The sequence below is a fragment of the Tenebrio molitor genome, chromosome 3 (assembly GCF_963966145.1).
Source record: "Tenebrio molitor chromosome 3, icTenMoli1.1, whole genome shotgun sequence".
NCBI lineage: Eukaryota > Metazoa > Arthropoda > Insecta > Coleoptera > Tenebrionidae > Tenebrio > Tenebrio molitor.
Window position 1 is genome coordinate 28,584,792 of NC_091048.1, and position 64,194 is coordinate 28,648,985.

At 37.5% G+C, this 64,194-nt stretch overlaps 1 protein-coding gene across 1 annotated transcript; it reads right to left on the minus strand.

The window, feature by feature from the left end:
• Positions 1-4,670: 4,670 nt before the first annotated feature.
• Positions 4,671-41,215, minus strand: LOC138126863 (homeobox protein Hox-B4a-like). The gene is made up of 2 exons (XM_069042663.1): positions 40,454-41,215; positions 4,671-5,273 (listed from the first exon to the last, which is right to left on the minus strand). The coding sequence occupies exons 1-2, from the start codon at positions 41,058-41,060 to the stop codon at positions 4,891-4,893; spliced, it is 990 nt and encodes a 329-aa protein (XP_068898764.1). The 5' UTR covers positions 41,061-41,215; the 3' UTR covers positions 4,671-4,890.
• Positions 41,216-64,194: the final 22,979 nt, after the last annotated feature.

Sequence of the window (64,194 nt, forward strand, 5' to 3'; positions counted from 1 at the left end):
CTTCTCTTCCTCAACTTTGTGAAATACACAAATTTTCTGTCTTTGAAACTTTTCTGCAAAAAGCACAGCTCATCTACATCGTTTTTGAAATTGATAAAAAAATACATCTAAGTAGTCGAAACTTGTCATATCTTCAATTTTGGGAAAGAAATTGGATTTCCTTTCTTTGTAACTTTTCTGGACAACCCTGGGCTAGTGTATTTCTTAAAATTGACAGGAGGTACATCTAGGTACGAAACATTTTTAAATGGTACAAGAGATCTTTTATTTATCTGTTTCTTCAGTTTTGGGAAAGATATTTTCTTTATTTGTAACTTTTCTACACCGGGCGTACATTTTTTGTTTTTAATGTAAGGAAGGTAAATCTAGTTACTCCAAATTTTTAAATGGTACAAAAGAAATAATTTCTTCAAATTTGAGAAAGGAATTGATTCTCTTTCTTTCTGGAAAAAGCACAACAGATTTTCATCTTTTTAAAATTGACGGGAGGTAAATCTAGGCAGTACAAATTTTAAATGGTACAAAAACTCTTCATTTCTTCATTTATGGGACAGAAATTGATCTTCTTTCTTTGTACAGTAGATGTTGATTTCTTCAACTATGAAGTTTTTTTGGCCAAAGCCTAGCTGGTGTACTTCTTTTATTACCAGAAAATAGTAAAAATTTTTAAAAGGTACAAAGATTTTAATTTCTTCAACTTTGTATCTGTTCTTTGGTGAGCCGGTTCGCAGCACAGCGTGCTGCCTACGCGTCCGCTCCCGCCCCATCCTCCCCCAGGCGGCCTCTCCACCTGATTACTCGGAAGAATCGGCCATAAAGCGCAATTTTGCAGCAGCGTCGTTCATTTTAATTTACGACGCAATAAAGCGACTCCACTTATCTCCGAAAAAGCGAATATTCGTCCGAATCGGGAGACGCAAGCAACAAAGTCACCGAAAGGAACGGTCCCGAAACGGCACTCTGAGGTCGCGATTCGGTCGTCGACGTCCGCGAGATGGCGGCCGCATCGCCACGGCGGCCATTCAAAGCGCGCCGTAAATTACCTAGCAGTGTTTTGTCACGGGAACAATTGGTCTCACACCTAGCACTCTTTGATGTTGCCGACACATAAATCTAGCCACTTGCCTAATGAAAGGCCGTGACGTCACTCGGGGCTATGCCTCGGCCGCCCGCGATCTCTGCGCGGTAAGTGATCGTTGATTTATCGATTTGGCGAATGATCGGCGGCGGTTTCCCAAACGAAACGGGTCGGGGTGGCGGCTCGCCGTCCCCGGACACATTTTCATAAATTACGATTAGCTCCCGCTTTTTAATTAAATTTATTAAAAAAGGAGCCGAGTTAAGTGGAAATTTATGTCTGCTCTACCGGTTACGTGCGGATATATTTTAAAATTTAAGTACGTTCCACGATACCGACAAAAACATAACTAGTTTTGTTTTTCATTAAAATGCTAATTTATCTCGCGCATAATTAGTGTTAACGAGTGTATCTGATTTTTTTCACATAGCTTCCATCAAATCCACTTTATTGTGTCTCTAAACTCCTTCTCATTAGACTCCGGTCGTCTCGTTTCTCTCCGGATTATTTATTATTATCGTCAAATTATTTTTTTTACATTTTTAAATCTCGTTGGCGGTGTCACCGTGCCCGTCTTAAACGACGGGTTAAGGGTGGTCTCACCTTTGGCGGTGTCTTATATCGCAATTAGAGATGGGAGCCTGTCATTAGTCCAGATAACGACATAACTAGACAAATGGGCACGAGTTGATCGTTTCAAATTATACCCTCGAGCCGCTCTCTAATTTCGAACGCCGCCAACACCTACTGATGCGATTTTGGGACCGCGAAAGGGCCCCGACCCCAGGCACGACTGTCACAATACGGGGACGGCCCCGGCGCAGAATTTCTGATCGGTATTTGCGTAGGGGGCGGCGAGCCGACTCCGAAATGGTATACACAGTGACACGGACGACACACCAAAAAAGTACATTTTTAAAAAATAAAATTATTTCCTCTACTTTTGTCAAATGAGAAATCGATTTGTCTTACGAGTAGGTATCTTATAGACCAAGATTATTTTTAAAATGTCTTTCATTTATAAAGTTTTATAAAAAATTTACGACACTAATTTGCCAAGTTTTTGGAATATTTTGGCTTATTTCCATAATTTATGGATCACTAATAACAACTCGAAAATTTTATAAAAAATAGAAAAATATAGTGATAATTTAACAATAATTATTTACATGACGATTGAGAAAAATGCATAATTTTTTACCGCGGAAAGAAATTTTTCACCCAGGGAAGAAAATGACACTTTACTAAACAAGTGCATCTACACTAATTTTTTCTATTACGAGTACATAGCTATTTTTTATTTCCCAGAAAAAACATTCTCAGAATTAGAGCATCGTAGTAAACACTCTTGCCGTTACGTCTTATTTTTAATTCTCGTTAATTGAGATTTTTACGAATTTTTGAAAAATTTATTTCGACAGCGATTCTGAAGAAAACATTCCAAAAGTACCTATTTCCGAAGACATTAAAGCAGTATGATTGGATTTATTACCAAAAAAATTTGGAACTGTGAAAGAAATGCCCAAAAATTTTACGAGAGTGTCATTTTGACTCATTCTCAAGCAAATCAGAAACGTTTATAATCAAAATCCTGGATAGAGTTGGCGAAGAAAAATATCTGGAATCAGTTTTAATAATGTGATGGAATTAAAATCGATAAATAAATCGTGATTTTTTTGATAAATTATTCAGAATATTATTTTTTGACAAATTTCCAAAAATTAATGATGAGAAAATATAAATCGATTTAAAAAAAAAATATTTCCCTTGCCATTCAACGTGGAAACGCTGCAAGCATTCGGGGCACTTTTCCATATTATCGGAAATTTTTGTACATATTATAAAACAAAAATGTTATGTAATTATTTCCTAAAAGAAATTAACTTATTGCTAATTTTCTAATAGATTCTATAAATACACAGTGAATGTTTTTTCGAAATTAAAAATTCTAAAAAAAATGTATTTGCCAGTAGCTATACTGTGTATCGGTATTCATTTAAAAATATTCTCAAAGTAGGCGTTGAAGTGTCGATTGTGAACGCACCACTCATTCATCCGCAAAATAAAAACACAAACAACGCAAAAAGTAAGGTTAGATTTAAACAGTTGATCCGTAATCTGATATCCGTGGTGCGTTCACAATCGACTCTTCAGCGCCAACTTTGAGAAACACCGATATACAGGCTTATGATAAAGAAACGCACAAAATTCATAAAAGGCACAGTATTAATTTTTGAAAAAAGTTCAAAAACACGTCAAACAGTTTTTTAAATTCTGCGTCTTTTAACGTATATAGAAACAAAATTGGGGCAAATTTATCAAAGTTATGACGTCATTAATATTTTTCCAAATGGGAAGCTACGATTCCGATTAGATTATTTGACAGAGCTTATTTTTCTGGATTATAAAAATCTAGTTTTAGTAGGGATTACATAAAAAAATAATCAAATTAATAAATAATAAAAAAACGAAATAAACTTGATTTTAATAATAACTAATAAATAAATTAAACAATACTTTAAAGCAAGAATTTACTCTAAAAACTGTTTGACGTGTTTTTGCATTTTTTTTTCAAAAATTAATACTACGTTTTCTGAATTTTGTGCGTTACTTTATCATAACCCTGTATATAATACTGAATGTATGTATACCGTGTGTCCAAAAAGTCTGGAAACACCCCCAATAAAATAGAAACGAATGATTTTCGAGAAAAATGCAAAAACAGGTGAACTAGCGTTTTCAAAAAGCTTTTTGTTGATGGTATCCGTTTGCTGTTTTTGATGACCTTGAAAGAGTTATGATGTCATCAGAGGTTTTTAATAGATATTTTAATTGTCTACCCGACGGACAAAAAAAAATTCAATTTACATAAGAAATTTCCTGAAAAAACCTAATTTTTTTAATAATACATATAATAATTTTTTCAAGGTCATCGAAAAGACCGAACTGACACTATCAGCAGAAAGCTTTTTTAAAACACCAATTGACCTGTCTAGATTCTTTCAAAAATTATGCGTTTGGGTGTTTCCAGACTTTTTGGACACACTGTATATTTTTTTACGTTTACCTCTAAATTTTAACCAAAACCTTGCATCGAAGAAATTGTTTACTTATTTTTCTACAAAATTCGAACAACATTTTACATCGTCCAGATTTTATTATCAAGAATCTGCATCATTCAAGCTAAATACTGCACGCTCCCACACTACACCAATTTTTCTTTCAGTCCCAATCACCCATTTTCTTTACTTACTTGCTCTCCCTCCACATTCCATTTCGAAATATTTTTTTAAATATTTTACTCCATCGCGGCGGACCACCTGCAGGTCCGGATTAAACGGATTAAATAACGGATTAAAATATTTCAACAATTGCTTTAATTACTCTATTGCTGATCTGGCACGTGATAGTGCCTCGTTAGCAATTATTATTAGCATTCGGAGTGGCCGGAAACGAACCTCTCTTTTGACAGGATCGTACTCTGCGATTTTTTGCGCCTCGCGTTTCAAATTACTTCGTATTGCCATGATCGCAATGACAACCGGAAACGACAGCTGACACCGTGTATATGCGTGGTTATAAAAAATTCGTACACGTTTCGAGTAATTTTATTTTCATCCACATCGACGCTAGGACAGTTTTAAGTACTAAAGCTCTATATAATACACATTTTAGGTATATTAAAATATTGCAAATACCCGTCGAAAAGACGAAACAATAAATTATCTAATTACATGTTACCAGGATATCTTACAACTTTTACAAACACAATCAGACTATTTACATTATGTACAGTAGTGGGACCACTTCCGTTACTTGTCCGTCGTGACGACCAGGTTCTTCGGACAGTCGTCGTCGGTGATGATGGCCTTCTTCTTGAGTATCCCCAAGTCCTGGACGTTCTCGAGGAAGCTCTTGTGCGCGGTGAGGAGCTTGGCGCTCTCGACGTCCTTCTTGAGCTCCTCCATGTCGCGCTTGAGCTTGGCCCTCCGGTTCTGGAACCAGGTGATGACTTGGGCGTTGGTCAGGCCCAGCGAGGAGGCGATCTCGTCGCGGTCCGCCGGACTGAGGTACTTCTGGTAGAGGAACCTCTTCTCCAGCTCGAAGATCTGGTGGTTGGTGAAGGCCGTCCGCGACTTTCGCTTCTTCTTGGGCTGCTGGCGCGAGTTGAACAGGTTGAGGTGGTTCTGGCCGTCTGCGGGAGAAAGACGGATTAGTTCGTGTGCGGGCAACGATTTTGAAAGGCTCTTTGCTCGCCGTAATAATGCAAATGAATAAAGACAAGTGGTCCGAGCCGGAGCGTTATTATTATTAATGATATCGCCAAATCATTCTGTTTGGCCGACCGGGGCCTAGCTGGTAGTAACTGGCAGGTGTGACTAACACGGGGCCTTTGAGGGCCGAGCCGACACCGGACCATCCGCCTCTTCCTCTTCCACCGAAGCTACCCAACTTCCAAGACTCGCTTGGCCGGCTGGAGGTTCGCCTCGGTTTCACCTACAGCAGTGTGACTATGACTTAATGTTTTAAACTGTAATCTTGTAGTTAATATTGAATTTTTTGGGAATTCTTCGGATGGTTCCGAACCGTACGGCCGTTTGTCTAAATGGTGCTGATGCCCCTGACGTTTTTACACCTCTAATTATGTCGATCGGAGATGGATTCACACGGACCGACGGGTTCAAGGATTTTTCCCGGTATTGTGGACCGATCACGAACACCTCTTTCAGCTTACTTCATTTTTTTTCTATTACATTACATTCCAACGCCTGCTAACGAGATGACGGTAATCTGATACCAAATAAAGCACCGTTCACGCGGACTCACGCAAACGTATTCGTTACGTTTTTGTGCGATTTTTAAAACACTCCGATACCCTCAACAAAGAAGTCTTGGATTTTCTCATGGGCTATGAGTCATATCTCGGCGAATATCGGTCTCAAGATCTGTCACTGGTTTGTCGCTCCGCCTTCGCGCCAACATTTCCAAGGTCACAGCCCATGAGAGACTCCAACACCTTTTGTTTTGGACCAGAAAAAAAAAGTAGATCTTACACTTGATTTACTCAGATTTACGCCTGTCGTATTAGAGAATGTTTGAAAAGAAAAATCTAAATACGATTTTATTTCTTTCAGTATTTATGATTCATCTATATTCAACGAGGATTAAAATTAAGGATTCTGAATTTATCACCTTGTTTTACATCTCACAACTCTCACTTAACGCAACGATGACCAATCAAAGCGACTCTGAAAGATTAAATTGATTCCTACAAGACTCTGGAACTGATTACAGAAAAACATGTTTCTCTTCATAATTATGCCAGTTTTGAATTAATCCATATTTTATTTTATTCAAGAGGATTTTGTTTCGACTGGTATTAAAGCTAGTTTTAGAGTCATGCGTAACGTAACAAACAGTGTTTTAGTTCCACGCGTAACGTAACCGAGTACTGTGGCCAAGCGCCTAGCGCGCCACTTTACATTCGCGAGGTCCCGGGTTCTAACCCTGACCAGGTGTGGGTTTTTTTCAAAAGTTTCCCCACACCATCACATCGTGGTGTCTCATATCACAGATAAGGCGAATGCTGGGTCAGTACTACCAACCTCTTAGTACCTACTACCACCTTCCATCCTCACCGTACCCTTCCCGAAATTAGAAGATTATTGATAACATGATAACGTTATCCGTGGTGCCCCCCGACCTCCCCGTGTCGCTAATCGGATGGTACTGGCAATAAAAGAGGGCGCGGCAGCCGGTTAAAACACTTTTCGTGTTTAGAAAGGAGGCAATAAAGTGATGTTTGTCCATTGTAAAAACAACGAATCCAATAAAAGCACCATCGCCACGTGTGAACGTACTCGTGTCTAAATTCTGCAATAGCGCTTTCTACGGTTCTTGGGCGCTTCCTCCACCACCTGAGTAAAACGTGTCCTAATCGAATCGTCGTCGAGCGCACTTTACTCCGAAGCTCCGGAAATAAATTCCCCACGTTTCTGAAAACGGCCTCGTAAATGTTCCCATAATAAAACAGTTCGAGTGTGAAAGTGGATTTTTGTTGTGTTCGCCCCAAACAAAATGGACTCGGACTACAAAAGCCCAGGACACATCAACGGCAATTGCTGATTTAGATGTACGGCCGGCGAATTCCCGGAAAGTAATGGACAGATAAATTTGAGCCGGGTTATGCCGGATTTTATCGTGTCGATTTTCGGGAAGAGCACAAAGTGCAACCGACTTATTCAATTTGGAATTTTATCAATCGCCGAAATTTGCAGAATGGCAGTAATTAACGAGGCTCATGCTTGAGTAGGTCGCGCAAATCAATTTCTATGGGTTGAGATGGTTTCGGGAAGCAGCGGTACCCTGAGAAGCTGCCGACACGATGTAAAGCGGCGTTCACTGCTGACGCACGCATATGTAAGAAAGCGAAATTGTTGCGTTGCGCTCTGATTCACCACTCGTAAAGCGAAACACACAAAATAAAGTATTTTGTCATTGTTATAAAAGAGTAATTGTGATTTTTGGTGTGGATTTCTTCAGGCGGCACTTGCAAAAAGTGAACCCTTCTTACGTGTGCGCTATGATATAAATTAGAGTGGACGAAAGTGATTTGGTAATCTAATCGCTGGACTAAATTCGTGTTTCTGGTTAAAATTGTGTTTTTTTTCGTTACATATTTGTAAGACTGGTGTTGAAACGGATTTGTTTAACCGGGAATGACCTCAACTATATTATTTGTAAATGTGAAATAACAAAAATGTCTTTTCTACCACTTCGATTGGAAGTAGACATTTCATTATTGTTTTTCTCTCTCTGGGGACTAAAAGTGGTGGAAGTAAAAACGTCAGGTTGACATTTACGAAATTATAACAATCTGAGTGGAATACTTAGTAGATTATATCATTAATAGTAGAAGGTCTTCTTGTGCTTCGCCCAGTTGCGCCTCAACTGCGTCTCGGTCACAGTTTTTTTTTTTTTTTTGCAAAATGAGTCGTATGGGGAGTCGTGACGTGTTGTTGAAATCGAAAATAAAAACTACATAAAATTGTATCGTATCCAGGAGCAAAACGTTCTCGTTTTGAAGATGATTTCTTAACGATCATTCGGCAGAAGTGCGTTTAAAGCTTGTTCCTTTGACGGAGAGCATCGTCGGTGCATCCACAAGCGAACCGTCAAGTCTAAGATTAAATTTAATAGACTGGGAAGCGGTGAAACGATGTTATTTTTAACGAGCTCTGTCGCTTTGATTTAATGTATTAAATCGGAGTTAACAGTTGACAGAAGTATTTAAAATAACATACATTTCTGCTTCTCGTCTTGATACTTTTATTGCTCCGTTTTCTGACAGGTTTGTTGCTCTAATATTATCGACGAAAAAATCCCAGTCAAAAGGACCCGACGCGCAATTACGCATATTAAAATCCATAAATCATAAGGCCCGGCTTAACAAACGAAAACATAATAATCACAGGACTTTATTACTAATAAAAGTCCCCAATAAAGAACCGCGTCTAACATTATCCAGTACATTAGCACTAGTTTATTGGATAAATTCCTGACGTCCACCCCTCCTCGCCGACACCATTAATACGTATTAAGCTAACGTATTGTCACCCCTAAGTACGACAGCGACCCACACGGACTCACCCCGTCATCCCTTGCAATTTTTTATTCGCGATTGTATCTCTCTTGACCTACCTCTTCGCGAGGCCAAAAAAATTCGTACGGACGTGCCAATTACGCCATTAAAATCGTACTGAATTGATTTGGAAATCATCGTTCTAGCCTGAAGGGCAAATTTCATGCTTATTAAACTAAAGCGCGTCTAAATTGGTTGTTACAAGAAGATGCGGATTCGTGGCCTCTCTATTAATAATAATAGGCAGCGCAAGGATGTCGACGATGAATTCTTCAAATACGGTACCAGGAGACAATTTAATTAAGAAAATTTATGAAGACGGGCGAAAGTTTTCGCTCTTGATTTATTATCGGTGCTCTTGGTCAATAAGTAATTTGATAGTACCATTGATGAACGATCTTTTCTTTTAGTACCGTTTCGAAGAAATCATCTTCGATTTGATTCTTTTAAATCGCCTTGGTTTTCTCCACGTGGTACTAATTTGGCACTTCAAAGACACAATGATCTATTCGAGTAATAATTCAAGAGAGCGCTGACAGAGCGGGAAAGTAATTGTAGTAACAGTACTGGATGTTATTTTGATTATAAATTTCCTGAATTCAGTACCAGGGACTAATTAAGAAGTTTAGGAAGAATTTATGGGGCTGGATTGAATTGTTTTGTACACGATTTTGTCACTTTTCTAATTTATGAGTCGAAAAATTTGCTGAGGCAACAAAATAAAATGACCGTTTGACGAAATAATTAAAGAAACGGTTCGAAAATATTTTGGTGAGTCAGAAATGAGCGATGGAAAATGGCTGGAATAACTGGACGAAATAACGGGCGTTCAAATGAAATTCTGGGCTGGGGAGGCGTCAATTGTTTTGCTTTTTTAAAGTGTAAATTGACAGTTGTGTTGACAGATAACCTAAAATTTATACCTAAACGAAAAATCTTCCTGTTTTTTTCTTTCTTTGCAATGTCTTACGTTAAAAATAGAATAACTAACGATTCCTATTCTCGAACCAAAGAGCACCCTTTGCTAAAAACAAACGGGGTCAATCATGTCCCGATTAAACATAAACCAATGTCATTCATGTCAGACGGCGGGAAATTCAAAAAATTTTCTACGCCTCCTCAGCCTAGCTTTTCATGTGAACATATGAGTTTTTGGAAATGAGTGAAAGAGTGAGAGTTTTTTTATTTGTTCCAAACATTCGGAGAGAATTGAAAGTTTTTGGTGAATCAATACGCTCAGTTTTTTGATTTACGAGTGACCAATGACAACCAGAAAATTCGATTAAAAATAGAAAAACAAAGTGATAATTTAACGAAGCAATTAATGAAGCTTTCAAAATAATTTTTGTGTGTTCCGTTAAATTTTTAATTGGCCGCGTCGTAAATTATTCGTGTGAATGGTGAAAAATTTGTTTGGAATGTTTGTAGAAAAGGACAAGAGTGATTTGAAGAAGAAATTAAAACGAATCAATTAGAAGAATAACTGTTTCATAATCGTGATTCAAAGCAGATTTTTCACGAAAATGTCAAAGAAACGTCAACGAGGTGCTGTTGTTAACCTAGAAAACAACAAATCTTCAATAAATGCCAATCTGACGTTTTCGCTTCCTGGAAATTCTTGAAAAATGAAGATCTTAACTGTCATTTATTCGTTATGAATTCAGAATTTTTAAAATCTTTTTTGATTTCCTCTGCGCTGCTTTTCCAATACCTTCATTTCCTTTGATTTTTCCCCAACTCACTCTCTGTTTCTCCCCCCACCCTCACCGCCCTTTTCTTACCCACAATTAAAATAGTTGCATTACTCGCTTGTCTGAATTGTTTGTCCAGTCCGGTGGCAATTCGGCTCTCCGAGCCTAGACAAAGAGGCCACGAGAGGGCGTTGGAGCGCTAACGCTAACAATAACTCTGCGGGGTTGACAGTGTCGTAATAAATACGGTCGCACCCGCTCGGCTATTTTCCACCCGATTTACTTCTGATGAGAAAATGAGCATTCCGCCCAGCCACGGGTGCGAGAAAACTCACTGACGTCATAAATCGTGGGGGCGCGGGGACACGGCATTAAGTTGCGCTCCAAAGACAAAACACGCCGAGAGGGGCGTCATCCCTTATTCATTAAGGGGATCCCGTTTTATGCCGATGCACTCGAGTCGGGGGGGCGGGAGCAGAGCACTCGACGTGATTTTCGCCGCGGGGGTGGCGATGCCGCCGCCGTTCGTGCCTGATTAATTGACGAGAATTTTTACACATATTTCTATTATGTAAATGGGAGTTTAATTGACAACGTCGCGGTAAGTTTCGTAAATGTACGCTCACCTAAGTGAAATAAATGAGCTGGCGTACAACGCAAATATATACACGGTGGCTGCGCGAAATAAAAATTTCCAAAATGATTCTAAAAATGTTTTCGACTCTTAAATTAATTGTACTGTGATTGTCCAGTAGGGAGTCAAAAATATTTGGAGTTCTTAGAGAGTAAAACTAAAAATGTCTGGTTGACATTTCTCAAAAATTTGTCAAAAAATGACATTTCATTTATAATATCTACATATAAAATTTATCAAAAAAATGTGTTCTTTAAAAATTCGTAAAAAAGAGACACTACCAGTAAGATTAAAATAAACTATTGATAAACGCAAATTGGCAATGGCAAATGTGCTTACCCTGATGCTCTAATTTTGAGACAAATTACACAAATAACAATGTTAAATCTTGTTTTGAGATTATCAAATTTAAATTAAGTGTTACAGAAATAGTGTCATTGCCTTGTATTTGGTCAGATTATTTAAATCTCTTTTATTCTTCACACTTTATATTGGATCTCTTGGAACTCTATCAACAACTACCATTTAAATGATTATTAAATTTACATCAACAATAGATTAAAAACAATCCTTAATTGTGCTACCGCCAACTAATTGCCTGATTTGCAAATTATAACATAATTGAACTGATTAGTCACGACCTAGCTGTATTAATATAATTGAAATGTTTATTTATCTCAAAACTGTATAATTAAATTTAAATTAAATGTCACAGAAATTAACGAAAATTGTAGCTACGTAATTATCGCTCAATTGTACAATTGGTAATTTTTTTAAACCAATTAGAATTTTTTTTACGTCTTTCATTTTGCACTCACTTGTTTGTCAGATCTTCATATTAACAAGTGCTATTGAAATTAAATTCTTGTTGTTAAATTTACATTAACGATAAATGCTCTAACGTGCTTCTGTAGACCAATCCATTTACTACCTATGATCAATTTTAAGTTAAAATTATTCTCGACTAGTTTCTTACTTCAATTAACTACTGTGTGATTAAATTTAAATTAAATGTTACAGAAATAGGTGTAGGTACACTACATATAGTTACAATTATCACATAATGCACTGTGATTGGTGAGTTTTTTGAAGCTGGCCTACTAGATGTGTGACTCGCATAAACCTGCAAATTGATTTAACAAATTTCCACCAACATTAAAAATAGATTTGCAATCTTGACACACTAATACTCAAATTACGCCGACTCGTTTTTCGTCTTCTTTTTAACCAGATCTATTTGAAAACGATTTGCATTTATTTTTAAGTGTGGCGCACACTCCTATATAATTAGAGCTCGTTTCCAACACCATAAGAGGTATTTGAAACTTTCCGTTTTTGATGAACACACAGAGATAAGCGTATTTTTCGAGACAAGAAACGACCCTGAGACTTACACTTCCAGATTAATTTGTTCGCTCTCGTCCGGTTAAATGACACACATAGGTCATGGGTTTGTCCCTTTGGGTGCAAATCGCGTGAGGGGAATGTCAAAATGTTAATCGCGGTAGTTAAGGAATTAACTAGTCGTTTAAAAACAGTACAAAAAAAAGGCGGGGCTGGATATTGTTAAGAGGAAAATTATGGCTTTATCGCTGTCGAGATCGTCAATTCCGGTCAACTCCATTATGGATTTCCAGGATAAAGCTAATAGTAATAATAGATTGGTGGGTGCGAGTTTTACGTAAAATTTGGGTAAGAAAGACGTTAGAAGTGGGAATTGTGAGAAATCACCGGTGATGGTTGCATAAACTAATTAATCACGGAGATTTATTTTTTGCAAACATGCAAAAAGTCTCGTAAATTTTGGGTAATCGATAGAGCAAGAGTGGAATTTTTGAGTGAGCCAGAGAAAACTTGTTGAGAAATATTTACTGGCGAGAGAGTTATCGGGAAAATATCTGAGGAGATTCAGTGGGCAATCTTCCAAGATACAACTCCTCTGGAGTTGCACTGAAATAGTGGAAGTTCATTTATTCATAAATATTTATGATGTGGTTTTGAAAAAAAATCAATGAAAAGAAAATGATCTACAAATATGTTCTGGGAGACTGCACTAAGTGTTGTCTTTCAAAATTTCCAAAATATTATTCTAGATCCTCATTTTTTCCAAAGAGTAGCGTTAATGTGTTAAATTTGTTTTAAAGAGAAGTTTTCTGCATGGAAAGTGTGACAGTTCCAAATAGAAAGATTTGACAACAAGAGACTTATCAGTAACTACATTTTGATAGGCTTACTAGTCTCTCAAAATATTCATGCAATTTTTTTTTCTTTTCCAAAGATCCACGGTAAAATAATCTTGAGCTTGTCAAAATGTCAAAATTGCAGAGAAAAAAATTCCAAAATGAGAGAGGAATTATATTTTGATAAATCTGAACCTTAGTCTTTCAAAATCGTCGACAAAATCGACGTGGATCACAGAATTTCTAAAATATTACAACAAGATGTTGGGCTCGCTTTGAAGATCGTTTATCTGCTTATATTGTGCGCACATTTCAAAAAGAAAGATTCAGAATGAAGGAAGTTATCTGCAAATACACTTAGATAGACTTAAACATTAGTCTTTCAAAACCATCGTCAACAATTTATCTAGAACTTAACTTTATCGAAGAGCTCTGCATAAATATTGAACTTGTTTTAAAGACAGTTTGTTCACAAATACAGTGTGACAATTTGAAAGATAAATATTCTGTAATAAAAAAGTTATCTACAAATATATCTTGGAGGGTCTAACAAGCAATCTGTCAAAATCGCCGTTACAAACTTATCTAGATCTTTACCTACCTTTTACAAGAGTAGTGCCAAAATATTGAACTTCTTTTAAGGAAAATTTGTATGCGATGCTGTGTGACGATTTTAAAGATAAATATTCAGTAATAAAAAAATATATCTTGGAAGATCTAACAACCAATCTTTGAGTACTGAGATTACAAACTTATCCATAACTACTTTTGCTTTATCAAGGAATTGGGTTAAGAGGTAGTGAGCTGCTTCAAAGAACATTTGACAGACAAAGCACTGCAATAATTAAAATAAAAAGATATTAAAACAAGAGAAAATCTGGAAATATGTCTCGATCGATCTCAAAATAGTCTTTCCAAATTGTCGTCAGCAATCTACCAGGATCTGAGCTTTTTCAAAAAAATTATACAAAGATACTGGACTTGTCTTAAAGATCATTTGTGTGTAGATACTGTACGGAAATTTCAAAGAAAAATATTCAATAATAAAAAAGTTACATCAAAATATATAAAATAAAGATTTAACAGTCTTTCAATATCGCGGTGATAAACTTATCCGCATCTTTGTTTTGCTGATGCATCACGCTAAGGTATTGAGCTTGTTTTAAAGACCATTTGACCCGGTAAAAGCTGTAATAATTTTGAAAAAAAAATCATCAAGGTGAAAGTTGTCGCAAATATATTTTGATAGACCTATTAGTCTTTCAAAAATATCAAAGACAACACAGCTGGATTCCACTTTTTCCAAAAAATTGTGCAATGATATTGGCCTTGCTTTGAAGATCATTTCTTGACATAAACGGTAGGAAGATTTTCAATATTGATTTATATCTATTGGTGATATTTGAATTATTTGAATATTATACAGGTGCGCCCTAAAAAACACTGCAAGTCATATCTCCTTTATTTATGGCTCGATTTAAATAAAACAAAATCTCGAATAAACTACTTTAAAAACACTATAAGCACAACATAGATTAATTTTTTTTCAAAAATTGATTCAAGGTCAGATGATAGTCAACATTGTTTTTTCAAATAGCTTGGTACATATATTTTTTTATTCCAATTTTGAAAGAGATTATTTTTCTGAATCCAACGATATACCACATGTTAGAATCCATTTAATAGTAACCGCGAAAATAAGTAAATAAAATAGCATTATTGGAACTTTTTTCTTAGAAAAAAATCAGGTTTACTATGGAAAACAATCCTAAACACAATAACTGAACTTTCTGAAGATTAAAAAAAAAAAAAATATGACAGAACGTGTAATAAATATTGCGTTTAGGATTGTTTTCCATAGTATACAGAGTGATTCAAGTTTTACCGCCCGAGCGAAAACACACACTTCTAATCGATTTAAAATTTTCAAAAATTCAGGAATGACTGTAACGCTGTAGAACATTCTGTAAAAATTTCAAATTTTTTAATAAAACGAGTAAATATTTCGTTTTAATTCAATAACCGCTACATTCATTCACATAATTTTTCACTGAGAGTCCTTTCAAACATTTAGAAACAATTTGATGTCATTGAAATCATGAAAGCATCACAGGTTTTTTTAAATAAATGGAATTTGATATTAAAGTACATGGGTTATTTATGGTACCCTTAAGAGACTAAAGAATTACTAGAAAAGTTCTCAACAGATGTTTCCCAACAAAGAGGTATTTATTTATCACACTGCAGTAGTAAATCTTGATCATTTTTCGCTGTTAATGTTAAAATTGGAATAATTCAAAAACTAATCCTTTTCTTTTGATGCGAATTAATTGTGAATTATGAGCGTGCACGGAAAAAATTTTTTTTGGTCAAAATCGATTTTTTTTATTTTATGGCTCTGAATGAAGTGATACGGGAAAATTGATTGCACACGTTTGAAGCCTTACATGAAGGAAATGTAACCCAAAAGTTTCGTAATTTTTACTAATTTTTTATAGGGTTAATCACCCTGTACTTATTTTTTTTCAAAGAAAAAATTTCCAATAATGCTATTTTATTTATTTATTTTCGCGGTTATTGTAAATGCATTCTAACATGTGGCATATCATTAGATTCAGAAAAACAATCTCTTTCAAAATCGGAATAAAAATATACACCAAGCTATTTGAAAAAACAAAGTTGACTGTCATCTGACCTTGAGTGACTTTTTGAAAAAAAAAAAATATTGTGCTTATAATGTTTTTAAAATGATTTATTCCAGTTTTTGTTTTATTTAAATCGAGCCATAAATAACGGAGATATAGCTTGAGGCGTTTTTTAGGACGCACCCTGTATAAAGTGTGTTTTTTTAAATTTGGCGTCGAAGTTGGCGTTGAAGAGTCGATTGTGAATGAACCGCTCGTCTTAAAAACAATGATTTTTCAAATTGCAGATTAAAAACACAAACAAGCAAAAAGTGAGGTTAGATTTAGAAACAGCTGATCCTTTATACAAAAATATTTGCAAATATATCTTGAGAGATCTGAGTTCTGGATCTGTACTTTTTCAGAAGCTGTGCTGAGATTCTCTTTTAAAGGCAATTTTTGACACTTCTGGCTGAGCTGAGAGCGAAGTTCTGCCAACACCATTTACGAATGATTTTTTTGCCGGCTAAACATCATTCGATATTTTTCCGAATTGTTGAAATCCGGTGCCACAATCTGTGTCGGCATCTGTCGTGTCGTTACAATTAAGCAATTTTCCAGGTCCGGCGCAAACCACAACATACCTCCGAGCAGTTTATGAGCCCATTCAATGGAACAATAAAGCAAAACGGTTTTCGGTTATTCGTAATAATAACTTCTCACGATACCACCGAACCAGACAACAGAACACGTTGATGTAATAATTCCATTATTTAACAAATGGTGCTTAATTCCTCGACCACACACCACCCACCACCAACGGACGTAATTCGTTTATTAATTATGACATCACACCCCATTCGAAGGGTTCTCGTCACAAAGGCCCACCCATTCCGACCGCATTATTACAGTCGATGGGACACCGAATTATAATAATCGCCGTTGTTGATATTTTTCACGGGCAGGTGATACCAAATGGAGATATTCAATTAAGCCTCGCCGGTGTAATTTATGAAATGCGTGCTTGTCACAAATGTCATCTCGCGTCGATCGTTTGTTTTTCGTCGCCGCCATATTGGACCAGGGCTATACTTGGTAATTCTCAAGTGGCCCACGAGGAAGCCCCAGAAGGGGCGCTTCGACGACACACGCTGATGGGGCAGAGTTGTTGGCAAAAAATGCAGTCCCATCAACATCTCGTCACTCTCGTCTGCGCCGAAGAAATGGTAATTTGTCGCCGTTAACCGGCGATTAAATCATCATTGCGAGGCAGTCGTGGTCTGGCACTAATTATCGAGTAAAATTAGTCGAAAGCAGAGTCCTAAACGCCACAGACAGATATTTCCTTCGTCGCTTCCATCGTGGATGCAGATGTCGGCCGAATATTTTTGTCGGTTTATTAAACGGCGTTAAAACGGTAAATTATGAATTAGTTGCTTTGAAATTAACTGGATTTACACACAGTGAGGTCTATTTCGGGGCGCTTGGTTATTTTCTATTAAGATTCCGTGGGGTTCAGGAGCCCACCATGAAATACAAAATGATTGGAGTGCGGCGATCCAGTCGGTCCACAGGGTGTGAATTATTCAAATTACCAACATATGGTTTTTAAATGGGTGCCGAGAGAAAAATGGCCTGGACGGAATGACCGAATTCCCCAAACACAACAAACGTGGCGTTTACACAAAATTAAATAAATCTCTTCCGATAGGTACGGCGCTTGCCATGTGTTTTGCGATTTATGACCGCGACGAAATCGCGGGTGGGGCGGCGCCACCGGCCGGCGGGGGCGCTGCTTGACGGATTTATGCGACAATTCGGTCCAATATGACAAATCTGCGGAAGAATGGGATTTCTTCTTCTTCCTGGCAACTGGGGCGCGTGAAGTGTAAATCCGGCGAACGATGGGTCTACGAGATGGTTTTTTGCAAGTTAAGTGTCCACGTCGAGTGGCTGGGTACGTCCACCAACTACCATGACGCTAAACAGACTTGCAAGATCGTTGTTTGCGACACAGTCGATTTTAGCTTCTCCAAGGAGTTGAGAAGAGATTGGAGCGAGTTTGAAAAGAATTCGGCAAATATGTTGGACGAGAAGAAAGTTTTTAGCAAGAGTTGACTTTCAGCGAATTGGAATTTGAGTTTTTCAAAAGCAAAACAATTTGCTCACAAAAGACTCGAACGACACTCGCCGTCGCAAACTTTTCTGAATTTGATCTTCCACAAGAAGTGATGAGAATGTTGTGAAAATTATTTATCTACAATAGTAATGGGAAGATTTCAAAAATATATATTTACATAATAGGACAAGAGTTATCTACAAATACAGAGTGAGTCATCAAAAGCAAATTATTAGTTTTTGAATTATTCCAATTTTAACATTAACAGCGAAAAATTACCAAGATTTACAACTACAGTATCATAAAGAAAAATACCTCACTGTTGGTAAACATCTGTTGACAACTTTTCTAGTATAATACTTAAGCCTCTAAAAGGTACTATAAACAAGCCACGTCAACGTCTTTTGTGGAAGCGACCGCTCAATTTAATAATAAATCATAGCTAAATTTTGCACTTTACCTAATAAAATTCTTTATGTCAAAAACCGGTGATGTTTTCATTATTTCAATGACACCAAATTTTTCCTAAATGTTTGAAACGACTCTCATTGAAAAATTATGTAAATTAACGTAGCAGTTATTGAATTAAAACGAAATAATTACTTGTTTGATCAAAAAAAAAATTAAAAAATCCTGGAAATTTTCAATGCTTTATTTCTCAAAAACAAAAGGACTTTTACTAGACACAAATTTTTGTATTTAACTTCTATTCATCGTCACCAACTACCGATTTTTTTTGACATGCATTTCGAGGACACTCTGTATAGTTTCGCAGACTAAAATTTTCTGTATCCCAGTTATTCTAACGAATTTCACTAATGTATTAGATTTGTTTTAAAGACCATTTTTGTGTTCAAGTAATGTGAAAATTTAGAAAGAAAACTTCAAAGAGAAGAAATAAATGATAAACAATAATAAACCTTGATATATCTAAATATTAGTCTTTCAAAATCGACGTAAAAAGATCTTTTTGGGTCACAACTTTTCCAAAGAATCTCTTTGCGATATTAGGCTCGTTCTGAAGATCATTTTATCTGCTTGAGTGATGTGAAAAGTTTAAAAAACAAAGAAGGTTACCGGAAAATACACTTTGAGAGACACGAGAAAATCGTTGTTAAAAGTCTTTCTGAATTACAGTTTTTACAAAGAATTACGATGAGATATTTACCTTGTTTTCAAGATCATATGTTTGCATAAATAATGAAAATTTCAAAAGGAAAATTTCGTAAAGACGGAAATTATCTGCAAATTCATTTTTATAGATCCACATTTTAGTCTTTCAAAGGCCAAAAATTTATTCGGGCAACAGCTTTTCCAAAGAATCACGATAAAATATTAGGCTCGTTCTGAAGATCATTTATTTGTTTGCAGGACGTGAACAATTTAAAAAGAAAAATGTAAGGAAAAGAAAGTCATCGGAAAATATATACATTTTGAAAGACTTGAAATTTATATTTCTAAATTCCAAATCTCATTTCAACAAAATATTGATCTTGTTTTGAAGATCATCTGTCTGTTGATATAACTTGTAAATTACAAAAAGAGAGATTGAAGAAGAAGAGACTAATCTACAATTACGCTTGAGAGACCCGAATGTGAGTCTTTCAAAATCGTCGTTAAGGATCCATTTGCATGACATCTCTTGAAGATAATTTTAAAAAGAAAGATTCAAGAAGAAGATACATAGTTATCTGCAAATGGACTTTGATATATCTAAACAATAGTCTTTCAAAATCATCGTGAAAATTTCACTTGGATCACACTTTTTCCAATGAGTCACTGTAAGATGTTTGGCTTGTTTTGAAGATAATTTATCTGTCTAAATTATGTAAAATTTTCAAAAAGAAAGATTTGAGAAGAAGAAAGTTGTCTCCAAAAATAATTCGATAGATCTGAATTAGTCTCTAGAAATCGTCATCAAAGATAAGAGTTTTTCTAAAGGATCACACTAAAATACTGGATTTATTTTGAAGTGCCATTGTCCGAATAAACAATGTGTAAATTTAAAAATGAAAGATTCAAGAAGAAGAAAGTTGATTGATATCTTGGTAGTCATTTCTCTAGTAAATTCGTTGTCAAAGATCTACTTGGGTCGCAGCTTTGCTAAAGAATTATGACAAGATATTGGGCTCGTATTGAAGATCATTTGTCAGTTTTTACAGCATGAAGGTTTCAGGCAAAAAACTGTGATAACAACAGAGTTATCTACCAAAATATATTGGTAAATCTGACAATCCATTTTTCAAAATCGTACTTATAAACCAGTCTAGATCTTTAGTTTTTCAACGAGTTGCTCTAACAGACTTTGGGAGCTACTATTGATTAAAACTGAGAAAATCAGTGGCCCAAAAGGGAGCCTTGAGGGATTCCAGCAGAGCTCACAAACAAGTAACATGATAATTTTAAGAAGAAATTTAGCTGGAAAGACATCTTAGACCATAACACTGCTCTCGCAAATGTATTGTAAAAAGATCTGTTTTTGGCGCAGCTTTTCAAAAACTCATGACACGATTTTGGATTGATTTTGGAAGATCATGTCTACGTATGAAGATTTTAAAGATAAATATTTAATAATAAAATTGCCTAATTATGTTGGGAGCCAATCTTTCAAAATCCTAATCACAAACTAATCTGGATTCTTACTTTTTCAAGAAGTTGCTCCATCACTTTTCAAAATATGAAAATCGGTGGCCCAAAAACGGAGCCTTGAGGGATTCCAGTACATATTCGTAATAGAATGGACGTCCGCAGTGAAAAGTTTCATCACTAAAACAGTAATATCGGGTGTTCATTTAAATTTGTTTTCAAAGTTGGCGTTGAAGAGTCGATTGTGAACGCACCACAGATTACAGATCAGTAAATCACGGATCACCTGTTTAACTTTAACCTCACTTTTTGCGTTGTTTCGTTGTTTGTGTTTTTACTCTGCATACTGACGAGTGGTGCGTTCACAATCGACTCTTCAACGCCAACTTTGAGGGGAAATTTAAATGAAGCACGGATCAGCTGTTTAAAAAACCTTGCTTTTTGCGTTGTTTGTGTTTTTACCTTCAGACGCAGTGGTGCGTTCACAATCGACTCTTCAACGCCAGCTTTGACGATAAATTTAAATGAACACCCGATATAATAAAGTTTTTGAATGAAGAAAAATCACGAGAAATATGGTAAATCGATGCGAATTTGTACTCTTTTTCAAGATAACAAGACGTGAGAGATGACAGGGTTTTTGACAATTTCGAATCGATTTTCGTATTATGACAATCGCACGTTTAGTGTCATTCCGTGCGACGCCAGCGCCAATTAAGCTCAACCGATCCATCCCAGCGCGCTCCACGCTCATTTGTCCGTTAATGTCAATCGTGCATCAATCACCTTCGAAAAGAAGAAAAGCCGTCGGCCTTACGAAGTCTCGATTTCACAGTCGCATTTGATAATTTGATCTAGGCAGCGACAGGACCTCGCTACCAAAATGTTCGGTGGCTCGACATATGACCAAACAATTCAGACAAAGCCGCCGGTTACGACAGGAAACGAGCTGTTTCTTCTCTTGTTCGGGCAACTTTCGCCCCGATTGGCCCCGTGGAAAAAATCGCCATCGACAATTAGGCAGATGTCGCCGGTGTCGGCCTCCTTGATGCGCCTGGGCGTGCTTTGTTTATCAACAACTATAATCTAGTGCGCTTAGGTGAAACAGAGCCAACTATGTTCGGCCGCCTTTCCCATTTGATCCGAGATAAGTCGCCTGCTCAACATAAACCAGGCCCTTAATGCGGTAGCCATGTTTGTTCGCGGCACCCTAAACTGTCACAACTCGATCGGCCGAAACCAATCTCTACTCGGCTAAGTAGGTAATGAGTTAAGTCGGCTTAACTGGATGCACTCGAAGAAACCTCCGCACAATTAGACTCGAACGATTACCCTAACCAGTGGATTACGAAATATGTGGCCGATGCTGGACCGAATAAAAACTAAACAAGCTGAAAATTGCTTAAAAAGGAGAAAAACCAAACACTCGCTTCCTGATTGCCGGCGGTCGCTTCAGTAAATTGCTAAGCCGCTAAGACTTGTCGCTAAGTTATATTGTCCGGATTTTTTCCTATTCCAGTAATAGCTATTAGTTATTGCTTTTGTAGCGGCGCATTAACGACCATTAACATTTATTTTACATATGTCCGGTGCTGCATTGACAACCGCACCGATTGATTAATCTCTAAATTACTGTTACAACGACATTATTCTCGTTTCGGTTTCCTGATCTTGTAAGTGTGGGGTTGCTCCATTTCAAATATCTCGAGAATCGTAAAACCATTCATCTTCTACGAAGAACTTACCAGTTATTCGAGTTTGCCTTTTTTAAATTCTTCGAATTGCCGAGAGTTGTTCTGGAAGATGTTTGTTGGAGGTTTAAATTCAGCAAAAACGCTACCAAACCAAGAGAAATGCGGTTTTTAACACTCGACATTTTTACCACACGATGTTAATCATTCAGGTCAAATTTCAAAAAAATCTTCAAATTAATTCCTCATGTTTTTCCGGGTTTCTGCATTTTTTTATATACATATTTGATTTATTATTTTCTTTATTTGATGTTTATTGCAGGTGCGACGTTTAAATTTATTATTTGGATTATACGCACATTACACATTTACTATATTACTACTATTAAAAAAAGGGGCACCGCATCGAGGCCGGGTTAATTTATCATTCCGGAGATTTCAATCAAGTAATGATAATTCCTTTACCATATCATGTAAATCCTGTAATGTATCTATAAAGTATTGACGGAACTTTCCGGCGGCCACCCACCCAAATGCTGACCGCGTCCGATCTTGCTTAACTTCACTATACAGGGTGTTTTTGAAAGTTATGCAGAAATTTTAACCACGACCTACTGGCTTCATGTAGAACTCGGAAAAAATATTTAAAAAATTCTGTCAAAAAATGAAATGACATTTATTTTTTTGCTACAATATTTTTTCCGAGTTTTACATGAAGCCAGTAGCTCGTGATTAATATTTCTGCACAACTTTCAAAAACACCCTGTATAACTGTATTGTTATAAAAGGGAAATAAATGAAGCTTTGAGGTAGATTTTCTAAAGAAATAACTACATAAAATTAGAAAACTGTTTGGTTCTGTCTCTGAGCGGTCCCGGTTCCGGCGGAAACGACAGCAAATTCCTGGTGGAAGCATAATTCACCTGTCCAAATTAACGAGATCCTCGTTACATAATTCCCGAAAATCGAATGTCTCGAATTAAAATTCGGTGGGAGCGGCCGTAAATCAGGCCGCCATCTCCAGATATACGAGCGAGCCCGGTGACGATATTAATAAACCGGAGTTTTATCGTGCGCCCCGGACGAACCCTCGCCAGGCAATAACCACGGATTAATTAATTATTTAATAAACCTAACGATCCCAATTTCCTGGGTGATGGGTACAAAAACCGCGCCCGTTTTCTACAAAGTAAACTGACGTGGCGTTTTCCTGCGCTAATTATCTCCCTTTAATTAATATCGGCCAACGAAAATAGCCGCGTGATTAATCGTCCCGTAGGCTATTGTGGCGGCGGCGAAAAATAAATCCGGGGGGCAGCGGATCAGGTGGCGGTGTTGTGACACTCCGAGATGTCGAACGCGTTTAGGGACGCACTTGAGATCCATTCGGGTTGACATGTTGTGCCCTCGCCATTTGTCAAAGCGATTTATTACCAGACAGGCCCAAACTTGTCGCTTCTTAATTCACACAAAACACAAAAAAAAAATACATTCAAAACTTCACTTGAACTCTTCCGACGCAACCAATTATTTAATTTACTGCAATTACGCTTAATACGAGACACCTGCATTCAGTTCACACCTTTTAAACAACGACAAATTGTTGCAATTTCTTCATTGCGCAGGAAACAACTGTTTCGAGGAATTATTACTTTTCAAGTTTCAAGTGCAAGGATGTGTCAGTCGGGTAACGAAAGTGGGAAAATAGAAATAATTTTTTAACGCATCGAAACAAAAATTGTCGCCGAGGTCGCTTGCGGCCGAGGCATGACAATTTCAAGGATGTTAAAGGATTCGCGGCCAACATGTATATTATACCTACACAACTTGTTTTAGGTGCGCGAAGTGCTCGTTTCGCGTACAGTTGCAGAAAAAATTATTTTTGTTTGGTCCGAATCGGTGTGTGAATTTTTTCTGTGATCAATTAGGTGTCTCGAGTCCATTTAATTTAGACAAACAGCGCCGTTCAACGAAGCAATAAAACGTATCCTCAAACAAACAAATAACACCTAATCCAGATTAAAGAAGGTGTCAGGGTAATAGTGACATATAGGCCGAAGGGGGCACCGCAGTCGGATAAATCACTCAGCAGAGCGACATATTAGTCAGGGGCACCACCCCCCGAAGAGCGAAACCACCACAGATTGTGTTACCAATTTGGCGTAATACACACACACGAACTATGATCACCCGATCTTCGACTGGAACTTAGGGGTTGTGCACTAAACACGGTACAATTAGTAAACGATACTAACTAGTGCTTAACTATGTCTGGTAAATATCAAATTGCAATTAGAAGAAACGGGCCGACGTCGACGACGCCAACTAATAACAGACGAGAGCAGAAAAATTCCCTCTCCGTGATTTATATCTTAATAGTAAGACTCGTTACGGCGCAAATTGTTTTCGTATTACCGCTCAGTTATTACGATAATTTATTGGTCGCGTTGCTAAAGAGGCCTTTGCGCAATTTAGAAACGTGCAACGGCGGGCCAAAGGGCACGGACGCGACACGACTAGAAGTGGACGTCACGTGGTGGCGAGTGTACGACAATGCAGTGGAAATCTAGCCACGCCCATACACTTCTGGGGCGCGACTGCGACAGTGTCATTTTAAAAATTCATTTTAATCGTAATTGCGGTGCTCGTGTAATGAGCAACGATAAGAATGTAATTGTTATGAGATAATTGCGCGATTAACGTGCAGGGTGTAAAATGTTTTTGTCGATTTTTTGGTTTGCAACGCTTTCGCCAGGACAAAAACGTCAACGAGCTCCGCAATCGATGCACTTCACAGAGCGTCCGTTATTAAGAGTCGGCAAAAAGAATTAATTAATTACGGCGATTTGTTGCGGCTTCTATAATTTCCATTATGTGAAACAATATCAATAAATATCAGGTAGAGGTGGGACTTGGAGGCGATATCTGCGAGCTTCTAGGAAATTAAAATGAAGCAAAGAAAAATCCATCAGGAGGCCGTTCAGGTAAATAATTTGAATCAATGCAGCGCTTCGTGCCTTTGCGGAATGTCATTAGCGGGTTTTTGCGGCGCTGAGCAAAATCGAAGTGTCCAAGAAGTGTAGTTTTGTGTTTGTATTTTTTTAGTGGGAGAAAAATGTGAAATGGCTTGCGCGGGCATGGTAATTCATTGTTCATGGTACAGAATGGGGTTCTCAAGTGTGGAAAAACACCAAGAGCTTGTGCATTTTATATTAGGAATTTTATGTGATGTCATATTTTCAAAAACTGGGCAACAGAGTAAGCACATTTGCCGTTGCCAAAGTTGAGATTCGGAGGAAATTGTTCTGCAATTAAAAAAATGTAGACAGGTGGTAAATTAATGAGGTTCTAAAGTGTATAAAAGCATGAATATCTTGTGCATTTTATATTTCTAAGGTTTCTCGAGTTTTATGCGATGCCATATGAAGTTTTCCTTGTTACGCATTTTCTTCTGGTTTCATATCTAGCGTTAGATTCGCTTTTTGTTCATTACATTTCGAAAAATTTTCAAAAAGCGGACAACAAAGTAAGCACATTTGCCATTGCCAAAATTGCAATTTTGAGAAAATTCTTCTACAATAAAAAATGTAGGGAGGTGATAATAGAACAGGGTTCTAAATGTGTTAAAAACATCAAGAGCTTGTGCATTTTATATTTGTGATGTTTTTCAACGTTTGTCTATGTTTATGTGATGCCATATGCACTTTTATTTTGTCATATACATTCTTCTGCTTTCATATTTAGCTTTAGATTTGCTTTTTCTTGTTTTATATTAAAAAAATAAATAAAATGGGACGCCAAATTAAGCACACTTGCCATTGCCAAGGTTGCAATTCTGAGGAAATTGTTGTACAATAGAAAAGTGTAGATGGGTGATAATAGAATGGGATTATAAAGTGTATTAAAAACACCAACAGCTTGTGCATTTTATATTTGTGATGTTTTTCAACGTTTGTCCATTTTATGTGGTGCCATATTCACTTTTACCTTTTTATATAGGTACATTTGCTTTTTGTTCGTTACATTTTAGAAAATGTACCAAAAAAGAGGCATCAGAGTAAGCACATTTGCCGTTGCCAAGACTGCGATTCTTAGAAAATTGTTTTACAATTAAAAAAAAATGTAAGGAGGTGGTAAATGAATGGGGTTTTAAAGTGTTTTAAAAAAACCAACAGCTTGTACATTTTATATTTGTGATGTTTTTCAACGTTTGTCGATTTTATGTGGTGGCACATTCACTTTTGACTTTTGTATATTTTTTTCTACTTCATATTTAGCTTCACATTTGCTTTTTGTTCATTACATTTTAGAAAATTTATCAAAAAAGGGGCATCAGAGCAAGCACACATTTGCGGTTGCCAAGAGCGCGATTCTGAGGATTTTGATCTACAATTTAAAAAAATGTAAGGAGGTGGTAAATGAATGAGATTCTAAAGTGTGTAAAAACGTCAACAGCTTGTTCATTTTATATTTGTGATGTTTTTCCAGTTTTCTATATTTTATGTGACATTTGTCTTGCTACATTAATTCTTCTGCTTTCATATTTATCTTTAGTTGTGCTTTTTGTTCGTTATATTTTCGAAAATATTCAAAATTGTGTCGAGAGATTAAGCACACTTGCCATTGCCAAAGTAGCAATTGTGTAAAAAATGTAGGAAAGTTTCTGTTGGGGGTAGTGGTAAAGATATGTTTTAAGTGTGGGTCTGGCATTCCTCTTGCGGGGTTTTAGGGCTCCGTCAGGGCGCAATAAAAGGTGATCCTTGGAATTAATAGCCGGCCCCAGCGGCGTAAATCTAATTCCCATTTAAGATAAAAATTTGAAAGTCGGGGGCAGTAAACCGGGATGGGGGCAATTAGACAAAGCACAAGCAAAGACAATGCTACCAAGCAATAAATCGCCAATAAACCTGTCGTATTTTTAGTGGGGCAATAAAACGCGGCGGCCACAGCGCCAGCCCCGACAAAGGCGCTCGCGCCCCTAACCTCGATTGATGGTCCGCATCGAGATGTAGCGCGCCGCCCCCGCCAGAAAATCATTACCTAATTAGGGCCATTTACGTCGAAAATAATCAAGGGTCGTGCCGTTATCGGGATCTGTTGCGTGCGGGGGGCGCGTCGCAACCCCGGCATGCAAATGCGAAGACGCGGTCTCGAGAGGTCAGCGAAGGCGGCGAGAGCCGAGTGCGGTCGATAAATCACCGACCTAATAATATATCAGTCAATTAAATTCGTGATTTACGGTCCCTCGAGTGCATTGTTGGTTTTCTTTTGTTTTCGCCGGGGGTACGTCTTACGCAATCGGGGTTCGATTATTCCAGGGTGCAGTAATCACGCTGTCACTCCTGCAAATCTAATTGAAATTCGCATTTACAACCGGGACCTGTCATTTTCTCGTTCGCGGGGATTAACTGGCGCGAGGCACGCTAATCGACCCGCCGAGGAGGTCGGGGGCGGCGCCGTAGGACGAAGATCCGGGCTGGGACGGCTCCGGGACGTTGTACAGATAATTCGCTTATAATTCTGCAAAGGGGTTTTATGCAATTGCGCCGGCATCGTCGTTAGCGGTTTCGCAGTGCCCCACATAATTAAAGGTGGCAGAGGCGATGCGAAGGCCTTGCGAACATTACAGAAGAAGTTTTGTGATTTATTTTAATTTCCGAGAAGTGGAAGGCGGGGACTTGCCACCTTCACGACGCAGGGGATATTATTTATTAATATTATTTCACGCGAACTGAATTTTTTGCGTTAGGAAATAATGCCAAATGTTAAGGGTTGTGGAAAGCTTGACCTAAAGATTCTTTGTTTTGGACAAAAGGACGAAGAATGTTGGACTGTTTCTCGCCGCTCGGCTAAACTCGAATGAGCCTTTCACTTCGGAGCGTGTGACGTGACGCCTGACGCGTGACGGCGCAACAGTAAAACTAATTCAACGCCCGGGAATAATGTCGCGGTGCGCCTAAAGAGATTTTCACTCCAAAAAAGAAATCAAAAAATGTGTTACCTAACTGTAATGAAATTATAAAAAAATCTTTTTGAGAAAAACGCACTCTTTGGATATAACTTTTGTGACAGAAATATCTTGATCTAAAGCATTCTTGTTTTGGACTAAACAAAAAAGAAAATAAAGCAAAGGTGTCTTTACCTCGTTTTCAAAATTTATACAGGGTGTTTTCAAAATTTTTCCAAAAACTGCACCACTTCAATCTTTCAACTGCTGACAGACATCTCAACTCCTCTCGCACAAAAAATCTTCACAGAAGACAGACCCGTGGGTCGTCAATGTGGAATGCATAATCCATATTTACTCGTCATTTGCATAAGGGGAGGTCATGGAAATCTTGACGGTTTTTCTGTGTAAATTTGTCTCATTATGCATCATAACAGAAGACACATTTACACACTCGACTGTCTAATTAAGCAAAAAACACAACAACCCAAAAAAATCAATTCCTAACGCATTAACATTAATGAGAATCCTGTCACAGGAAGATTGATGCATAAGCAATAAAACGCCAATAAATAAATAAATCGTTGGGTTCACTTGACAAATCACTGTTTATTCCAGGACGAGAAAGAAAAGAGAATTTAGTACCTAAAACAAGCATCAGGGAAAGTTCGTAAAAACTAGGTATAACGAAATGCGGTTTTTCGGGGGCCACCCATCCAAATGTTAACCGCGCCCGTCGTTGCTTAGCTCAGCTTATTCGTGAATATTATGATTATAATTGTAGAAACCGGTGGATCTGGATGTTCGAAAGCACCTCGACAGCAACCGTGTCCAGTTCGGTAGAAAACCCATCGCCTCGGCTAAAAAACAGCCAACAAAAACCTCCACTGCCGTGTTCCACTGATTACAAGAGCCGAAGAGGTCGGCTCGCTTTTCATGTGTACGTGGCGCATTTAAAGTCGGTAGCGCGCGGTACTAGTCGATCAGAAAAGCCTCCGATGATCACGTATAATGATTTTTTGTTGGCGTGATTTCAACGTTCGGTAGCTCTACCACGTAGTACCGACCGCAATTATTTTTAAATTGTGAGAACGCGGTGGTGTGCGATTTGGTTATGACGATTTGATCGTCGCTGCCATTACGCAATCAAATCGGTATGACTTTCTCATGGGCGCAAAGGTTGCGGGCGAAAAACTCCCGATTCTCGTTAGTCGCAACAAGGTGGTGCGCGCTCTCGCCAGCAAATTGACAATTAAGATTTTTCACGCCGGCAAAAACTCGTCGACTTGAGTTGGCATTTGTAAGTGTCTGCGAGTCAATTACGCTTGCAAATTTTTACAGTTACCTCCATTACCGACACTCGATTGCTAAAAATACTGTCAGACCGGTGGGTTTTCAACGAGCGAGACCACTCTTCTAGTCGGTCTTATCTTTATTATTATTCTTGGTTTTAATCGAAGATGTGGAGGTCGTAAAAGAGATCTCGAAATTCGGGTCAAAATTTTCGACGGTTTCGGTGTTTATGGTCTTAATTAAAACATGACGCTACAAGAATTTCTATTGTAATGGTGACTATAAAACTCCACAGACTAACTCAGTGGTCATAAAATTGTTGACTGTTATTTGAAGAATTAATATAGAGCTGATGCATATCTAGGCAGTAAACTCGGACGTATAAAGTTTTCATCACAGAGTGCAATAAATTAAGAGAAAGAACTAAACACCATTTTGGGATGGGGCCATTAATCAATTAGATATTGTAATTAATTGAATTAGTTATTTTAGTTGTTGTACTTGTTCTAGTAGTGCCAAATCGGTAATATCAAAAAAAGAACTAAACACAATTTTCTGTTGAGCAATTAATCAATTAGGAACTGAAATTAATTGAATTAATTATTCCGCTTGTGTCCTAATTATGCCAAATCTTTAATATCTGAGGAAAATTGGTAATTGTGGTTCGATAATTACTGAACACCATTTTGGGATGGGGCAATTCATCAATTAGGAATTTAAATTAATTGAATTATTTATTTTGGTTGGTGTACTTGTTCTAGTGATGCCAAATCGTTGATATCTGAAGGAAATTAATAATTGTGGGTTAGATAGCGATAAGAAAAAGAAGTAAACACAATTTTAGAATGGAGCAATTCATCATATAGAAGTTGTAATTAATTGAATTAATTATTTCACTTATACCTACTCGTTCTAGTAGGACCAAATCGGTAATATCTGAGGGGAAATTGGTAATCGTGGGTTAGATAACGACAAAAAAAGAACAACACAATTTTCGGTTGAGCAATTAATCAATTAGGAACTGAAATTAATTGAATTAATTATTCCGCTTGTTGCACTAATTCCAGTGATGCCAAATCGGTGATATCTGGAGGAAATTGGTAATTGTGGGTTAAATAGGGATAAAAGAAAGAACTAAACACAATTTTGCCATTGATCAATTCATCAATTAGAAATTGTAATTAATTGAATTTTTTATTTTGGTTGGTACACTTGTCCTTGTGATGCCAAATCGGTAATACCTGAAGGAAATTGGTAATTGTTGGTTAGATAACGATAGGGCAAAGAACTAAACACCACTTTGGGATGGGGTAATTAATCAATTAGGAATTGAAATTAATTGAGTTAATAATTTCATTTGTTCCACATGTTCTAGTGATGCTAAATCGTTGATATCAGAAGGAAATTAATAATTGTGGGTTAGATAGCGATAAGAAAAAGAAGTAAACACAATTTTGGAATGGAGCAATTCATCATATAGAAATATTAATTAATTGAATTAATTATTTCACTTATACTCGTTCTAGTAGGACCAAATCGGTAATATCTGAGGGGAAATTGGTAATTGTGGGTTAGATAACGACAAAAAAGAACTAAACACAATTCTCGGTTGAGCAATTAATCAATTAGGAACTGAAATTAATTGAATTAATTATTCCGCTTGTTGCACTAATTCCAGTGATGCCAAATCGGTGATATCTGGAGGAAATTGGTAATTGTGGGTTAAATAGCGATAAAAGAAAGAACTAACACAATTTTGCAATTGATCAATTCATCAATTAGAAATTGTAATTAATTAAATTATTTATTTTGGTTGCTATACTTGTCCTTGTGATTAGTAATATCTGAAGGAAATTGGAAATTGTTGGTTAGATAACGATAGGGCAAAGAACTAAACACCACTTTGAGGGTAGTTAAACAATTAGGAATTGAAACTAATTGAATTAATAATTTCATTTGTTGCACATATTCTAGTGATGCCAAATCAGTCATATCTGAAGGAAATTAGTAACCGTGGGTTAAATAGTGATAAAAGAAAAAATTAAACACAATTTTCGGATGGAGGAATTAATCAATTAGCAATTGTAATTAATTGAATTATGTAGTTATTTTAGTTGTTGTCCTAGTTCTAGTAGGGCGAAATGGGTAATATCTAATATCTGAAGGAAGATTGGTAATCGTGGGTTAAATAACGACAAAAAAAGAACTAAACACAATTTTGGGGTGGAGCAATTAACCAATTAGGAACTGAAATTAATTGAATTAATTATTCCGCTTGTCGTACATGTCCTAATTATGCCAAATTAGTAATTATACGTTAAATAGCGATAAGAGAAAGAACTAAACAAAATTTTGGGATGGAGCAATTATTCAGTTACAAATTGTAATTAGTTGAATTAATTATTTTCCTTGTTGGACTTGTTCCAATGGTGCTAAATCGGTTGTCTTAGAGAAATTGGTAATTGTGGGATAAAAAACTATAAAAAAAGAATGAAATACAAGTTTGAGATGAAGCAATAAATCAACTGGAAATTGTAATTAATTAAATTAGTTATTTTACTTGTTGCTCTTATTCTAGCAGTGCCAGATCGGTAATATCTGAAGAAGTTGGTAATTGCGGGTTAGATAACAAGAAAAAGAACTAAATGCAATCCTGGGATGGAGCTATGAATCAATTAGAAATTGTGATTAATTGAATAAATTATTTCGCTCATTGCACTTGTTCTAGTGATGCCAAATCGGTAATATCTGCAGGAAATTGGTAATTGTGGGTTAGATATCGTGAAAGTGGCGCGTCCATTACCGTTACTTCGACTAATTAATTATCATAATTATTACTAATTAAACTTCCTGCGCAGTTTATTGTCCGCGTCTCTCATTTCCACCCAAACTCAAACAAAATGTTTCGTCAGGTGTCACCATCAGCATTATTTTTTGTTGTCGATTGTAGAAATGTGCCACCAGTGTTTTCCCACCCTAATAATACACCGATACGTGCAATTAACGCAGGGGTGAAAAATCGAAACGGCGCCCCCGCCAAGTCAATAAATTGCTGTTTTATACAAAATGCGCTAACGACTCTTTTCCACTTTTTCAACAAACATTTACACAACACGAACACGAAAAAAAAATGTCCACTCCATATCCTTGTCCAGGCTTTTACCGATACTTTACGACGCTAATAAATCGTAAATTTGTCGACACCGCATCTTCAAATAATAAATTAAGAGGAGCTAAATACGTGTGACGTAACATTTAAATTTTCACTAATGGAATCGTAAAAAAATTACCGCCGGGGCCTCGACCAGAGCTGTGTCCGCGCGAAGTGCCGTGTTTTGGTATCATTAAGTCCTTGCCGCAACTGAAATTGATTCAATTTTCAACCGGATTGATCCGGGACAAAAACGGCGCAGGGGCGGGCTGAGGTTCGGAAGTAGTTTTTGGGGCCGACGCTGATAAGATAAGGTGATGTTATATATCTTGTGGCACTCCTGGATGAATGGGGTATCGCGTGGTGAAAGTCCTGTTGGGTTTGGTTCAGTGTTGGAGGTTGGAGGAGTGTACAAGGGGACATACGTCAGATGGAATGGTTGTTTTTCGGTGGTGGTTCGCCCCGCGAGTGACACTCGGATGTCAGGATGATGGGCAAATTGCCGTGGTTATTTAATAGATCGATAATCGGTCCCAGGAAAGTGGCAATTAAAGTAATTAGGTAATAACAATGGATTGTCGGAAAAAATCCGATCAGATTACCGGCAGCTTGTCAAATTAATGTCCTGCCATCACCAATTAAATCACCGATCACTCCGAAGAATGCGTCCGAAACGTTGTCGTACAAGATTTCGGATTACGAGCTGAGAATGTGATCACGTTAAACTGGCGATGTACACGACTCCGAATGAAAAAAGAGAAGAAGACGGGACGCGCCAGACTGTGACGTCGTCTTTGCGCGAGAGGACGCGGCAGTTTCACATTCTGGCGGCCGCCGCGGTCGGACTGTGACCACCTCGGTGGTGCGTTCGCACCATCCGGCACAGTCTCACCGTTGGCAGGTATTTTTCGAGATCAAAGGTGCCGCCGGTGCCCCGAGCGACGGTTCACACTAATTGGAGAGGCTAGATGGTCAAAGAAGCCGATGGTACTGAATATTGAGCGTTTTCTGGCTAATTGAGTGACCAACAACTTTATATTATGCGGTATCACACACTCACCGAGAGACGATGGGGTTTTTGTGCCGGAGAGCGACAATGAGAGCTCTGTTTTCGATGCCGTACGCTGTTACATTGATTTAACACTCCGCGGCTAATTGGACGCGAAGGAGAAACGGAAACCACCAACGCCGACTAAATACAAATTCGGACCTCAGAGCGAGCACACTTGCCGTTGTCGACGCACCGGAAAGGCCGTCCTGGACGCCCGAAGTGGACGATGCAGCTTCCGCTCCGAAATCAAACCAATTACTTAAATTGGATGCACATTTCCTGCCGCCACAAATCCTTTTTTTTTTTGTTTTTTATTTGGCGAGCCTCGTCTTCGCCTCATCAGCTCCGCCAATCACTGTGCCCTCTAGGGCCTCCGAGACGAGCTGTTCCCCGGCGTCGTCATTACCGCCGCCACCCGGCAATTATAAAGTACTTAGAAGTTTTCTGACACCTTGCTCGTGGGCCCCGCACTAACGATTTCGCATTACGTATGCAAACGAGCGCTTTTCGCCAGTTTGACGTGTGTATTAGCGGCGAAAAAGCGGCGGTAGGGCGGCGGAGTCGTGCCGGTCGCCGCCCCCACCATCGTCGATTAGCGCGGAAGAAAGTCGGGACCTCACACGGCGGCCACTTTTTAATTTGGGCCCGCGATCATTATTGGGCGGCTCATTTTGTAATAATTGGAATGAAGTCGTCTGTGCGCGCTTTTTTCCGATATCCACTTAATAACATGTGCCCCGATTCGATTTGGCAACCGGATTTATGGCTCCATTAGGTTTCAATGGGACTCGGGTCGGGGGAAATCCGCGCCGTATCGGTTGTATAATCTGACCCGAGGTGCCAATATCGACGATTTCGGACGTCACTCTAGGAGGAGGGTTTGTTGAAATCTACAAATCTGATTGCGATTTCGTAAGATAAATTGCAGAGATCGTATCGGACAATGCGAGGGCACGTGAGCGCAAATTGAAAAGTCTCGAGTGTGGAGCCGAGGTTTTTTTTTTTTTTTGTTGCATAACGACGAAATATGTGGGGCGAGATTTATTTTTGAATAGGAGCAAAAGTTGTAAAATCGCTATTAAAAATGTTATTGCAAGTAAATATTGATCGGAGGGATATTATACTTCAGTTTAAAATTAAAACATAACCGTAAAATTAATTTCGGAACTTTATATACTTTGCAGTTTAGTTTATGTTAGAAGTGTTAGGACAGCTGTGATGGGCTGAGAGGTTAATTTCGGTTCGATACTGTTAAAAAATAAAATAAAACCATGCATGTTTGGACAAGTATCGACGCTTCAATTAAAATTAAATCTAAGAAATTGGAATGTTTTTAAACCAGACTTAACTCCATTTTACTTCTTGCAACACAAAAAGAAAAAAAAAATTAAAAGACGTACCTACCTATCATAGAGATACGAGGGTGGTTTGAAAATTCCGCCGCTCAATGTGAGTATACGTGGGGTGCACTGAATATTTTTGGAAACTAATGTATCAGTTGTCTCTCTAGAATAAATGAGATCTTGTTTTGTGGTGAATTTTGTGTTGAGTTGGTGTTTTGTGTTGTTGAGTTTTTTTGCAATTTTTTTATACAGGGTGTCAAAATTCGCGAATTTCAAATTAAGAGCGTTGTAGGGGATCATTTCAGTAGTCCAAATATGGAAATTAAAAAAAATCGGGACTCCCCCCACAAAGATACATTGGTCTGAAGGTGCACTCTTTCCAGTAGGTACATACGTTTTCTTCAAATACAGTGGAAAATAATAACGAAAGACAATTTTTTGAAGAATAGCTTTACTTTGGAGTAAAAAAAATCTTAAATTTTTGTAATTTTTCTTAAAAATGGAACGGCAACGTAGCTAGTATTTTGTCACTGTGGATATGAAGGCTGCTATGTATTGAACAAAATTAAAGTGCTTATATCTTCTTCAGGAAGAGCGAAATTTTTTTCTAAGTATTTTTTGAGCTCCACTAGGTCCTTCCCTATCATGCTCTGAATTCGGAATTCGCTGATTTTGAGACACCCTGTATGCATAAAATGCCTCGAAAGATTTTGTTCTGTTTTTGACAATTGAGCATATTGTGAAAGAACTGTTTGCAACGATTATGACGAATTATTTAAGTTTGAAATAATTTTGTTTTGAGACGAGTAAAAAAGGATCTCTAAAGAAATACAAAAAAAAAACTACTGGAAATACCACCGTCAAAACAAAAAATTAAAAGGATGAGAGTGAAGAATGTTTATCAAAGATCCTAATCCAGTTAACACTTTAGAAGTGTGAAGACTATTTTATTATATTTTTTTCAAAATCTGAAATGGTGTAGCTCCAAAAAAATTAATATTGGAGTTTATGGCCTTTTAAAGGCAACTTTTGTAGTTTTAGAAGTAGGGTTATTAGAGCATCCGCTTTACAGTCCTGACCTGACACCATGTGATTGCTTTTTGTTTCCCAGATTAAAAAACAAAATTGATGGTTTGCGAATTTCAAGTCCGCAGCAAGTCACCGGAAGTTTTTAATATCTTCTTTTTGGAGTAGCTCAGAAGTAATGGAGTCTTCATTAGAACTACTGCTTCCACCGAATACATAATAGTTATTTGTGTATAAAGGCTAAAAAGTGCATCTTTTTTGTCCGAGTTTGGGTTTTCTAGTCGAGGCGGAGCCGAGACTTGAAAACAGGCGAGGACAAAAGGCACTTTTTTACGAGGAGCAAAAGACATCCTTGAAAAAATTACAAATTCATTATAGTAACTACAATGATGCAAGAGGAAGAAAATAACTAATTACAGTGAAAATGTCCTATTTGCTTTCTTTTCACAAAAGCGAAGAAATACAAATCTTTATATACAGGTCTCCAGATTTTTTCGGAAGTAAGTCTTGTTTTGCAGCGCTTCGTTCGCAATGTCCGGCGGCGTATCAATCATCGCTTCGTCAATTTCACTGTCGCTATCGACTCCGTCAACGTTCATTTTCTTACTTTTTCGCCAAACAACCATTACCAGAAGTAAACGATACAACACTTGCAAATAAAACAATTTGGTTAGGTAAATTTAACTGTCAAATATTCGTTGATGTTCAGTCGGTTTACTCGGTTTTGTCGGTTTCGTTGTTAACTTACTAAATAGACCAACAGATGACGCCACGGTCCATGCCTTGAAAAGTACGTCCAAAAAAGTGCGTACGAAAAAGTGCGTCCGAAAAAGAGTTACTTCTTGTCCGCATGGGAGTACGTAAAATTACCTTTTTCATTAATGTATTTAAGAGAAGTGAAAAGCAAAAAGAATTTTTTTTAATGATTTATTCAACTGCAGAATTTTTTGAAAATTGAAATATTTGGATGATTGTTTGGTGACTATTCTAAAAAGCGAAACATCGATTCGCTAGAACGAATAGAAGTTCCAAAACAATGGAAACATACCAAATTTTTTGTTCTAAAGAAGGCAAAGAAAGTTTCGTTCGTCAAAACAATCATAGTGCCAATTTTGTGGATTTCCATAAAGGGATTAGGCCCATATATCCTATATTTTGAAATTTTTTTGAATAATTTAAAAAGAATAGGTATGTAATTAAATAAATTTTGTAAATGCCTTCTTATTTTCAAAATAAAAAGAAATTGTTTGGAAAGACGATTTGCTCTTGAAAGGAAATTATATTACAGCAGTGCTTTGATTTTTTGTTTTGTTAAAAACTGTGAAACGAGAGCTAAAATGCATTCACGTTGTTTTGGTATAATGGGAGGCCATGGAAATTTTGCATTTATGTAATTTGGTTGTAAAGCTGTCTCTTCAATTAGGTTATGTTTTTCTAAGTTTGAGGTTATAAACAGCGTCAATGTCTAGTCCATTGTTGCCAGTTTTACTAGTTTGCAATAGAAGAATACTCAGACATCGCGGGAAATTCAGCAACATGTTATATTCATTTTGATAGGTCCTCATCTCAGGCAATTTAGTGACGGTAATCAAACAGTGTGTCCAACGTTAAAAAAATAACGGCAACGGTGTTTACAATGCAAATTATTTAAAATATTTTGCCAAAGGTAGACGACAGTAGGTATCGCTAAAAGAGTCGTTGAGAACCTACTCAAAGAATGGAAAATAGAGATGTCGAAGACAGTCGAATCTTTTGTCGTGCCGTGTGTTAAGTGTGTTGGTGCACTTAAGACACTTACTAAGCTTGTTAGGGTGCCACCTTTTTACTAAAATTATTTAAATTATTGACTCACAGAACTATTTAAACATGTAGAACATTTCGATAAGGATCTCAAATCCGGAAATTGATTATAAATGTCAATGTAGTAAACCGATCCTGCTGACGCTTTTGTAGGGGAAAGCTCGAGGGTAAAACTTCAAAAGCATCAATGTGTGAAGAACAACCAATAGAAAGATGTGTGTATACAATAATTTTGTCTGACATAATTTTTCATCAGTCTATTCGCGATGAAAATAAATTAGCTATAAATAATTCACTCACTAACTTAATCTAATTAAAATTTTAATTAACAACACAGATTTCAGTTCAGTTTACATTTTAGTTCTATTAATGAGGAAAATGAGCAAAGAACAGGAAATTTAGATTTTGATGGGCTCACATAATTTTTGGGAAATAACAGAAACCAACGATCCGGTAAGAAATACATTTTAATCCAGATAAAGAAAAAACGTACATTTGTTGCTAAATATTGATGCTAAATTTTATCGACCAATTTCAAATTAATTAATGAACACCTATTAGTAATGTAACGAGCGGTTAAAAAGTTTGAGAATATTTTAAATATGTAAAACAAATTTGTTTTTTTTTTTTGACGAGCTACGCATTGATATTTTTTAAACAGAACAGATAAATAAATAAATCATTTTCTTTTTTATATTTTCAGAAATAAATTGTTGGGCGTTTCTGCATAAAACACTGTTAGGGCATCATTCGACTGTCGCGTAACGAGGGTCGACGAACAATTGAATGTTCCTTCACATGTTTTGTGTTTTTTGCGATTTTAACAAACTGTCAAAGTAAATTACTTGGCAAAAACTGTTAAAACGTTTAGTAAATGTGGAAATAAAAATGTAACACGTTGTACCTAATTCTATAGATTTATAACTGCGTAAGGAAGAACAGATGAATGTAAGTTCAGTGATCTAGAAACTCACCCGTTCGATTAACGACAAACTGTTGTCAAAGACTAAGAAAAATGTCTAGAAACGGAGAACTGTTAATTTGAATTATTTATTGAAGTAAGAAAATATAAATTCAAAGTAGAATTAAGTAGATACTCAGATGCATAAGATGCATAAGAACATAATACATATAGCTAAAATGCATTTGGTATAATGGGAGGCCACGGAAAATTTGTATTTAATTTGGTAGTAAAGCTGTTTGTATTTTTCTAAGTTTGAGGTTATAAATAGCGTCAATGTCTAGTACCTACATTGTTGTCAGTTTTACTAGTTTGCGATAGAAGAATACTCAGACATTTTGTCAGGTTTACATGTCAGACACTTTAGTGACGGAAATCAAACAGTGTGTCCAACGTTTAAAAAAATAATCCATGGCCTCCCAAACAACGTCAACGGTGTTTAGGTATCTCAAATAAAACAAATTTACAGACGTAATCGTTCTACCAATCGTATTTGGACTTAATGAAACAATAAAAATTTAGAAATTTTCTGAGCAAGTCCGGTCAAGATTTAACTAATTAATTAACTACTTAAGCGATGAGTCTACCACACTGTATGCCCTCATGTTTTGCTTTTGTTTAATTCCAATCACACATTTAAAACCCATTTGATTTTCCATTTGAACAAACCTTCACGATGATTGCTTTTCAATACTTTGTTATTTCCAACACTGCAATTATTTCCAAAACGTCTATTGTGATTTAGACATTCTAAAACGGTCCCATTCATACTTTCTACAATTTTTGACATATTCGGACACAGCGACCTTCTTTTCCATCACCAACTCCTCAAAACACCACAAACCCTCAAAAAACCTCTTAGCTAGAAAGCGCAAAAACCTCCCAAACGCTAATTTCTCCGTCGACAAGAAAGAATCAAATAAAGTGACAAAACAAGCCTAAAATTTATTAACCTGCCTCAAAACACGCATCATTGTTATTTGTTTTTATAGACCGAATCCAAAGAAATTTTTACGACTCCGGTTTATTTTCTAGCTCCTACACAACGCGTAAACTAGTCCCGACGGTAAATATTTTATTGGGCGCAAAGCAAACGCGAGAGTCGCACGTTTTCCAATATTTTAACATCGTTAAACTAAAAGGCAGAAATATTGTGATAATTAAAGTGAGGAAACGGGACGGATTGTGCCGAGTCATAATCTAATTGCTTTTGTCTACGACAAGCCGCCAAAATCCCCAGATTTTATCTCAATCGATTTTTTACAGGCTCCTATAAATTGGATGATTTTTGCTGGGGCTTTGTAATTGGTTTTTTCAGCATCGCCAGAAATTAGCAATGTTTGTTCTTGTCCCCTTCAACTGACATTCATTGTTAACACACAGTTGGCTTTGTCCTCAACAACACATTTTAATCTACTTATGAAAAATATTTTTACACTTGATGGACAACGATTCGTGGTAAAAAATCCATCAATCTGGTTGAATCATCATTGATGGATTTATATAAATAGCCAGCGATTTAATTAATTTGTTTAATTTACGGTGAGAGTCTCCGGCTCTGAATTTCTTGCGCGGCAAGCTTTAATTTTTTTTTTTGAAGACGTGGAGGTCACCGTGTCTTAGTGTTAATTCTCACCTGCGCTCGTCTCCCCGGAGCTGGAGTCGAACGTCTTGGAGGTCATCTGGAAGAGCGCGTCCAGCGGGGTGGCCCCGGGGTTCTTCCCTTGCTGCCTGTGCCTCTGCGGGGGCACGATATCCGGCGAACAACAGTCGCTCGCGACACTGGAGGACCTGTCACTTCCCGTTTCCGAGGCGTAGCTGGCGTTGAAGGCGGCGAACTCCGGCCTGAGCAGCGCCAGCTGCTGCGCCTTCAGGTGTCTGTGGAGGGTCTCTAGGCGCTGCACGTCGGGGTCGATGTCCCAGGGGCGCACGATGCGCGTCCCCTGCGCCTTGGCCGGCTTGTGGTTCAGGATGTCCACAATGGAGAAGCTCTTGACGCCGTCCGTCCGCTCGTCGAGCTCGACCGTCGGCGAGGTCCGCCGCTCCGTCTCCACCATCTTGAGGCGCTTCAGCGGCTTGAAGTAGTCCTCGGGCTCGCGGCAGCACCCCGGACTGGGACTCGGACACCCCACGCTGATCTCGTCGTCGTCGTCGTACTTGGGGCTGGGGGACCTCGACGACGCCGGGCTCGACAGGTACGGGGACATGGCGGCGCTACTCTGCTCCGTCTCCGTCTCTTGCATCTTCGCACCACCAGTCAAACCGCGCACACCTTCACTGACGCCATCGCGATCGCCACTTTTTTCAAATTTGCCCTCTCGTTAGCGGACACCGAAAGACACGTGTTAAAGCCTCCTATCTTTAACGGATCTGGTAACAAGTGAACGTCTAGTTGCCAATCTAGTCAACACGGGCTCTTTAGCCGGGCAAACCCACCGTTTAAACGCGCGACCAATCCCGGCGCGGCAGGAAACCGACGACGCTTCCTAAAAATGACGACCGCGCACCGGATTGGACGGGGGCGCGGCTTAACTCGTCACGTCCCACCAATCAACTGTCCAATTTGTACGAAACCGTTTATATCATTTGTTTCTCACGAGATAAATGGGATTTTGTTTTAGGGGAAGATTTACCATGTGTTTAATGGAAATTATTTTTGTTTATCGTTCTTTATATCCCCACATAAATTCGGACAACTTTATGAAGAATTTTTCAACACGCTTTTGCTACAAGGTGGTCCCATTGTAATCAACGAATTGGTGTTTAATGGGGTTGCCTTTCGTACCACCTGGCTGTGATGTATTAATTATTATTGTGAAACCTCCACGATATTAATAACAGAAAATTTGATACCCCGCGGGATACCGACACAAAACGTTAAATAATCATGGCCAACACTATTTTTACTTTTTTTTTTCATGCAGAACAAACGAGAGTCGTAATGGGCGCCATAAATCAGATGGTCGAGAAGATTAGAGCATCCGCTCCAAACCTTGCCAATAAAATTTAGAAATCTACCATTTCCTCGAATTCAATGCTAATTACCCGCGGACATTTGTCTTCCTCCAGAAGTGACCGCAACTCGTCTCAATCTTGGTCGATTTTCCACCCTACCTAGGTGAGACAGGCCTGCCAACTGGTGCGTCCTCGTGATGAGTTATAAATCGTGCGGTGGATTTGCGAGAATGTTGTGGGGCATAAATAACGCCCTGCGGAAGGCAGGGCCGTTCCAGGGCGTGATCCTAGTGTGAGGTCCGAAGGGCCGTGTATAATTAAGCAAGACACCTTTTATTGTGAGCGCAGCTGCCACCAGAGCCGAGAAATATCGTCGCATTGTGGAGGACGTACCGAAAAGGCGATTTCGACACGTCCGATCAGCTTAATGACCTCTCCGAAAGGTCGGAATTAATTCCGAGCCGGCGTGGAAATGTGCTAAGATGTGACGGCGGAAAAGAGGGAAACCTTCTCCATCGACGCAATTACGGAGATGAGTTACGCCTAACGATAATAATTTGTGATGAGAGCTGACACTTGACACGTTATTTCGCGCGATTCGACAGGGTTGTCGAGGTGGGGGCGATGTTTGCGACACGGGGGAAAATGATTTGGGAGGCCGCACAGGCTTTTTCTCTTTGATTGATTTGTTTCGCCTGATGCTGTTGACATCATCAAAGTCCACTTTGTAGGAAGATTCTTTGTGTTGCTGTCTACCAGACGGACAAGTAAAGTGGAGTTTGTTCGCTCTTTTCGTGTGAAGTGGCCAAGTCTTTTCACAGGAGGTTGCAATAAATCTCACTTTAGGCAGGTAGCTTTGACGTTTGGGTGCAGATTGCGACAGGAAGAAATAGTTTGGAAATTAAAATTTGAAGTGAAAAAAAATTATTCAATGTGTTAGAGCTATTGGATTCTCTCATGGGCTGTGACCTTGGAAATATCATCGCGAAAGCGGAGCGATAAACCAGTGAAATCCGCGACTCGCCCAGTTGCAACCTCAACTGCGTCTCGTTCTTCAATTGGGCTTACCACAAAATGACTCACTTCTACTCCCATCCGTTTTGTAGATCTCGTCATTGGATTAAAAATCATCTACCTGCTCTAAATGGGTAATTTAGATGATGCCCCCCTCTGGATTTTTGCGGTGGGGTGTGATGCAAATCGTGTAAAGAGCCAATGCGTCGTTCACATCCCGCCCCTCGGTGCCCATCCGCTGTCACTTCTAATGTAGAAAGTGTTGATTGTTGTTATGATAAATTATGTCCCATCTACCCTAGATTCGTTCGCATAAATATATAATTACGGGATCCATAGCCGCATATTTAAAGCAAATGAATGGGGACATTTAATGCCACACACGCTCTAGTCGCACACGAAAAAAATGGCAGATAATGCTAATGACGGTTATTTATTCCGGAGGTCGCCTCTGGGACGGCGAGGGCCCAGGAGAAGGGGGCACCCGGATTTTTGGGTGGAATATTATCATGTCCGCGATGGGTGTAATTGGGTAATTGTGGAAATGCTTATCGCCGCTCATAAATATGTAAATTTCCAGCAGTGTTTACGAGAGTACACACGATTATTGTTATTATTAGTATTATTATGAAAGTTGGGATTTAATGGCGGAGCGATTTGGAACGCGCGATAAAATTGTAATAAACGTGCTGAATTATATTTTATTTACTTTTAATGGCCGATTGTTTAAAACGATAGAAATTGTCGCTTTGACAATTATTGCGCAATTTCCAAAAGGTAATAACGGGAAGGCGCCGACAAAGGCGAAGGGAACTGGAATGTCTTTCATGTTTCTGCAAAGGGATCGATCGAGGCACCGATGAAATCTACACACAAAGATATTTTTCATTTTTTATTGCGCCTGAAGTTAAAAAAAATAAGATGCAAAAGAAATATAACTTGGGTTTTTTTCTGCTTCCTCAACAGAAATTTTTCGGGTCGACAGCACAGTATTTTTTCCTTTGGTAATGGCAAGTGTGCTTACTCTGTCTCCTCTGGAATAAAATAACATTTTCTTCCTTACTGATTAATCCTCACCCGCGGAAGGAAATGATACGCTTTCTTTGCTTCTTTGTCATACTTACAGTTATATAATTGTTTTGCGATTTCTGATACTTTTACCTTGTTGAAAGCAAGAATATGTACATACGTAGTTTAAAATATTCCGAGAAGAAAGATTTTGAAGAAAAAATAAAAATGTAGGTACCTCTTTTTCAAAGATTCTCCTCCCAAGCAAGTTTATACTGGTAGATTGTTCCTAAGCCAATATAAAAAATTAAATTTCGAGCTTTATGAGAGGAAAAATGGAGGTGAGAGACGAACACTCCGTTGAAAGAGTCATTCCTGTGTCCTCTGCAGATTTTGGTAACTGGATCCTGGGCCCAGAATCGAAAAAAATGAAAAAATAGTCAAAGGAACGAAAACATGCTAGTTCTTCTCTTCACTCAAAGAATTTGCTTGTTCAGAGACAAATTACTTTGAAGTAAAAGTGTGACAGGGCAACAGGAACAGTAACTAATCTTCCTCAGTGTGACCAAAGATTTACTCTTCTTACGGTTCATTAATATTTCCAAAATATTTGAAACAAAAGGAAATTGCTTCAAATTCATGGTAATAAAGGAGTGTCTTGCTACCAAGCCGGAGTATTAAAAAAATAATTATTTTCCTGAGCTGGAAAGCTTAAACTTTCTTACAATTGGTGCATCAGAGTAAGCACACTTGCCGTTACCAAGAACGCGTTTTATCAACAGTTTATTTATGGAATTTATCCAAAGAAATGCTAAAAAATGGCGGTACATCAGAGTAAGCAAACTTGCCGTTACCAAGAACGCATTTTATCAACATTTATTTATCAAAAAAAAAATGCCAAAAAATGGCGGTAGATGTCATTTCGGCTCACTTTAAAATCCTACACCAGGTTAAGAACAACGTTGAACCTTTGAAAAAAATATCTGGATTCAGTTTCAATAATGTTGTAGGATTTGAGATTTATAATATTTTTTAGGCCCTAGAGTTCCTAAAACAAGGGAGGAAATGTCTACTTTCTCGAGGTAGTAGATGTTTCTTTCTGACAGAGTAAGACCTTCTGGTACTACTAAATATAGTCCCACATCAAAACAGATTTTTTAGCACCCTTAATGAAAACGGTAATTTTACGTACTCACAAGCGGACGAAAAGTAACTCTTTTTCGGACCGTAGCGCCATCTGTTGGTCTGTTTAGTAAGTTACCAACTAAACCGACTCCATGAATTATGTAAATTGTAAGTAATTGTTTTGGAAATAGTAAATTTCTAGTTTTCTTGGCAAGCTGATAACAAATATCTACTATAAAAAATTTGTTAATATATACATATTAATGAATGTGTCTATTTCAAAAAGGTAGATACAAAATAAATTTGTAATGTTTCCAATGATGTCTTTTGCTTTGAAATTCGTACGGTCTAAAAAATTTAATATGCACCTCTGCCAAAAAGTAGCATTCGTCTTCGCCCGTTTTCAAGCCTCGGCGCGCCTCGGCCAGAAAATCACACTCAAATGATGCACTTTTTGGCTTTGATACACAAATAACTAGTTGCAAAAGAACACTCTAGGGTGCCTATTTTGCTGGATCATTTTGCACAAGTTTCTTTTACTAGCTGCATTTCATCCCTTGCGTAATTATTGCCCTCGCTGCGTCCATGAAAAAAATTTACACCCACGATGAAAACATGCACTTTATTCCCTTGTCATAATTTAATATAGGTATTGCTTTTCTTTTTTGTTGAAGAAGTATTACATGTTTATAAAAAATAAGAATTACCCTCAATAATTTTTTTTTATTTTTTATTATGAAAACGTCTCATAAATGATTATTTAATCTGAATTAGTTGCTGAAATTACGGAGAATCATCCAAGATTCAGTCCGTTGCTAAAAAATTCTCATCCGTGAATTTTTATTGACAAAATGACAAAATCCGTAACAATATTGTCAAATCAGAAAAAATTTCATTATAAAATTAAACAGCCAGAGTAAAACTAAAGTAGAGAAAGAAGTTACGTCTCCAATACATATGCTGCTCAAAATAAATTATATCCGACCAGTTTTAAATTGATTAAATTGGGATCGCAACACATGTCGTTGTAATTTTACTTCCAAAAAACTGAACAAACTGAAAAAAATCATTCTGATCACCCACGAAGCAAAATCTAGTGTGTCATGTGCTATTGCCCTTTTGCACATTTTTTTTTTTTACGACGAAATGATTAAATCCATTATTTGGTGCATTTCACCCTCGTGTAATTATTGTCTTCGCCGCGCCCGTCCAATATTTGTTTTTATTTTTAACCACTTTTACTCCCTCCTATCAGCTCCGGTTCCTTCCAGGATGCAGACAGCAAATATCCATCATCTCAGAATGATAGCTGATGACCTTTAGACCCCAGGACCTCCAACCAAAAATTAAAAAAAAATTGTATAACAAATCGATCGAAGAGGAAAAGTATGCTTTGAAATCGATCTGGATTTGAGCGAAACAGGACGCGATTAACAAATCACCACGCGTCCCCCACTAACCGCCCTGATTGCCTCTTGTATCGTAAAAATAAACCCCACAAACAATTATCCACGGGGTTGTTGACAGGACCCGGCGAGTCTCACACAAAAATCCACCGAGCAGCCCTTATACCGGGTGTCACCCGACAACAATATCTCTATTAGTGCATTGTGCGGTGAGTCTATTAAGTTGCATTTAGGCGTCCCCTGCGCCTTTAAATCTGTTTTTAAAGAGGGCCCCCGGCCCATCTCGATGTTTTCTTTCGATTCCGATCGAATCGCGACAAACGGGAGTCGCATGACGGCGACCGTTAAATAAATTACAATCAATGGCCCTAATGTAAACTAATTTCGTGTCATTAATGCGGTTTTTTCAGCCGCTTATCACTGGCATATGCCGTCTTGCGGCGTTATTACGTCGTAATGGGGCGGCGGATCGAATTTCATTATTCGATGGGCCGGAGATAAGCCACTTTGTGGCAATTCATTTGCCCAAATTGATATTTTATTTAGGAGGAAGGGAGTCTTGAGGGGGCGGGGGCCGCCGCCGCCGCGATGCTCCGGGAAATTACGGTCGGTCTGCATAATGCGCCGGTAATATGCAGGCGCGAACAAACAAAGTGCCGGCTGCAGGGTGTTATTGCCTGCCGGTGGCGAGGCACAAAACTAAAATCCCTAAATTACGCCGTAATTTGTACAAATACGTATGTAGATCAGATAAAATGAATTGATAGTGGGGTCGGTCTGCGTGGAGGTGCTCGTGTTGGACGAGGGAAATGAACCGAAGATCCGACTGGACGACTTGGGGGTTTTGGAAATTACCGGGAGGCCATGTCCGAGGGATGGGATATTAAATGTTCGATTCATATTGTTGCCATAGATTGGAAGTCGTAATTATCGGCGATTGTTGGCCAATGACGATTCACCGGAAGGGTGGGGACCCGAGGGGGAGGACGCCCTTCCATATGGTTTTTAATTATTCACCATGAGAGTACTACTTCTTGGAACCAGACCAAACGTCTCTGCACTTCCCATTATTATTATCTTTGTCTACTTCTAATTTTTACTCTTCTTTTTATATTTTTTTGAGTCTTGACTCCACTTCCCTAGCCCACAAGATTTTTTTAATGACGTGATAACTCTTGGTTTGCCCAAATATTTGTATTTTATGGCAACAATAATTTATGTCTGTTGTCGCAAACGTCTGGCTCTGAGGGGTCTATTTATAACACATTTTCAAATCGTTTTAGACAATTTATTTTGCCGAAATTTATTCTATCGCGTAGTCAGAGGGTCCCCTGAAAATTGTACCTACTGTTGAGGGTATAACCCTCTCTGTCAGTGGAATAGAGTTATGATGACTGATGGATCGCCGTCACTTATTTATTGGACAGTCTTTATTAAGAATTTATCTTTGACTCTGGTGTTGACAAAAATAACAAAAATGATCAATTAGGATTAGTTCTGTCTTGCAGAAAAGAACATTGTTCAACGAGCGTATAATGAAAAGGATTCCAACACGAGCCGTAGGCGAGTGGTGGAAATGTCCGAGTAAATAATAGCCATTATACGATAGTTGAAGATTATACTTTCTCCACGACTATACCAAGAAAAAAAATCTTTGAAAATTGAATTTAATTTGTTTTTTAATATTTGACAAATAAAATCACTGGGTGTGGAATTGAAATCATTCTTTCACTGAATATCCAACAAGAATGTATTAATTCTTTAATAGTCGTGGAGAAAAGTATTTATATTCTTAGGAACACAATTTTTTGTGAACCGTGATTTTCTAAGAGCAATTCTGTTCAAAAAATACATTTAAAAAATCTGCAAAGTAAAAAATATGTACTTTTAATTCCTGAGTGGTAAAAGTAAAATCGTCTGGTTGGCGTTTCTCGAAAATGTATCGTCAAAAATTTATACTCAATTTCAAAATGATTGTGGTATCGTAGGGTGCTTGGATCGGTAAAATATTTAGTTTGCCACCTTTCGACAATAAGGTCCCGCACTACACTACACCAAACATAACCTCCAAGCCGCTGGCAATTGTCAAATATCATTTCTGTCATTCATTGCCTGCTGTCAATATCCAAAAATTACAAGAAAATGAAATGATGCCTCGGGTTTACCCAATGAAAACTAGTCAAATCATTTTATTATTCTAAGGAGTTGTTATTAGTTGTAATTGGTTTAAAACCGTTACAAACTGATTTCGTTAATATTGTTTGTTTGATAAACCTAAGCTCTCTTATACCTGTCATTTTGATAGTTGGTATCACTTTTCAAGTGTGCGTCAAAATTCAAAACACTCAAATTGTCAAAACCTGCTACGATACCACAATTATTTTGGAACACTTTGTATTATTCGTGCAACAATATTAAAACTGATTTCAGATAATATCCGTCAGCGTTGTCCTTGACGTGGAATAAGATTTTGACATTTTTGCCTAGCTTGAAAAACCACCCAAAATGTTTTTTTTTTGCATTTTCTGCATTTTTTTCTGACATTTCTTTCCGTCATCTATTTTCTGAATAAATCATATTCCATTTGATATTTCAAAAATTCGTAAAAACGAGACGCAACCAGTTATGATGAAATAAACTGTAAAACACAAGCTTGGTAATGGCAAATGTGCTTACTCTGATGCTCTAATTTTGACCACACTTTAATTCAAATTTTGAGGGGGTTTTTCCTAAACAAAGATAGGGTAGTAGGACTGGGAAAACTGTATTTATTGTAGCTTTGAAGTAAAGAGTCGTTTGCTGTTTTGGATTCTCTGGGAGAGACTTTCCTCCCTCATCATAAAACATATACCTATGTAGGTATATTATTAAATTGTCACTTGGTCTTTCTATTTCTTATCAAATTCTCGGATTGTCATTGATTAATCTCTCAAAAAAGATAAAACAAATCAGTTTTTATTTATTAAAAACAGATTTTTTAATTTAAAAAATATGATTCTCTTAAAAACAATATTTTATTCTACATCATATTATTCTTACTTATTCTTATAATCTTTCATTTTTGATTATAGGAATAATGTTCAAAAATTTATAACACCCACATTAGTTTAGAGGATTAGATTTTCCATCACTCACAGGAAAATTTTTGAAATGTACAGGGTGTATCTGAAATACGTGTGTTAATTTTAACCAGTGGAAGAACTCTCCAATTTATGAAACTTTTCTCTATAATATTTTGCAAAATTCGCAAAAAGTTTTCCAAGATTTTTTACCCCCCAATTTTTACTATTTCTCTATTTTTTTGTAACCATCAGAATTCTAATTTTAATTATTTAATTTTTTCAATAACAATGTAAATTTTTTGAAAAGATTCCGTTTCTATCACAAGAGAAAATTTTCGCTCTTACCCATAGGCGGGTATACATTTTGATGGCTAATTTATTCGAAATTTTAAATCAATTTGTAACGCTTTTTCATAAAAAATTCAAATGGAAAAAGCGTTTAATTTAACAAACTCTGCTACGTGTTAAAATTAACACACGCATTTTAGATACACCCTGTATACATAAAAAATACTAACAAATAATTTTAGAACGTTTCTTTCATTTATTTAGTTAAATTGTCACTTTCTCTGTTGTATTTCTGATTGTTAGTAAATTTTCTGTCAGTAAACACATTCATTTATTAAAAAATTAAAAAAGATGAAAAAAATTACGTCACGTCCATATCTAAATCAGATTTTTACTTTTCAAAAACATTCTTTGTATAATTAAATTATCTCAATTTATATTCTTTCCTTTTAATAAATACTACACTTTTTTTTCCAAAGCAATCTTATATTCACTTCACTCCCTGATGGAAGTACAATTTCCTCTTTGTCTTAAAAACAACTATTGGTAAAATAAAGAAACGAATATTTTATTTTTCTTTAAAATTACATAAAAAATCAAACCAAAATCTTAATACATATCGCGCGTTCAAATGAAATCCTGGGCTGGGAAGGTGTTGGAAACCGTCAATTGTTGTGCTGTTTTACACCGTGGATTAATTGGAGCATGTTGACAGCTAACCTAAAATTTAGAGCCAAAAAAAACTTTCTTTTTTTCTTTCTTTGCAATGTTTTAGATTAAAAATAGAATAATTTAACAATTCCTATTCTCGAAGCAAATATCTAAGGACACCCTTTGCTGCAAAAAAACATGTTCAATTATGTCCCGATTAAACATAAAGAAATGTCATTCGTGTCAAACGGCGGGAAATTTAAACTTTAGACTGTTCTAAATGGTTTACTTTTTCCAACGCCTACTCAGCCTAGGATTTCATTTGAACGCGCGATACATACCTAGTAAATTATTTCCATTGACAGTAACACTAATTTTTATGAATCGTACTTTTCTAGTTCCTCTTTTCTTCATTAAAAAAATCAAATGCTTAACCTACCAAGAAATTTATAAAAAACTTTATTTAAAATATTTCATCCGGCCAAACCTAAACGAAATATTGCATTCCCGCAGTTTATTATTATTTCTTTTGTAAGACAATTTTTAGAAAATTAAAAATATCATCAACATTACAATAAAATCTCTCTACCTTTGCTAAAGTGGCAAGATTCGGTGTAAAAAAAGAAGAATGATTAATACAAAAATTATTTAGAAAACGTTAACTGTCAGCGAATTGTAAAACCACTCATGTTTATTTTATTCTTATTTATAAATAAATAAAAATTGATATAATTTGACTCTTCGTTCATCAATGAAAGGTAATAACAATTTTTTTCCAAGGATGCTTCTATCTATGGTGGCAGCGTCCTTGTCCTTCACCCCTGATCAAAACTTTTCTTCGCCATTGAGTACAACACATCTAATTTATTTCGTAACCGAAAACCACAACATTTCAGCAAATCGATGTACTTTTACTATTTCTGAATTTGAACCTTCAAATCAATTTTTTTTTAATACATAGTTCAAACACTCTTGACTCGTATAATTTAGTGGAATTTTTACCATTGCTTGTGACGCAAACCACATAAAATTATCTCTAATAGCACTGCTTAAGTACGTTGCATCAAAGCTTCACTTTCGATTTAGATTTTATTTTCGGCAACTAGACAATCAGCAACAAATTTTACAACATTTCTCTTTTACCCGCATAATGGTGCAGTTTACGTCACACATTTTGCCCATCTGATAAATCCAGCCGTTCTGTGATTGTTCAAACACCCAGCACATTACCCAATGGGCAAACAAGTCGTTGCAAAAAATCCACGAAACCCGTCATTAAAAAATTAACATAGAAAGAATCGAGACAACGTTGGCAATTAATCACCGACGAAATTATCAAGGAACGTCCGTCGTAAATCCGGCTGTGATAGATCGCGAAAGTCGTTAACAAAACTCAGATTTACCTAATAACATTTGAATTGCAAAAGAGAAAATTCGGGAGCACCCTCGAGACCCATTCGTCGTTATTAAAATTCGTGAGAAGGGACAATCAAAGAGTCGAACATTATTTGAACGTGTTCCGTATTAAAATGAGAATGATATGGCGTGAAACGGAGCAGTAAAGGCCACTGTAGTCTGCCATTACCGACACCGTTCCGGAGAGGTACTCCGGACTATTTGGATAAAATTAAATCCGGAAGAAACGAAAAACTACGCCCACCGGATCGATCCAGCAGAAACAGGGTCGCAGTCGACACAGGGAAAATACAAACAGTGCAAAATGCATATTAAAAATTATTTTCAACACGAGTCGCAGACGAGTGAAAGAATAATTGTCTCTAAAAAATTTCGCCAACAATATGAATGAAAGTTGTTGCTACAAAATAAGCGCGAGCCGCAGTCCCTCTTGCCGAACAACAACAAGAGCGTGAGCGAAAAGCGAGGAAAAATTTATGCAAACTAATTCACATGCACGTGGGAGATTCGACAAGAAAATCGCATGCCAACGCCAAGTAATTACTCTCCGAGGTGTAGTTATTTAAATATTGTTCGACTTTTAATGGCGACTAGAGGAATATTTTTGCACGAAAAGAATGTCATTAAGTGAAAAATGACGGAAATTTTTGTTGTTGCCATGACGACCGCACCAAACGCAAGCTTCCCATTGGATGTCTATTGCAAGGAGCGACTTTCGAAAATAAAATTGAGTTTCGAAAAGATAATTTTTTGCAAAAGAAACTGTGATTTATGAGCGAGGGAAGCTACGACATGACTTTAGATGGTCACGGGAACATGTACAGTAAAACCAGAACTCGTTGTTTTTGAGGGAACAATTTTTAATAATTTTAATTTATTTTGGTAATTTCGTTGGGGTCCGTATTTTCACGGTGGCCGCCCGGAAAAATGGCGCTCCGGTGGGCGCTTCCGGTGCATCGAGTAAACAAAAAGAGGCGTTCGCGGGGCAAGATTGGTTTGGTGGTTAATGATCGGAAAAATGTGGGACCGGGGGGCCGTTTATAAGACCATTTAGAACAGTAATTTTTGGTAATATGCGAGCCCACCTACGCTTTCGGTCGCCGTTAATGTCTCAATTATCTCACTTCCTTAACTTTTGTCGAAATTACGGTGTAATTTTTTTTTGTTGGTTCGAGGGGGCGGACCTTGCGGCCCATTTCGGAAACGATTCCGACACGGAAACACGAAATTTTATACTAATTGTTTAGGTCGTAATTTTAGAATGTCATTATGGCCAAGTCGGTCCTCGCCCCGGTATTAATTGCCCACATAAATTCCGGGGACACGGTCTAAGCGCACGCGGTGGACCTGCAGGTGGAGGCTTTGGCGCCGAAATCGATACCTCGGCCTTAGAATGGGTTCTAATCGCTCTTAAAAGTCACGGGAGCTTAAAACTTTAGTGGCAGTTACAACAGCTGTCACATCATCACACTGTTGAAATAAGCTAAGACATTACTCCCAATAGTCACAGCTTCTAGACTAGATGTCACACTTTCACTTATCTTTTCAATATCTGCCCAATCAAGAATCATTTACAATTTTTATAACAGATGGCGCCACTCAATTCAGTTAACTTAGAAAAATTCCCAGACAAATTTCTATGTTCGATCAAGCAAAGACATCATTTTTGGCTATCTTGGCTTCCAGATTCTTTTAACTTTATTAGAGTCGTTTTCAAACACACATTTTATTCATAGTTATTATATAGTTCAGTTAATCAAAGACATGACTTCAATTTGTCAGACATTTTGGATAACACTTTCATAAATATCTTCCCGAAACATCTGGTTGATCAAAAAAACATTTTATTCTTTAATTTGCTTATCAGGACAGGATTTAATTGATTTATAAAAAATCCTTGGGACATATTTCGACGTCGGATAAAGCTAAGACATCACTTTAAACGATTTCAGCTTCCCAGATTTATTATACTTTTCAGAACAAAAAAATGTTTGGATAAAGTTAAGATATCACTTTGAGCGATTTAACAATCGATAAAGCTACGACATCACTTCGACGCTCTGATTTGATCATCGAACAAAGCTAAGACATCACTTTATTCGAATAGCCAAGGAACAATTGAATCAATAGCTTTCTGGAAAGAGATTTTTTTTTAAATATTCTTAGCAGTCGAATCAAACCAAGACATCGTTTTTCAGATGCTCATCTTTCCTAGTCTATTAATCTAGGCATGTTAAATTTATTATTAAACTACACTGAACCAAGCAAAGACATCACCTCCGATCGTCATGTCTTAAATTACATTTTTAAGCAGCGCTGTTGTTTATAACACTGTTCACCTTTAAACGGAACAGTATATCTGTCATTGGTGATTTGTGACAAAGCTCAGACGTGCCTTTGGCAATTCAGAACATGCACCTACACATTTTTTGTCTGGCACAGGGTGCCTTTATCGCAGCAACCTGTCAACAACCCGGTGCTAAAACCTCCGATCTTATCCATTACAGTAACGATATTACGTTACGTTTTCACTTTACTTTTATGACAGCAGTGGCAGTTCTTTTGTCTAATTTTACGGCGCACTATTGATTTTAACGTCGCTTCTTTTATGTCGTCATTAGAAACACCAGAAGCTACTCCGACCGTGCACAAGAAGAAAATTAGTTTTTACAGTGTCGCACTGGTGATTCAAATTCGGCGCTCTTTCGCGGGTGGCTCCATCTGTTGTTGGCCGGCGCCAGATTCGGTTGGAATCTGGAAAAAAATCGGGTGACGGGGCTTCCAACGTTTCGGGCGCTTTGTCGGCGTCCTCAGGTCCAATTGTCACGTCGTAAACGCCCCCAATAAATCGGTCCAGATTCGTCAGGTGCGCGGACATTTATTGTGACGTCAGTGGTTTCAAAGACGCCGCCAATTCGATCTGGGTGTTCCATTAAATAAAGGAATCGCCCATTCGGCGGGAGAGGGAGATGGAGCTAGGCCCCGGTCGGTGGTGGGACGAGGAGGCGGCGAAGAGCGAGAGGGAGTAATTACAGGGGACGCTAACAAGTAGGGGGCTTTAGTTTTATAATGCGGCTTTATTGCCCAGATTCGAAGGCTTTGTACGAGCCGCGAATGGCGGTGTTAATTCTCTTATGTACAGAACCGAATTGGCCGCTTTATTGATTTGTTAATTGCGGCGGGGGGCCCCGAAGAACTTCACGAAACTGTCCTAATTCAATTAGGGGCAGGTGGGGGCGGCGAGTGGCACAACAAAAAATATTTTATTATCTCCCGAGTCATTACTTGTACAGTGCAACCAATAATTTTATACTTAAGTTAAAAGTTATGTCGCTCGTAAAATGGAAATAATGAAACATTTATTGCATATTGTCATCTGACCTCAAATGCATATTCCAACGACAGACTGTTAACCCGTTTTACGATGGGAGATGGCGCACAAGAAAAAATGTCAAAATGTACACTGTTGCTCAACATTCGCACGCTTAAGTGTCTTTGTAGGAGACTTCATTCGACAACAATTAAGTCGTTAATTATTCACAAAATTATATACAGTGTGGGCCAGGTGGGCGGCTCGTAAAATTTTTATGGCGCCAATAAAGAAAAACGAAATGTTATGTAACCGTAATGGCGGTCTCATGTACCGATCGCTCCAACAATAAATCGATCGCTCCTCCGCGTCCTGTTAGATTTTCATTTGAAAAAAAAAAAATTATGACAGTTTTTCGGTCGTTGTGTGCGACGCGCCCCATCCTGTTAAACTGGCCGCCAGTCGCCTTCGGCAACAATGCCGAGATCACAGAAGGCTTACGTCGGAAATGAGTGACATACGAGCATCGCTAAACAGCTGAGCAGACAGGATAGCCACGCACTCCATGGCCGATTTAACGTAACAAATGAGTGTCGTCTCTTCTTGGCCGACTGTGTCTGTGCCGCTTTTCTGGACCAATTAGTTGAATTATTATTTGAAGATATCGCCGGTGATCGTCGGGATGTCGAGCACGTGTTCCCATGGTACTGCCATGGTACTTATAAATACCATCGGCTCGTTACGGACCCAATCCGACCGTGACAAAATCCACTCTGTTTTCTTTGTGGCTGCGCAGACGGAATGCATCAGCTCTCATCGCGTCCTTTGGGGGATAACGAGCCCCGAAGAAACGATACGCCAAGATTCTGGGGGAGTTTGGGGGGCTGGAGCATGCCAGACCGTGGTAGAGCAGTGCAAGACAAGCTAGAGCAACATAAAGCGAGAGCGAGCCAGACCGTCCTGAAAGATTCTAGAGCATTCCGAAGCGTGTTAGGGCATTCTAGACCTAGAAGTTTCCAAGAATTCGGCGTAGTTCAAGCAATCTAGAGCATCGCAGATCGGGCTAACACAGGCTAGATCATCCCAAAGTATACTAGGGCATCCTAAGTCGCCGTAAAATATTGTAGGGAATTCTAAAGGATGCTAGAGTGTGATTGTTTCTTATTTTTCTGCTTCAACTTCCATTATATTTTCTTTATCGCGTAAAAGATATTTCCTCGTTCTTCTCTCATTCTTCTTTTCCTATTGCTTTTTAGTGCTGAATAAAGATGTTAGCTTTGTACGTCTGTCTTATAGGTGGTACTGTTCTACCAGCACTCAAGATACTAGTACCAGCTATCATTGGGTTCTTTCGGAGATAACAAATCCCAAAAAGCAGATCTCCAAAGATTCTGGAGTGATTTTGGGGTGATTGGAGCGCCCTAGAGCACTCTAAAGTAAACTGGAATAGCAAAAAGTGTGCTGGAGGGAATTAGACAATCCCAAAACATCCAAAAGCATACTAAAGCGTGCTAGGGCGTCCATTTTAGAGGATTCTAAAACGTGCTAGTGCTAGAGCATCCTAGAGCGTTATCTTTTTTTCTGCGTTACATTTTCTTTATTGCGTAAGACACATTTCCTTGTTCTTATTTCATTCTTCCTCTCTCATCTTTCATGGTTTAATAAAGTTTATGTCCAATTTATATGGCGTTGCTTAACTGGTACTCAACAAGATGAAGACATTGACAGTGACCAAATCCATTCGATTTTCTTTGCTTCTGCGCAGAAGGAATTCATCAACTGTCGTTGGATTATTTAGATCATAACCCCAAAAGGCAGATCTACAAACATTGTTGAATGTTGAATGAGTCTGGGGTGGTTGGAGCACCCTAGAGCATCCTAGAAGACCTTGAAGTAGGCTAGGACAACGTAAAGCGTGGTAGAGCGAAATGGATAATCCTAATACATTCTAGAGCATTCCAAAGCGTGCTAGGGCATTCTAGAACATCCTAAAACATTTTAGAACATTCTAGATCATGCTACGGCGTTTCCGACCATGGAAATTTGGTTTCGTTCATCTTCTACCATATTCCCTTTGTTCCGTAAAAGGCATTTCCTTGTTCTTCTTTCATTCTCTATCTTCTTTCGTTTTTCTTTCTTCAATAAAAATATTGCTCTACCAATTTTCAACAAGATGGAGGCGTGTTAGGGCATCCTACACCTAGACCATCTCAAAACATTTTAGAACATTCTAAATCGTGCTAAGGAGTTTCCGACCATGATCTTTTCTTCTTTTGTCTCCTTCAACTTCTACTATACCTTATTCTTGTCTTCTTTTTTTCTGTTTCATCTTTTGTAATTGTTCAATAAAGAAGTTTGACAATTTACGTCTAGTTTAGAGGGCGCTGCTCTACCTCTGCTCATAAGATACTATATCTTTAGAAGGTAGCGCCATTCCGCTCCACAATTTTTCGCCTCGAAATTAAAAGAGATGGCATTATCGATAAATCCTGTGAGTGTGACAAAGATAGAATTATACACAATTTTAAGGGATGTTTGTATCGAGTCAAACAGATTCTATCTTTGTCACACTCACAGGATTTGTCGATAATGCCATCTCTTTTAATTTCGGGGCGAAAAATTGTGGAGCGGAATGGCGCTACCTTCTAAAGATATAGTACCTTATCTGCTCAAACAAGATGGAGTTCTGATGCCATTTTATCCATTTTGTTGTCTTGGTCCGCGGTCGGCGGCGGCGGCACCGAAAGTGAGTTAATTGCGTCCACATGGCTTGTCCCGCCGCCGCCGCCGCTGTCTTAATTAGACAAATATCCGTCAGTCGTGTAGCTGTCGCTCGGTTTAAATGATTTATTGAGACGTATCATAGGAAAAGTACTCGTTTAGTAATTAAATCCGGCAATAATGAGCCTGACAAATTGCGTTGTGGGGCAGACAAGCATGGCGGACTGGGCGATTTTTGTCGTTTTCGCCGCTGTAAACAGCATAATTTTAGCACGCTTTGTAACTAGATGACGTGTAGATGTAACGTTTCGATTAAAATGTTTCAAAAGTGGGTAGGCTGGATGTTTATGCCTACGCTAGCGGTGTGCCATATGCGAGTTAATAAGGAGGGCCTCGTTTATCCTGGACGCGGTCCAAGCAGCTGTCCGGAGGTTTAAATTAGCAAATTTGAATGTCTTTTTAATCTTAACGGTTATTTATTGGACGCACTTACAGATCGGTCACTCTGATAGATGGACAAGATGACTCTTGTTCCCGGCCGGAAACTGACTCAAACACACTTTTCAAAAATTTGTTTCGAAATTTTTTCCACTCCAAAAAATTAATTATGTAAAATATCACTTGGATTGTACAGAATAGACATTATTTAGTGGCGAAATAACTGTAATTTAATTTTGAAAATTAATTAAACCACGATTGATTATTGTTTTAAATGCGTGGCGCTGTTGGCCGAAGCATCGTGTGTAGCGTCGATTTAGCATTTTTGTGAAGAAAACCAGTCAAAACTGTTAGGAAAGCTCTCGGCACACTCCACACGATTGCGTACCCGAACTAATTAATAATTATGGGTGTCGTTACTATAATTATTAATCTAAAAGACAATATTTCATTTAAATTAGTGTGTACGTGGGTTATGGTGGGCAAGAGTACCGTTTGCTTTCTTCGTGGCGGTAAAAAATACGCTCCACTGAAATATTTACCATAAAATTACTTTAATATTTATCGATTCTTAACACTAAATTACAGTTTCGGTGATTTCGATAATCGCTCCGGTGGGAACCTAATGAGATTTAGATTAAAATCGCTGAAAATTGTTGGTTTGTTGTCGGAGTGATTAAATCTGTGTGTTTTTGCTGTATTTTATCGTTTTGTGTTTTTTCAAGAGGTTTTTAAAGTGGTCGAGGGGATCAGAATCGCAAATTGTTCGCAAATGTCCGAATTGATTGATTCATTCTGAATTGCGACAAGATAATGCGCGCTCCCACGCATAAATGTTTCGGCCGAGAGAGGTGAATGGAGGTCAGATTAATTCGCGAATGACTGAATTAGATATTCGAAATTAAAGAACTAAGGATTTTTTGAATGCCTGACTACCTGGATCTGAAGGTTTAAAACGGCCACTGCTAAACAAAAATATGTGTAGAGTGGAGAAAATCGTGTTAAAAATTATGTGGAGCTTGTGAATAAGAAATATTCTAATGAAAGTAAAAAAATTGTAGCAGCTTTTTTTTTTTTGTGATCTGCTTGAGGATAATTATATCATTATATCATTCAGGTTAGAAGGTCTTCCCCAGTTGAAGACCTCAACTTCGTCTCGGTCTTCAATCTCTGGGCTTAGCACAAAAAGACTCACTTCTACTCTTAATGATCCCTAGTAACGAATATCCCTAAATCTTGGGGAGTTATTTCTTGTTGACATCACTGTAAACTGTCGTAAATGCCATAACCTATCATAATGCTATCGAAAAAAAAAATTAGAGTAGGCGCTGACCAAACATTTCAGTTGGCAATTCATGAGATTTCAATTAACAGATGTCAGTCTTAAAAGTTAGGTTAGTGATTTTGAAATCTTGATTTTCATAAAGAATTGTGTGACCTGTCGGTTGTAAAAGAATTTCCTCAGCTAGTGCAATGAAACAATGAGATTTAAAACTCCCGCACCTTTATTTAACGTCAACGGTGAACACGGAGCATGCGCACGGTGATTTTTATAAATCGATGCAAGATCCATCGATCTTCGATCAATCAATATTATCCAGAGAGGTTGTTGTCGGTTGTGGGAGCTCTTATTGTCAACGAATAATTTCATGCACAACAGACACACGATGGAAAAAAAAGTGCAAATCTTTTTTAAGGATTAGCTGAACTGTACCAAATGATAGGTTAGTTTCTTGGGTTAATTAATCTCTGCAGTAATTCTTTGTTCACCCTCTTCAATATTTTCCAGCTGATCTTTTTGTCGGTCATCCACTGCTTTTTTTGCGCAGAACACTACCTGTTTCCAAAAACATGTTTACGCATTTATAAACATTCTGGGCAAGTTGTTGGTTAATTACCTTGAAAGTCCGGAAACTTTTGTTCAAATTCCTCAAAAACTCGAGGTGTCGAATTGGACCAAGCTTTCTCTATTGCTGAAGAAACACTGGACAATGAAAATTTGTTGCTCTAAAGTGAACATATTATAATAGCAAATTTTAATAATCAATAATTAATAATGACAATTACCATTGTAATGACATTTGAATTAAATTGTTACGTGCTGCCAACTGAAGTGTATTAATGATGACAATCTCGATTTTTTTATTACGGTACTATTTTAATAAATACATGTGTCAATTTATTGCTTGATTTCAATTCATCTACATCTCAATTCTAATTTTAATCTGTAGCCGAAATCTATTTAATTTCTTGCAGACACCGAAGCACGCGCCCTCGCGTGGCGAGTAGCTGAACTTCAAACCGAGTTTAGCTTTACTAACTAATAATTGCGTCCGGAAACGCAGACCGGAAAACCGAAAACCTTCACTTCATATGGATTTGTTTTGTACTAATTATATTTGTATTAATTTGTCACTTGATTGGTTTGGTGCAGTTTGTGATAAAGCCACCTGCAGTGCAAGTATAGATGTCGCCCCGCGTCCAACATCCAGACAGTGTGTTGTTTGGGCAGCTCGATGAAATTAGCACGGCCGACTAATTGATCGGCGAATTAATTAATCAGGGTAATTAGTAAAGGACGCGTAGGTATCAGCGCCTGCGGGGTCAACAGATCGGTCGGCCGTTAATCGCCGAAAATAATTCACGTCCTCGTAAAACCCATATAAATCAAATTGTTTGAAACGGTTTAGTAGGTTTCGGGTAAATAAGAAATTAAATTAAAATTAGAGGGAGACGATCCCGAACTGATTATGTTTATACGTAGCGCGGTCATTTCAAACCGCCCAAACAATCCACCACATCCAGGCCCATTAAACACTATATTAACCTAATAATACATTTTATTCACTGGTCGGTGGAAGAGTGTGGGTGAATCGGGGGCCGACGGGACAGACAGAGATGGATAAGGGAGTGGATCGTGAGCGGTAATGCAATCGTTTGTTTATAATGCAGTAAAAACAATCCGTCAGTCATCTGTCTCTGCTACTGTACACTGTTAGCGGGAAAGGTTTTTTCGAGACTGGATTCATCCTGAAGGAAGAGCGGGGGAAAATAGCGACATGGGAAAGGGGGAGCGGAGGCAGGAGAGGAAAGAATTGTTTAGTAAAGTGAAAAAAGAAGTAAGAAAATCGAACAAATTATGATTTTTTGTTCGACGCTGTCAGAATTTGAGAATTTTCTCCTGTGTGAACGGATTTTGATAAATGTCACAACTTGTCAAAACGAAATGTCAATCTGATTTTAAAGATTTTGAGCGATTTGGAGCCTCTAAGGGGCTCGTCGAACAAAAAAAACCTTGTATTCATTTCTTTTGTGTCTGAATTGGGTCTTTTTTGGCACTCGTGGACCTTTCACCTGTCCCACTCATCCCAAAAAAACCTAATTTACACACGAACTCGTTAAATAAACTACTATTGTGAGTCATTTAAGACAACCGACAATTTCACTAGCAATAAAGTAGAAAAAGTGGTAATTTATCTAAATACAATTCTAAATAATTTTAAATAAAACATCACAATTTATTTAATTGGTGTGAGTTTTGCTTTTGCGTTTTTGTTACCTAATTGTGTTATGTATCAAAAATTATTGGTCACAGTGATGGAAAATGTCCTACTTGGCACAATTAAGTGTGATTAATTTAAGAAAATAAATAAGAATAATTATCACTTATTTTTTTTTCACTTATGTAAGATTAAAAATTGTTCCTAGAATTATCAATCATTGCGTCTAAGCGCTAAGTAAGAGGATTTGATGTGAATTAAAAATTCTGTCCAAAAAAATGGGAGGCCGTGATTTATTTTTTTAACGTTGGACACACTGATTTCCGTCACTGAAGTGCCTTAGACGCGGACCTATCAAAATGTTGCTGCATTTCCCGCGATGTCTGAGTATTGTTCTATTGCAAACTAGTAAAACTGACAACAATGCACTAGACATTGATGCTATTTATAACCTAAAATTTAGAAAAACATAATCTAATTCAACAGACAGTTTTGCTACCAAATTAAATACAAAATTTCCATGGCCCCCCATTAGGTATGCCAAAACAACGTAAATCCAGTTTAGATAGAAAAAATACAAAATGTGATTATTTGTGGCTGGGAGTGTACATATATTTTCATATATTGTTGTTGAATTTCAGAATTCGAAACTTAGAGCTTTTGGCGAAATAATCGTGCACATACCACTCCAACAACAGTTTTCCGGGAGTAAATATTTAAAGTGTAATTTAATCAAGGCTTTTGTGACATATTTTTGAGCTACAACTCCAAAATAGTAAAATTTGACGGTTTCGACGATTTTTTGAGGCAGATATTCAAATTTTGAATAAACAATTTTGGAAAAATCTAAAAGAAATTAAAGTAAAGAGTCAAAATTTCAATACAGCACTCCGAGTTGGGTTTGAAAGTTAATTTTTTTATTTTAGAATGACGCAAGATTTACAATTATTGATTCCTGAAGAGAAATTTTCCTGTTTTTTTTTTTAGAACACAATTAGAAATTGTAATTCTCTTAAAATGCATTTTATTTCAGCTGCAGTCTCCAACCAACTAACTAAACCAGAGATTTATTGATTCTTCAAGCTGAAATTCTTAATTGAACATTTTCTTCTTTTGTAAAGTAAAAATTATTCTAACTTCTTGTTCCCTTTTCCTTTTATTCAAATTGACAATCAGAGAAAAATTTGAAAATGTCTCAAAATTTTCTTTATGACGTTCAATATTTTGTCACAATTTAGTTAATTTAATTATGTCTTTTCACGTAAATGAAATTGTATTTACAAAAATTATACTTTGAAGCTAGAAAATCCCCTTGAAAATCAAAATTGATCCAATATTTAATTTGAACGTCTAAAATAAAAGTTTTGAATTTTTTTTAACACTTTTCGAGTTCAAAAATGCTCAAAATGTCATTTTCTGATTCTATCAAGCTGTGTGTGCTGTGTTCTTAATGATTTTTAACTTGGAAATAATCTATCTATCCCTCCAAAGTCAGAAAACAATTTCTAAGTAGAGATATTGGGATTCTCTCATGGGCTGTGACCTTGAAAATATCTGCGCAAAGGCGGAGCGATAAACCAGTGAAAAATCTGTAAATGAAAACTGAAAACGTCGACTACTTTTAAATTCAAATAAATAGGCGAGAGAGAGACGAAACTAACATAACAAATGAGGATGTTTTCCGGTTGGTTTGTAGCGCCTACTTGAGAGCGATATTCGTCATGGACTCATAGTCCATGAGAAAATCCAAGACCTATAAAAGTTTCTTCTTTATAAATTCTAACTTTAAAATCCAAAATGAAATACATTATTTTGTGGTGTAAATTTTGAGTTTTCGTTGGCATGTTTTGACTTTCAAATGTCCAAACTTCCACATAAAAAATATGTATATTTTTTTGGGTAAACAAATTTTCACAATTTCTCTCGAAAAAAATTAAACTGGTAAACTGGTAAATCAAAAAAGGAAATTTTTGAAAAACAATATCACTCTGTCAGTCAATCAACCTGAAAATGCTGCCTGTAAAAAGTAGTAAAATAAAATGATAATTATTTGTATGACAAGGGAGAAATATGCATTTCTTTAGCAATAATCAGACACTTTACTCCAGAACTGTACACATAATTTTTTTCTACCACCTCCATTTCATTTTCTCTCAAGATTAGAGCACGCTTGCCGCAGACGTCAGAAAAAAAAATCCCAAAAAATAAATCCACAAAAGTAAAACTTTTTCTCTGCACCGTGTAGGTCCTCTTGGAGTTTCCGTGAAGTGTGCAGTAAAATTTACACTCAATTTCCCTAAATTATGTTTGATAAAAATTCTATTTCGGTCGGAAAGCGGCGCCGCGCGTCGGTAGTATCCGTCAGCTCTTCATCAAAAATCTATAAAATCTACTAAAATGTTTGTTTGATCGCTTGGTAATTGTTGTTGTTACCTGTGCGGTTATTTAACCTGCACCTCTCGATCTAGAGCTCCTCGAAAAAC

What these genes read in the sequence shown, in the direction of transcription:
- LOC138126863 (XM_069042663.1), bottom strand. Translation starts at nt 41,060, where the DNA reads ATGCAAGAGACGGAGACGGAGCAGAGTAGCGCCGCCATGTCCCCGTAC. An exon ending in CTCCGGGGAGACGAGCGCAG is followed by an intron (nt 5,274 to 40,453) that starts GTGAGAATTAAC and finishes TTTCTCCCGCAG; the next exon opens with ACGGCCAGAACCACCTCAAC.